The sequence below is a fragment of the Myotis myotis genome, unplaced genomic scaffold (assembly GCF_014108235.1).
Source record: "Myotis myotis isolate mMyoMyo1 unplaced genomic scaffold, mMyoMyo1.p scaffold_m19_p_5, whole genome shotgun sequence".
Lineage (NCBI taxonomy): Eukaryota > Metazoa > Chordata > Mammalia > Chiroptera > Vespertilionidae > Myotis > Myotis myotis.
The window spans coordinates 10,384,008-10,456,096 of record NW_023416357.1 but is presented as its reverse complement, the minus strand read 5'-3'; positions in this window follow the sequence as shown (position 1 = coordinate 10,456,096).

Genomic DNA, 72,089 nt, shown 5'->3' with positions numbered 1-72,089 from the left:
CTATATAGTGAGTTCCATATGCTCCCAAGTATATTTATTCTGAAAACACTGAAGTACTCGTGCTTTGTTACTCAAAGTTCCAGCTCTTTGGGAATAAGAAAGAGCATCCAGCTTGTGTTATACTTAGTCCATGAGTTTAAATTCTTTCTTCCAAAATTCTTTAACTTCATACATGTCATTTCATTTGATGCTTATAACTACTCTTGGAGATAGGTGTTATTATTCTTATATCATCATTGAGTAAATTCAGAGAGATTAACTTGTCCAAGATAAGCCAGACCTCACTGAACTTAAACCAGTGTGTTACCAGTGAAAGCAAAGCTGCTAAGCCAGAGACCCACTCCCCTTTTCTCCCTGCCACTCCCACACAAATCAAGTGCTTAAAGAAAGTCAACTCTAATTCTCTCACGTAATAATCCAGAGATGTATGAAGCAGAGCTAGCAGGATGGCTTGCAGCCTCAAAACCTACCTTCCACCTTTGAGTTCAGGACTCTAGTTGCTCCACTCCCAGCCATCAAGGAAAAGGCAGATGCCAGCGTTGCTTTTTTTCTACAGAACCTCACTCCTGATCATATTCCAAAAACCAGAACCTGGTCACACAACCATATCTCGCTGTGAGGAAAGATTTAAAAAGAAAATCAAGCTGGGAGGCTACCCAGAGGTGGAATGTTATCAGAGTTGATGAGTAGATGAAGAATGTGTTAAGTCATCCAGTTTCAACCTTTTTCATCTCATGGCACACACAAACTAATTACTAAAATTCTTCAGCACACCAAAATATAAATATTTTTTGCCAATCTGACAAAAAAAATAGATATAATTTTGATTCATTCACATGGAACGGCGATTGTTGTGTTAGCTGTTATTTATTTTTATTTTTTTGTAAAATTTTTTCGTTGATTTTTAGAGAGAGGGAGAGGGAGAGAAACATTGACATGAGAGCAAAACATCAATGGGCTGCCTCCTACACAGTACCCCAACCAGGGATCAACCCCACAACCCAGAAAAGTGCCTTGATCAGGAATCAAACCGTCAACCTTATGGTGCACTGGATGATTCTCAAACAACTGATCCACACCAGCCAGAGCAGCTGTTGTATTTTTTTTTTTATTTGACAGGTATTGAATGTTTTAAAAATTCTGGTGGCACACTGGTTGAAAATTGCTGTAGTAAGTCAAAGCATTCAGAGACATCCCCTCCCCGCCCCCGGCCCACAAAGCTCAGCCATACACTATGGAAAAAGTGATATGGTAAAATGAAGACTGAATACTGCCTATCCTTTTACAAAATGAATGGTACATCCAGGAACTCAATTGAGAATCTATCCGATCAAATTAGGGTAAAGACCATCCTACAAATGTACCCTTTTCTAGGTAAGATGACCCATTTCTTGTTCAAATATTATATTCAGAACATTTTTATGCAAATATATTAATGGTAATCAGAAGATGATTAGCCCAAGATTTAGGTAAATCATGTTTTGGGGGAGTTCTGGTGATAGTTTTGAGAGTGACTTTAGCATCTGCCAAAGGATATGATAGACAACAGGGGACTTGAATTGTAGATAAAAGGGTTTATGCTAAGCCTATAACCTGGTGACCTTCCTGAGTCCTGTAGAGCACCTTCTCACTGGGTCAGGGTCAAAGTGGATGCAGATTTGCATTACCTTTAAGAGTGTCATTGCTGTATAGCAGGGAGTTCAGAGAGAACACATTCAAGAGTCACATAAGCATTTTTATTCCAAAATAAAAATAAAAAAATACTCTTCCAGGCCTACCATTAGAGAGCATTTATGTACTTGGGAATTTCAGAAACAAAGAACATGCACACTGAAGTCACATATGCTCGAAAACACTATCTTCACTATAGCAGGAATATATTCTGAAACAACAGGGGTATAGTTGAGAGGAGCTATTTGGTGAAAAAACTTAAATATTAGGTATAGTCTTGAGATTCAATAGGTAATAGAGAACCTTGATTTTGATGGAAGTACTACTTGAAGCTGATGGTTTGGGTAAATGCCATGTGTTATGGATTTAATAAAAATAAATGTAGCATTTATAACTATAATTCAAATAACAACAGTCCCTTCTCTCTTCATATCAATAAACGTGTTTTTCTTTAATTTTCCATTTTCATCTTCGAGGTTCTTCAATGGTATTCATCCAAGTGCTTCCTTGCCTTCCCATAGGACCCTAACATCCACTTTGCTCTTCTCCTACGTGTGTGTGGTGGGGGGGCACCTTTTTCCTGTCAAAGACCATTTGGATATTTATAAGATCAGTCACTTAATATAATTCACTTAATATAAATTTATGTTGCTATGAAAAAATCTCCCATGATTGCCTTGGCACGTCCAGACCAAATCATTTCGTGGTCCATATACGGCCCACAAGCTGAACATTCCCCACCCCTGGGAAGATCAACTCACGTTGTTTTTCTTTCTGATAGACATTGCATTTCTCCAGTTAAGTCACATTTTACATTGAAAAGATTCTCAAACTCCTTCATTTCTGTACATCCAAGAGCTTCTGAATAATCTCCCTCCAGTGAGAGAAAGTAAGCCCTGTCCACCCAGGGGTAGGAATTAGGAAGAGAAAGTTTTGCAAAGAGCTCAGTGGTAGAAGGAGTTAGACAAAGGAGAAGGTATTCAAAATGGTGTTAGCATGGTCCTCGAAATCTGTCAGGGAACAAATATAGAGAGTATTTATCATGTGTTTGGACCTAAACATTCTTCTCCTCTAAGAGTTTAGAAAAGATGTATCAGGTAGTAATGGGCAATATCCTCTGCAATATCTATTATTTATTTACTAGAGGCCCGGTACACAAAAATTTGTGCACTCGGGGGGGGGGGGGTCACTCAGCCCCACCTGTGCCCTCTCGCAGTCTGGGACCCCTCGGGAGATAATGACCTGCTGGCTTAGGCCTGCTCCCGGGTGGCAGAGGGCAGGCCCAATCCCTAGGTGCAGCCCCTGGTCAGGCTCAGAGCAAGGCCAATTGGGGAGTTGGGGCACTGCCCCCTGTCATGCACAGAGCAGGGCAGATTGGGAGGTTGCGATGCCACCCTCAGTCATGCTCAGGGTAGGGCCCGATTGGGGAGTTGGGGCACCGCCCCCTGTCACACTCAAGGCAGGGTCAATGGGGAGGTTGTGGCGCCACCCCCTGTCACGAACAGAGCAGGGCCCATCAGGGGGGTTGGGGCTCCATACCGTGTCACACACAGAGCAGGGCCTATCAGGAGGTTGGGGAGCTCCCTCCGTCACGCACAGAGCAGGGCCCATCAGAGGGTTGAGGAGCTCCCCTTGTCACTCACAGAGTAGGGCCAATAGGGGAGTTGGGGCACCGCCCCCTGTCACACACAGAGCAGGGCGGATCAGGGGGTTGGGGCTCCGCCCTCTATCACCTACAGAGCAGGGCCGATCAGGGGGTTAGGGCACCGCCGCTGTCACACTCAGGGCAGGGCCAATGGGGAGGTTATGGCTCTACCCCTTCACACACAGAGCAGGGCTGATCAGGGGGTTGTGGCCCCGCCCCCTGTCATGCTGATCCCGGTGCTGGGAGGCATATTACCCTTTTACTATATAGGTTAGAGGCCTGGTGCACGGGTGGGGGCCGGCTGGTTTGCCCTGAAGGGTGTCCTGGATCAGGGTGGGGGTCCCCACTGGGGTGCCTGGCCAGTCTAGGTGAGGGGATGATGGCTGTTTGCAGCTGGTCACACACCCTTCAGGGTGGGGGTCCCTACTGGGGTGCCTGGCCAGTCTGAAGTTCCCAACCGCTCCTTTTTTTCTTTTTTTTTTATTCTGGTCCAGCTTTAGCTTTGAGGCTTGGCCCCAGCTCGTAGGCCTCCGCTGCTGAAAGCAGGTTTCTGGCCTTTGTTTACCTTCTATATTTGAAACAATGTTGCGATCCTGCTGGCTGAAGCCCGGTGACTAAAGCAGGTTTCTGGGGGTTTGTTTAGTTTCTATATTTGTAACATAGTTGCAGCTCAGAGGCCGGCAGCGGCAGGCGGGGAACGTTGGAGTCCTCCGTCACTGAAGCAAGCAAGCCTCATACTCGCTTCCAGCTGCCTGGCTGCTGGCCGCCAACTTGGCTGGCAGTTAATTTGCATATTGCCCTGATTAGCCAATGGGAAGGGTAGCGGTCGTAGGCTAATTACCATGTTTCTCTTTTATTAGATAGGATATATATATATATATATATGTATATATATATATATATATATATATATATATAAAATTTCAGAGAGGAAGGGAGAAAGAGAGATAGATAGAAACACCACTGATGAGAGAGAATCATTGATTGGCTGCCTCCTGCACGCCCCACACTGGGGATCAAGCCCACAACCTGGGCATGTGCCCTGATCTAGAATCAAACTGTGACCTCCTGATTCATAGATGGATGGCTCAACCACTGAGCCACGCCAGCCAGCTGCAATATTTATTCTTCACTTTTCACTAGTAACAGCAACAAAGTCTCTACAGGTAATACTCCTAGCCTCACTTGCAGTGAAGGATAGCTTTGTGAGTAAGCTCTGGCCAATGTGATATAAGTAAACGTTTTACCTTCGTCTTCCAGGGAAGCTCCTTTAAAGGATAATAGACAACTGGCTTATGCCCACTTTTGCCCCACCCTCTTTCTTCCTGCTGCTGAAGCTGATGCATGGGTGGACTTCAGCAGCCACCTTAACCAGCCAGGCAACCTCAGGAAGGAAATCTATATTTTAAAGAAGGTGGAATGGAAACATTGGAGGAGACCTTGGAGCTGATGAAACTCATCAGACTTGTCCTGAGAGAGACCTAATTCTGGAGCTTGATCAAGTCACTCTGAGGTTATTCTAAATGCAGTGGAACTTAATCCTAAGTGAAACAATCAAGTTAAGTTCTTTTCATTAAGTGATCATGGGGAGTAAATTTGGGGGGCGTGGCAATAATATTAACAAAGATTTCACCATGCCAATGATCATGATGTATGAGTTTAACAAAGCCCATACTATTATAACATAATATTTTCTAGACCTTATTTGTGTGGTCTACTGGAATTATCTTCTTAAGTTTCCTTAGAAGGTAATTCTCACTTTTCAGAGCATTATTATTATATCTACTTTTCAGCACCATTACAGAAATAAAAGATAAAAATGGGAAAGAAAAACATAGAAAAAAATATTTCTGCATGGAGACAAAAAAATTATTTCATTTTTCTTGTCTTGTTATGGTTGTGGGAGGGGGCTACTTGCTGTTTTGTTGGGGGATATTTGAACAACTGACATCAAAAATAACAAAACTAAAATTTAACGGAATTACTTTACTCAATAAAATGTAATGCTGGAGGCGCTGTAGCATTTTCCTTACAAGGACACATCCAGAATGTAGTGATCACAGTTTCAAGCAATATTTTGTGACTAAAGAATCCAGTTGGATCCTCATTGTCCAAATATGACATTCACTCCTCAAACATCCTTTGGTCCTCAAAGTAAAAATGGAAATAATGTGACAGTGTGATATCCAGAAACTGTTAATACCTGTGACACTCATAGGAGAGAAGGGCGGTGGGAAGGAGGGCCTGAGATCTCCAGTAGCATATGTTTTGAATTGCAGCACACAAATTAAATGTTTGCAAACAATTGTGAATCAGTAAAAGACACCAGAAGATGAGACAACATAATTTACACTGTAAAACCAATTGTATCCTAAGGCTAAAGTGCGTTTAGTCTTCCTTTTCGGGACCATAGAAATAGCTGATGTAGGAGGTGAGTATTTTGCCATTGTACTTTCTTTTCCTGGCTGAGCTCTCACAAGTGGTTTCTTTTCGAGAGTGTACATCCTCTTTCTCGCCACAATCACAATCATGCATTTCAACAGCTTGAAGAAATTACCTTCTCTCCCACATTCAATTCAAAATCTCCCCTCCTCTTTCTTCCTTTTCCTATTTAAAGTCGTGTGTTATAAAGTTGCCAACTGCTAATGGGGGATGAGCATCTTGCCAGCCCTTTTAGGTCTAAAAATTGGTCAAAGCTGAGAGATTCAATGGTTCCCCCTGTCATCAGCCCCAGCCAGAAGCACGTCTAGTTGAGGGTGTCCTGCCTGCTACTGACAGCACGTCCCCTGTGCTCTCCTTATGTCACATGTCCTGTTCTAAAAACACTTTCTCAAGCTCTCCTTCAAGAACATTTTGAAAAGCTATTTTATGCAATTTGTTGAAGCCAGAAAATGCAAAATATAAGGTGTCCACAATCCTCCTGACTCATGCGCATTGCACAGATTATATAGGTTAAACTTGAATTTTTATCACCTGGACCGTGACTGGAAATATTATGTGAACCAGGGCAGGAAAGTTGTTACGGCATTCTATGGCATCCAATGTTTTTGTTAAAATTTAGTCTGTATATTACTTCAACATTCAAATTAAAAACAAAATTCTAGGATTCTCAGTATTAATTAATCTTACATTTACTTCTCCTTTGCCGACACAAAAACTGTAGCCAAACCTTTTTTTTTATTTTAGTGTCACTCTGATGTTGCTTCTCAGTATTTGCTTAATTAAAAGTGGGTATTTTGAGTCATACACCTAACAGGACCTTTATCCTCTACCCCATCTTCAAAGTGAATATTTAACGACTCAGATTTTTATGCTTCTAAAGTGTGTGAACTTCTCATTTCAATCTGTTTTTCTCAAATATACAGTAGTTGACCTACTAATTAAACATTTCCAAAGTTCTGACAGTTGCACCTACTATTATAGGATGAAAGACTGAAAGCAAACTAGGTGGCCTTCCCTATTGTGTAATAAACCCTTTTTTCTAACTTTTTCATTCCAAATTTCTTTTATGAATATGTAAATTTATTTTTTTCTGATGGAAAAAATGTCTTTAAAAATAACTAATGGCTTAAAGAAGAAAATGTCATCTTATTTTTTTAAGTGTTTAATGTTTGAGACAATAAAAATCATAATTTTTTAAATATACCTTTTTACCTACAAATTGACAAAGATTATCAAAATATATATTATGCTGGTCCACAACATGGTTGTAAATTTGATATTCTCAAACAGTGCTGTTGAGACTATAATTGCTTCAGGTTTTTGGCAGGGGACGGGAAGGGGCAGTTTGTCAATCTTTATCAAGAGATTCAAAACTTATACTGTACCAATCAATTGAATAACATGCACCAAAATCATAAAGGTTGTATATTGGGGGGGGGGGGGGGGGGGTTTAGAATAGAGAAATATTAAAAGCTGCCTACTATTTCTTGTAGAAAAGTGTGTAAACAAATTCTAGTACAAACACATCCTATATAACAGGCTAATATGCAAATCAACCGAACAGCAGAACAACTGGTCGCAATGACATGCACTGACCACCAGGGGGCAGATACTCAATGCAGGAGCTACCCCCTGATAGTCAGTGCACTTCCACAGGGGGAGCACCACTCAGCCAGAAGCTGGGCTCACAGCAGGCGAGAAGAGCAGCGGTGGCGGGAGCCTCTCCTGCCTCCACAGCAGTGCTAAGGATGTCCGACTGAAGGCTTAGGCTCGCTCCCCGCAGGGGAGCCATCAATCGGACATCCCCCGAGGGTTCCAAACTGTGAGAAGGCACAGGCCAGGCTGAGGTACCACCTCCCCACAAGTGCACAAATTTCGCGCACCAGGCTTCTAGTATTTTCATATTACAGTCACTAAGAATCGTATTTCTAAAGACTGTTTAGTAGGTATGTTCTCATATGGTTATTTTTCTAAGTAAATAATGCAAGATATAAAGCTGAATATAAATTATGGCCCAAATTGCTTTCTATGTTGCTTGAAATAATGGCTATAATCGTGTCTTTCCTATTGACTCCTTGAGTCCTATCCACCCATAGGACTCAGCTTGGTCAATTGGGCATTAGCTAACCTGAAGCAAGCAAAGACTTATCAAATACTCCATGTGAAAGTTTGCCCTCATGCTGCTTTCTGGGGCCCTCAGACCACCATGCAAAGAAGCTTGGAGGAAAGTGGGAGGCATGTAAACAAGAGATAATCCATCCCAGATGAGGACCCCTAGACCAAACAGCCAGCCAACCACCAGACATGTGATTGAAGCCACCCACGAGCCAGTCACCATATGAACTGCCAGCTGACCATTTCAGCCTGGAACAGAAATACAGCCAATCAGCCTTCAGATTACTGACTGACTAATGTAACTGGGGTTTGGGGCCATTATAAATTTGGGATTTGGTATGTTACAGAGCAAAAGATGACTATAGACTTTGATTTTTCCTTTAAAACCTCCTAAGTTTTCTAAATGCAGTAAAATCAATGTGAACTTCTTTTATAATCAGAGGATAATCTTATTTTATAATGAGAAGAAAAATAGATACAAAAAAAGCTGAAGAAAAAATAGGAAAAATTAGTTGTATTCCTTAAGTTACCAGCTTTCCCTGTAGAAACAGTTAAGCAGTATCCTCTATGGGAATGCTGTTTATGAGACTGCTCTTCATGTCTTTTCTTCTTGGTTGCATTCCAGTGACTCTGGTTTTTATCATAGCTCATCTCTGTGGTGTTAGCGCCCTTGACCAATGCCTATTGCTTTTCAATTACCAGTTCCAAAACATATAGTCAGTAACACACAAGTTAGAAGTCACCATTTAAAAGTCATTATAATACGCATTAGGCAGGAAATGACTATCCTATTATTATCTTCTCCTTTAGCAAACAAATACATTTCTTTCATACTAGCATTTAATTATAGACCATTTTCAAGAAAACACCATCAGGAAATCAACAATCATGTCATTTTTATCATTCAGTATGTGCTTAATGTAGATTTTATTAGAGTTGAATTTAACTCATGATTACAACCAAATATTCACTAATCTGGAATATGTCCTGTGTGATATGTGTTAAAAGAAGACTCACTATCTTTTTATAAGGGTAAGTAGATGTAAAGAAAGTTACTTAAAAAAACCTTTACCTTTGTGAGACCTAAATGATTATTTTGTAGAAACAATGACTCGCCAATAAACTCAATATTTACTTGGTAGATATTACTTAAAAATATCAAAAGATAGTTGGTTAATAACTGTACCTAAGCCTAGAAGATAAATTTCCATTCTGGGTGAGAGAGAAGAAGGAGGGGGAACGATATGAAATAAAGAACCAAGTAAGATGGTGAGTTGCCGGGGTCCAACCCCAGCAGGTCCAGGGGTCCCCAAAGGTGTGGACGGAGTTAGTGAAGAAGGAATGACACGGAGAGGGCGTTCAGATGATCATCATAGCAAGGTTCTCTAGCCACGTTCTGGTCAGGATCTCCAGTGAGGTTCTGGTTAGGATCTCCAGCCAGGTTCTGTGTCCATGTTCTCTTGCTAGGTTCTCCAGGTTCTCCAGCCAGGTTCTGTAGCCATGTTCCCTTGCTAGGTTCTCCAGCCAGGTTCTGTCCAGGTTCTCCAGCCAGGTTCAGTAACCAGGTTCTAGTCAGGTTCTCTTGCCAATTTCTGTAGTCAGGTTCAGTCCAGGATCTTTTGCCATGTTCTCTCGCTAGGTTCTGTCTCTAGATTCTGTGTAGGTTCTGTGTCTAGGTTCTGAGTGTAGGTTCTGTCTTCTAAGTTCTGTGTTCTAAGTTCTGTATTCTAAGTTCTGAGTCTTGCTGTCTTGTTACATCTGTATTTATACCAGTTGATTCAATCCTATCAATCTCTATTACAAAGGTTAGGGCGTTTCTTATCTCCATTCCAGGGAGTAAAGATTATGTAGCTTAAGCATGATTGTTCGTAGTTAAAGTGATTAATTACCCGCCTGGCACTTAGTTGAGGGGTTTTATTCCCTTCCTAACTTCAGGGGAAAATCCCTACCTGGGGAAACAACCTTTCTCAGAGACCTTGGTTAAAACACATAGTGCCAAGAAGGTGAGCAAACATATTAAGAACAGTATGCCATATATGCCAGGTCCCTTGAAACAGCAAGCATGGACCGGCTCCCGGCAGTGAGTGTGATGGTTAACCTTATGTATCAACTTGAATGGGCCACAAGTGCCCAGATTAAACACTGTTTTTGGGAGTTTCTGGGAAATTTGCATTTGAATCAATGGACTTGGTAGACTGACCTCCCCAATGTAGTTGGGCCTCATTCAATCCCTTGAGAGCCTGAGTAGAAACAAAAGGTGGAGGAAAGAATATTTTTTTTCCTTTTCCTGCATCCCTAAATGAATTGGGACATCTCACTCCCCGCCCTTGGACTTGGATTTACATCACTGGCTCCCCTGGTTCTCAGGCCTTTGGACTCAGACTGAAATCTCCCTCCTATTGGTTCCATCCCCTAGAGAACCCTGGCTAATCCATCAGGATCCCATCTACTGCTCTATGATTCCTTCCTGTCAGCAACCCCACAGACACACCCTGCTCAGCTCACCGCTGACCCCATACTCCCTCCCCCACTATAAAACTTCAGTAAAATTCTCCTAACCTAACCAGGGTTCACATGACAGAATGTTTTAAAATAAAACTGGATATAATGGCTGCCTTTTGCACCAAGGTGAGGTAGCGGACTCAGATGTAGAAGACACACAGGTGGCATCTGCTTTGAGCTCCACTGCCTGCCGCTCCCCCTGCAGAGTGCCCAGTGAGCCGACCGCAGCTGCTGGCACAACAAGCTGGGTCACCAGCCTGTCCCCTTCTTTGTTTCAGGGACACAGTGGAATCTGCTAACTAAGGCCATCGCTCCCCTGACGCATATCTCCACACAGGGAAAAGGGGGAAACAGCAGAGCTGAGAAGAGTCTCTAGGGAGGAAGGGAACAGAGGCAAAACTTGGAAGTAAATGAAACTTGCTTCAGGCACTTCCCCTTCCTGTGCCTCACTGGTGACTCACTGGTCCCCACCCCAACTCCCGTGATCTGCATCCCTGTCATTAGGCAGAGTGACTGCTTGTTCTCTTCTTGTCTCACTTCTTCATGCACAACAGTCAGATATCTTGACCTTTTCCTTCAGTGCTCGGTGCCTGTAAAACCATGTGTTCATAGTAGACGTGGTGTTTTTCTGGAAACTTGTTTTCCTCGACAGTGTTGCTGCATGTCCTTGTTCCTAGTCCCTTTTCCTCCAGGCCTGCTCCAGCTGCTTCCTGATGACAGAGCATCCAGGTAGGTGTTGGCTTGCTGCATGCTGAATCCAAAGGAACCGAAACTAGTAAAGCGCCAAACATGAAGTGCTCTCGTCCCTAACAAATGGCCATGGCCCTTGCACAGTTTGAATAGTCTTCCAAGCCCCAGATTCAGATCTTGAGTGTAGGGAACCATGACAATTAGTCACTAGGGCCCCAGTACCAGTCTAAGTTGGCATTGAGAAGGGGCATTGGGATAAGGCTCAGCTAAGATGAGCTTAGGACTCTTACTCTAAGCAGTTCACATGCATTCATATGCATACAACAGCCCAATGGAGTAGGTGCTATTTTGAAGATGGACAAACAGAAAATTAGAGAAACTAAATAATTTTTTAAACCTCCCGCAAAGATTAAGTGGCAGTAGTGGGATCTGAAACCCAGCTACTTCCCCAAGAGCCAGTCCTAATCCAATTTCCTCATTCTACAACTTAAAAATGAATGCGCTAAATATATAACAATGTGTTATAAGAAACATGGCTATTTGAAATGTGTGTTGAATGTGCTTTCAAAGACTGGAAGTCGCAATATATCTGCATTGTGGAAACAAGGATTACAAGAGCATAACAAGACTCAGTTCTTTGATCCAGGCCCGTGCTGCTTTTAAAATCAAAAGGATGCTAATTATTTTCATTTTTTGCCATTTGGATGCATATTTATTTTGTCTCAGCAGAGTACTCAACATAGATTTGCTGAGTGACGGAATGAATTATGTTTCAATAATTTGAGTTCACATCAAAAATATCTGTGGGAACTTGAAGTTGGCACATTGATTCCACTGGAATCTGCTTATTAAGGGCACTCAGCCTGCACATTTTGCTGCTCCTACATCATGGCCATTTGATCGAAAAGTCCTCCGCAACATGGCATCAAGAAGTGCTAATGGGGATATAGCAACCATGTGGCTGTCTGGAATGGTGGTGATGAACTTCTTAGGTCTGATGGGGAAACATGGCCATTATCTATGCTCTTCCCCTCATAGCACGGGAATGCTACCTGACAGCTCCTTCAACGTGTTTAAGACATGGCGCGAGCTCTGTGCTCCCAGACCCCAGGGAAGGGAGCCAGCTTCCTTGTGCAGAGCAAACTTTCACATGTCGTTTACTCCCCGGTCTCACTCCAGGCCACAGGGGATTGTTCTTCCCTCCCCGACAAGGACATGCTGCTCACGTGCAGCCCTTCCCTGCTCCAGTCTGCATGGCCCTGGAAAGCCCAGTTCTCGCTAAGTGCCTCATGCCATGCACTGTAAATCACATTTGCATCCCATTTAAAACATAAACCACAATAGACACTGAAGAACAAAAGGGACCGCACGCCCAGCTTTTTGACAAAACTCCCACACGTTGATAATTGGAAGCACATAAATTTGTACATAGAGAGGTCGAGGCCCAAAACTCCTGCTTGGCCTTCTGCGGCCGGTCTCACAGCCTTGTCCACTTTCAATGCTGCCACCAAATCCCCTGACAAAGGAGGAAGCAGGAAGGAATGACGAACAAAAAAAAACTTTCTGGGAGCAATAGAACTGAAAACAAATAACACAACTGCGTGACAAATTGTGCTTCTGGAGCCTTCGTTTAACCTGTCTGGTTGTTTGATGCCAGAGAAACTCCACTGTCGGAATTCAATATTTAAGTGACTCCTAAAACTGCTAGTTACTAACAGGTTACGGTACATTATTGGGTAAACACGGCTTATTGAAGAAGTCCAAATTATTTTCAGAACTATGAAAAAATGATTTTGCCCCCAGCTTATATAAACAGCTCCCAGGAACAGTATGGGGATTTTCTGTATGTGTTTAATTATCCATCAAAATTCCATAGTTCTAAACTAGACCAAATTCCTTTACAACATGGTTCCCAAATTTAATTACCATTTTAGGTGCAAACCTAATGGAAAGTGAAAAACCTTTCATTATGATGTGAAGCAGCTGATTCTGATTTGCTGCTGGGAATAATCGTGTCTGCTCTGCACACACAGGGACAGTACAGAGCCAGTGACTCTACTTCAGGGTCAGAGACAGCCCCTTAGTAGCTAGAGAAAACTAAAATCCGCCCCCTTCAAGCTCCACAAGAAGGCAGGCCTGGGCATTGCGGATCGCCACCCTCCGGGGGACAACATGAGTGTTATGAACACAGGCCAACTTCTGTGTCCGAATTGTCAGGAACGGATTAAAAGGATAATGGTTTGCTACAAGAGGTTGAATGAGAAATTGGCTTGAAATAGTCTGGCAGCAAAAGTCGGATTTTAATTAGATTATCAGAGAGCTATTTGTTAAATGTTGGAATGCTGATAAATTTTTAAAAGCCCTTCTAATCTGGAGATAATTACCTTCAATCATTAAACTTGTTCTTGATTAAAAATCTGAAAATGAGCCTGTTAAGCCTTCAGCAAAATAGTAAGCCCAATAAAACACTGGAAATAATGCTGCCAAGCTACCAACAAACCCAAACAACTACTCCTCCTCGAAGCCGCACAACTGGTGGAAATTAAACGAATGTTCCAAAGGAGACTGAGGCATCTTAAATGAATTCTGACCTTGGACAAGGTTTTGAGTCCTGCTTCAGAAAAATCAAAAGATTTACATTCGGATAAATATTTGAAAAGGAATTGTAGACAAAACTTTTGAATCTTTCAAAGTGACACAGGTGATGAAAAGAAGAGATAATGTCAATTCTCCTCAGCATAGATTCTAGATATTTGAGAAATTGGTTATCAAAAAATGGCCAAATATAACATACTAGAGGCCTGGTGCACAAAATTTGTGCATGTGTGTGAGGGGGGGGGGGGGGGAGACCCTCAGCCTGGCCTGCACCCTTTCCAGTTCAGGACCCCTCAAGGGATGTCTGACTGCAATCCGGGACCACTCCTAACCACTCGCCTGCCTGCCTGCCTGATCGCCTCTAACCACCTCTGCCTGCCGGCCTGATGCCCCTAACTACTCCCCTGCCAGCCTGATCACCCCTAACTACCCTCTCCTGCTGGCCTGATCACTCCTAACTGCCCTCCCCTGTCAGCCTGATTGCCCCCTAACTGCCCTCCCCTGCCGGCCTGATCACCCCCTAACTGCTCCCCGCTGCTGGCCTGATAGCCCCTAACCACCTCTGCCTCGGCCCCTGCCACCATGGCTTTGTCCAGAAGGACGTTTGGAAGATGTCCAGAAGATGTCCGGTCTAATTAGCATATTACCCTTTAATTAGTATAGATGTGCACAATTGATAACCATCAGTATTATACTTGATTAGTGATTGTAATACATCTGCCTATAACGTTTCCCCTATAAGCCCTGACCTTAACTAGTGGGGGACTTAATTGGGTGAATGTGATCAGAATGCCTCTATTGTTTCAAAAGCAAAAGATGGTAATATTAGACATTGTTAAATGGAAATAACCATTTAAGTTTCTCTTCATTACATACACAATGCTTCTCCTCCTAGTATCTTGATACAAATTATTACTGTTGGCCTAACAGTCACCATCACAGGTAAAAGGCAAGTGGTACTAATTATCATATTACATAGTAAGAGAAACCAAATATAAAAAGAATCTCTAGCTCTTGCAAGGTTTCCTAGTACGTTAAGTGGTAAAATTTAATGAAAGCCACATTCTGCCAATATCTGAACTAATCTCTGTTTGGAACTAGTGGATGCTGTTTTAACTCAGATCATCAGCAGACCATTGGATAAGTTGTTGCTACAATTATTTGTTTGTGCCAAAAATAGTTTACAAAAACCTCATAGATATAGAATGGCCTGTGCTCACATTTATTCTATAAATCATTGAGACTTTCCTCTGTGCCAGGCACTGTCCTCAGCACCGGGAATTCAAGGAATGACAGAAAAAAGCAGTACCCACACTCTTGAAGTTTCACTTTAGTGTGGGTGGTGGACCAATAAAACAGCCAATCGATAATTCCTAATTGTTCTATTAGGGAAGAAACTGAATCTCAACTGAGGCCGTAGGAACTTCCTAGGAGACAAAATGGGTTGTCAGGTGTCTTGAGGGATTATTGGCATGTAGTACTAAGGCCAAGGATGTTACAAATCTTGCAATTTGAGGGTGCAGGGGTAGAAGATACGTCCTATCCAAATCCCATAGAGCTCCACTGAGAAATAATATGCCTGCTTGAATTCTCTAGCATAGTGAACACCAGAGTTAAATATTCCTACTAGGGGGAAAGTATTGTTCCAGGTTATATTTTAAAAAATAAGAAAAGAAAATTGAGAGATACCTTCTGCCCCAACAGCATCTATGTGCTACATCATACAAAATGTGGAGTGACCAGAAAAGAGATGAGAGCTGAGCCACATTAATAAAGCATGCGCTGGATGGGAGGTAATCGCTTACAGATATTTTAAGAGGAAAAATTAAGCCAGATTTTTAAATAGGGCAAGAACTGGCATACATGAGAAGAAAATGCTTTCCTAAGCAAAGAAAGATGTGTGAAAATAAAGAGACATCTGTCCAGCCCTTAGGTCATTAACCTAACAGGAGTGTGGTAACTACCTGTAAATCCAAACTAAATCTAACACAAAACGCAAGCACTGGGTTTTCTTGGGTGTGCATTCCCTAATTTTGGACATAAATATTCCCTTATATCAGTGGTTCTCAACCTTCCTAAAGCCACGACCCTTTAATACAGTTCCTCATGTTGTGGTGACCCCCAACCATAAAATTATTTTCGTTGCTACCACATAACTGTAATTTTGCTACTGTTATGAATCGTAATGTAAATATCTGATATGCAGGATGTATTTTCATTGTTACAAATTGAACATAATCAAAGCATAGTGATTAATCACAAAAACAATATGTAATTATATATGTGTTTTCCGATGGTCTTAGGCGACCCCTGTGAAAAAAAGGGTCGTTTGACCCCCAAAGGAGTCATGACCCACAGGTTGAGAACCGCTGCCTTATATTAAGGTGACCTCAATTTCTAAAGCACCTGATATTTTTGTTCTTTTTACTGTCCCGTTTTTCCTCATTTTTAAATGTTCTCCAGTTACCTCTGATTCTGCTTGCTGCAGGCCACAAGGCCAGTAAATACACTTTATTAACTTTTACATAAATGGTCCCCAGGCAGGTTTATACCCATATCCACTGCAATCGATTTAATTTGCAAAGGACCACGCGAGGCAAGTTCTTTCACAGTCATAAAAATTCTTGGACAGTCTAAGAAACAACAATCAAGGTGTGTGTGTTTTATCTTCTCCAAGAGCTGACAGTAAAGTAAAAATTCATCGATTCTGGAAGGGCACTACTCAGACACAACAACAAAAAAGCATTTGGGGGAAGTGTTACAAATATAGCTCCCTTTCTTTTGTGTGAAGGTTCTCAGGGCTTTCCCACTGCGTCTTTCCTGTGGTTCTCCAGCGAAACCCTCCGCTGGAGAGAGCATGCCATATTTCAGTGCACACACTAGATATGGAGCACTAGCCAAAGGAATGGGGTTTGGAAGTCCCCCATTATGCGGTCAATCAATGGTTTATGGGGGGAGAATTCAAAGGTATTTAAATTACATGTAACACAGATGCTTAAACCACTAAGATTGCTTAGCAAGCCACACCCACACACACACACACACACACACACACACACAAGGTATGTTCGTTACAAACCAGTTTAGAAGTTGATCTGAAAATAATGATACAATACTAAGGTGCTTACGTAAACATTTATTTAAGTTTTATAAGGAACTAAGCCAAAACGTCTGTGCTTATACATTTAAAGATGGTCAGGTTCTCTGAGATTTTCAGGGACCTGTTATATCTGTTACTTATTCTTTGAAGATTTTTCTGAGGGGGAGTTTGTATCTGGAGTCATAGGAAAACGAATGATCTTTAAAGAATGTATTAAGTATTTTCTGGGAGGAGGCACTGGCTGTGAAAAATTAGAAAGTCGAAAAAAGTGGAGGCAAGATGGGCTTTTAAAACACAGCCATTCAGTCATTGGCTTGCTGCCAACCCAAAACCTGGAAAGGCATACTGAAACCTTTAAATACCATAATTTTCAGCTGTAAGGAATTCTCTCCGTGTTATCAACATACTAGGAAAAAAAGTATTTTTTGTAGATTTCCAGATCCAAGGTTAAAATGCATTTTAGGAGATGTTTATTTGAAGGTATTTTGCTGCTTTCCTATATAGTCCATTTCAAGTAAGACGAGGTCAAATGGAGTTCAAATGAGATTGTACTAGTAAATTGTGTGAATGGAGGAAGCCTAAAACTCCCCTCCACCCCCGTATATTACAAAACATTGTTACACAATAGCTACTTTTCATCAATAGTTTATTTTTATTTTACTTGAAACTTTAAATATCTCAATTATCCACTAACCAAATTACAAAACAACTGAATTTCAAAATGCCTTTTATTTAAAGAATTTTAACTCATTATTATTTCCATAACCAAGTAGATGTTTTAGTTCCGTATAAGGGAAAGGATGGCGTTAAGTATTGAAAACCTTCTTGAATTAACTTATTGTCCAGAGATAATTTATTCCACTTTAAGTGGTACCAAGAAAGGGTCTTGTTTAGCCAGGGATTGATAAAATGACATTCCCTTGCTTTTTAAAAATCCTGAATAACTCTTGGCCCATGCTCTTCATTGTGGCTTAATTGATATATTAGTAATAATTGCAGTGATCGCTAGCACTTATACCATAGGCGGCAGCTAGCAACAAATTCCAGGATATGGATCTGAGGACAAAAAGGCTGACCATGGGCATGATGGGGGGCTGGATGGAGTGGGGCATCTGAACCCAGGTGAGCGGTACCAAGGGAAGGGACGTCAATACTAGGCAGACAAACATGAGTCTTTGAAACCAAGGATGACCACAGACAAAGACTGAAACCCAGCAGGATGTCAGGAGGCCTCTGCACCAAGAACAAAGTTAATAGCGTAGAGTCCAAGGAACAATCTTGCGATCTGGAAACCACTCCTCACATATCTCACCCTACACAGTGTCAAATCCCATTGGTTCGCCCTTCAAAGTATGTTTGTAATCTGGCCATTACTTACCTCATTGAACTTGTTTTCTGCCTGGATTTTTAACCTGATGTTGAAACTAGAAATATCCTTTTAAAATGCAAGTGGCATCAACTCACTCCTCGGATTGAATCTGCATTGCCGCCCATCTCACTCTGAGTAAAACCCAAAGTCCTTTTGACAGCTAGTAAGGCCCTGTGCCACACTCCCTTTCCCCACTAGCTCCCTGAATGTACCTGCCTCTTCACTGCACTCTGGCCACTCCCTCAGGCAGGGACTGCCTCACTGTTCCAGCATGCTCCCTCCCAAGTTAGGCTTTCCCCAGCTCTTCTTCTCCTCTCAGGACTCTTTCCTCACATAACCTCCTGACCAACCCCCTCACCTCTTTGAAGTCTTTTTATAATTTTTTTTATTGAAATTTATTTAGGGGAGAAAGAGAGAGAGAAACACCAATGTGAGCAGAAAACATCGATTGGCTGCCTCCTGCACGTCCCCTACTGGAGGAATATACACACAACCCAATCATGTGCCCTGACCATGAATCAAACCAGCAACTTTCCAATGCAGGAGACTAGCCCAACCCACTAAGCAACACTGGCCAGGGTTCTTTGAAGTCTTTACTTAAAAGTTCTCCCACCCACCATCCCCACAAGCCCCTAATTCCCTTTCCCTCCTCCAAACTGTCTTCTGTCCATAGCACTTAACCTTCCAATATGCATTACAACTGGCTTATCAATCATGTTTCTTGTTCATCTTCTCTCTCTCCTCCTCAGGATGCACACGCTGACCAGGGCAGGGATCTTTCTGATTTTATCCATCGCTATGTCCCAAGCACCTACAACACTGTCTAGCACAGCAAGGTTCCATAATTACGTGTTCAATAAATAAGAGTACCCACAGCATGAAATTTTTTGCAGAGAAATCTTTAAAGTCATTTATTATCTCAACCTTTTAACAAGATGTTGTAAATGTTCATCATGAAAACTCCTTTTGCCCCCACTTGAGTCCGGTTCTCAAGATGCAGCCCGGCCGGCGTGGCTCAGTGGTTGAGTGTCAACCTATGAACCAGGAGGTCAGGGTTCGATTCCCAGTGAGGGGTGTGCAGGAGGCAGCCAATCAATGATTCTCTCTCATCATTGATGTTTCTATCTCTCCCTCTCCCTTCCTCTCTGAAATGAATAAAAATATATTTTTTAAAAAAGATGCCAGGTGATAGTGATCCTGTAAGAATCCCTCAGCATCTGTACCCACACCTCCCTGGGCTTGTGTTGTAGAGCCACCCCCATTCTCCCTTTGGAAAGTCCTTATTAAACATTAGTAATGGTGACAACCAGCATTTGTCTAGCAATTTATGGCTTTGTAATAGCCTTTTACACCCATGAACTCGTTTGATTCAATAGAGAGAAATTATTATTGCCAAAAGACTTAAGTTTCTTAGTTTAAATAAAATATATATTATACTTGAATTCCATTTTTAGAGATTATAAAGCATATAAGAATTTTCTTTACTCATCAATTTGTGGTTATTTAGAGAATGTGACATGGTTCCAGTTGCCCACACTGGACATATGCTTCTATTTATGTTATTTCATAAAATATTTGTAGGATTAAATCACCAGGGCAAATAATAGCATGGCCATAAGTAGTTCAATTTTCTTCGCTCAACTGAAAATAAGTAATGTTCAGTCTTAGCCCTAAGACCACTATTTCTAAATTCTGCTTCATTTATACTTTTGATTAAATACCATGAGCATGTGTTTGTACATATTCCTAAGTCACTTAAACATCTTGTCACAAATGCACACCTACTTAAATTTATATTTGAAGAGATACCCCAGGTAAGAGCTATAACTGACCATGTAGACCATAAAGGAAATATGAATTACTAAATGAACCTTTGATGAAAAGTAAATTCCTCCCCTCCAGGGAAATATAAACCCTTAAACAACTTCTAAGAAACTCTGTGGGCAGCAGCCAGAGTTGATGAAGTTACAAATGAAGCTGTCTTGTCTATCTTTGCTTAGAGCTCTCAGGCGGCTGGCTAGCCTCAGCCGTCTGCCCTCAATAGAATTTGTACGCTAGAACTGTTGCGGACAACCATGAAAGACATCCCTATTAAGATACTTTTTTTCTTCCATTTGTGCAACTTAACACAAATAAAAGACTCATGGTGGAAATCCCTAACAATTTAATATGTTTTCTAAAATCTATTATACTCTGAAGATTATAAACTCTTTTATTTTTTCATTTCAAATAAAAGCCTGAAAGAGAAAATAAAGAGGGCTAAAAAGCATTTAAACAAGCTTCCTGTCTAAAAACAGGATAAATTAAGTGATAATACACAAGGGGAGCCAGACAAACTTTAGAGTGCCAGTAGAAATCTAAGTTGGTATAACCTTTCTAGTAAAGTGATTTGCAAAATATTCCAAAAGCTTCATAAATATGTGTATATTTCCAATTTGGGGAATCAATCCTAAAAAATAATCTTGAATGCTATAAAAAATATATTCTCAAAGATGTTTATTACAACATTAATGGGAATGGCAAAATTATTAGTAAATTGTTGCTTAATAACAGATTAAGTATACCAATGTATATTCGAATGTTATACAGCCATTTAGATGAATGTTTACATAACTTGAGAAAGATAGAACTTCCAGGAATGACAGCAACAAACCAAGGCTTATAACATCCCCCAAAAAGGTAGCTGATCATTAAAAACAAGAACGTTTTAAGGGAAAGAAAAAAAAACAACTTCATCACAAGGGACACTAAAAAATTATGCAACCATATAATTTTAACCTTTGAGTGATTTTTTGTCCACATCTAGCACAAGTTTAATCAAAATGACATTCTCCAGAGTATAATGTAGTTGTACAGAAAATATGTAAAGGGAAGTGTGTCAAATCTCATTTACATGCCCCAAATAAGAGAGAGAAAGGATGAAAGCTTGGATGAATAACACAGAAAACACAAAGCATATTTGGGAGAGAAAGCAAGGAGTCAAAACGCCCTGGACTTCTTTGACCCAACTTCTGAATAGCTGTTGTGACTATTCGAAAAATAACTTGATCCCTACCTGAACACGAGTTGTCTGGAAGCCCGGGAAAAGGGGGAGAGGCAGAAAACAATCTACTTAGACCAGGGGTCCTCAAACGATGGCCCACGGGCCACATGCAAATACAAATATTGTATTTGTTCCCGTTTTGTTTTTTTACTCAAAATAAGATATGTGCAGTGTGCATAGGAATTTGTTCATAGTTTTTTTTTAAACTATAGTCCAGCCCTCCAACCGTCTGAGGGACAGTGAACTGGCCCCCTGTTTAAAAAGTTTGAGGGCCCCTGACTTAGACCCACTGACACATTTGATATGAACAATATCAAAAGGAGCTTCAAGAGAAAAACTACCTGTGTCTCACCACCCAAAGCCAGGCTGGTGGAGGGCTTTTCCCTAACTAGAGGTTATGGTACCACGACAAATGCATCCCCAAAGAGGGGAGCAATTACCAATCTCTAAAGAAGGCATTACTGTGTCCTTAAGCCATTGCTTAGTAAGATTCCTTGAATTTAGTGGAGTTTGTCCATACTGTAGTAGCCCCCTTTATCTATTCAGGATACATTTCAAAGGCATCCCCTCCCCCCCCCCTCTAGAGAATGCCTGACACAGCAGGTGGAACCGAAACACAGATATACTATGTTTTTCCCTAGCCTATATAATACCTACGATAAACTTAAATGTGTAAATTAGGCACAATAATTAAATGAACAGCAATAATTAATCAAATAGAAAAGCTAGAACAATATACTATAATAAAAGTTAAGTGATGTGATCTCTCTGTCTCTCACAACCAATCTGATCATTGAGGCAGCTCCTAAGTGGCTAATGTGGAAGTATACAGAGTAGGACAAAGGGCTGTTTCACCTCCTGGGCAGAACAGAGCAGAATGGCACAAGATCTCATCAGCTACTCAGAATGGTGCACAATTAAAAACTTATGAATTGTTTATTTCTGGAATTTTTTTACTTAAAAATTTTTGACTTCTATTGACTATGCGTAACTAAAACCATGGAAAGCAAAACCATGACTAAGGGAACAGGGCACTACTGTATATGGACAACTGTACAAGTTAAAAATATCAATTATACAGAAACAAAAATTTCTGGAATTACTCCTGTGATCCACACAGTTAAGGCTACTAAATGGCCATACTGATCAAAGTGGCTGAAGAGGTTTATTCAAGAAGGATGCCACCAACAGACAAGAATATTGAGAGCTTTGTAGAAGATAGAAAGCAGATGATGGAAAAACTAAAGAGAGTTCAGAAATATTAGTGTTGTGAGCAGAATGAAGATGCCTAGATCAGGGGCAGTAAGAACTAGGAGTGAGATTAAACTACAAAGTTTTGGGCTGGCAGAATTTTTAACTAAAGGTCTATAGGACAATTGTACCCATGGTCCTCAGAGCACCTAGCCCATATTTTTCCCTCAGGACAAAAATCTTCTAAACAGATCTCTGAATAAAAGATAGACACTAGAGACTCAATGTATTTTAAAGTTTCAAAGTAGATAATTTCTGGACATCTCACCAATTTATTCAGTAAAAATATATTGAGCACTTAATATACATTAGACACCATTCTAAGCAGTCAGCATGCATTATACCAATAAGATATGTTATAAGCATACATGCACCAAACAAATATCATTAAGTTATTTAAAGCAAATACTTTAAAAATACATTGTACTAGACTTTAAAATACCTCATAAATTGACATAATAAGCAAATAAAACAGAATTAGAAATTATTTTAATTTTTCTTAGTTTCTTTTGTACATATATTTTAAATATTACTAATTTTTGTTATAGGCAATTCACAAGTACATTGTTTTCCAATTTCAAATAAAACAGAAGAATCCAGAATAAAACTTGAAAGTCCCCCTCCATTCCAATAATTCCAATGTTAATTACTGTTAACACATTACTATGCATCCTTCTACCCTTACATCTAAGCATTAACACATATGTACATACTTATTACATACACATAGATTTTCCCAGAATGCATCATTAAAAGAACAAGAGATAGAAGATATGAGAGAAATTACAATGATGTCTGTAGACATCATCTATTTAATAGGAACTTCCAAGGAAGATAATAGAATAGAGAAGAAATAATCAAGCAAGCAATTGAATAAAACATACAATCACTGAGTCTTCCTGTTGATAAGGCCTTTGAGAAATATGAAAATTAAATGTGATCCATTGCTGGCCAAATAAAAATGGTTGAAGTGAAAAACATCAAGAGATAAAAGAGAAGTTCCCCAATGGCACTATGATAACTGCTCACAAACCAGTAAGCAGAGAGAATAGATAATGCATGATTCCTCAACAGCATTTGCACAGAGAAAAAAAAAAAATTCAATTTATTATAAGGCACTTTTATTTTGTTTCATATATATGTATTTTTTAATGTCACAACTAAACAAAAGCAAGTTGAATATTTTAGCTGCCTGCCTAAATATTTGGCTTTAATATTTTTATTAGGGGACCATAAGAAGAATGGAGCTTATTTCATACAAAATCCAGGGAGCTAGCCCAGCCAGCATGGCTCAGTGGTTGAGTATTGACCTATGAACCAGGAGGTCAGGGTTCAATTCCTGGTCAGAGCACATGTCCAGGTTGTAGGCTCAATCCCCAATAAGGAGCTTTCCTGAGGCAGCCAATCAATGATTTTCTCTCATCATTGACGTTTCTATCTCTCTCTCCCTCTCCCTTCCTCTCTGAAATCAATTTTTTTAAAAAAAAGATGCAGGGAGCTACCAAATAACTAAAAATATATAGATGCCTACAAAAAATGAAAAGAACTTATACTTAATCTATTTGGGAATTAATAAAATATAGTTAGCTTGAAAGGCTACCAAAAAATGAAAATATGAGTTGAAGAAAACCGTATAATTCTAAGAAGTCAACATAGAGACAGAATGGTCAAGAGGGCTGTTACTGTTATTTGGCCCACCAATCTCTCTAAGGAATGAATTAGCAACAGAGATTACAGCTAGAAGCCATAGGACCACTGTGGTTTAGGTACAAAGGAACAGATGATCTGCAGTGTGAAGTTTCTAAAGATGGAAGAGCTTATTTCATGATCGTGTTGACCACAACGCAAGACACATAATTCTGTAGGAATCAGCTAGCATCCTTACACAAAAAGAAAGTTGCTCAGGATCATGAGAGAAAGGTATGACCCAAAAACTTACCTTTTATTTTACAACTATTGCCCAAAAGAATCACCTTTAAATAGACAAGAAAATCACACTACTCAAAGAAGCTTTATAAGATCCTTTTGTCTAATATTTTGTCCCAAGTGGTGAACATCTAAGGCATTCAAAGACACTGTCTTTTTTTAAGCATTCACAGAACAAATATTCAGATTTCCTAATACCTTGTTTCAGTTACTGACATCAGAATCACCAACCCACACAATCTCAGATTTGGAAAGAGCCCTCAAGTGGATGCACACATTTCCGACCATCTGGCTAAGTGGTCAGCCAGCTTCCCAGTTTCCACGTAGCGAAAGTGTCCACCCACTTAAGGTCATTCTCTCAAAACACTTTTTTCATTCTTTGACAATTCAAACCAATAGAAATATTTTCTCTATATGCATTCAAATCAAACTTTTTAATTTTCGCCTTTTGTCCTAGTTCTGTGCACTGAAGTTACCCAAGGGCAAGTCATGTATTTCTTTCATTAAAAAACATACATATAGCCGAAACCGGTTTGGCTCAGTGGATAGAGCGTCGGCCTGCGGACTGAAAGGTCCCAGGTTCGATTCCGGTTAAGGGCATGTACCTGGGTTGCGGGCACATCCCCAGTAGGAGATGTGCAGGAGGCAACTGATCGATGTTTCTCTCTCATCGATGTTTCTAACTCTCTATCTCTCTCCCTTCCTCTCTGTAAAAAATCAATAAAATATATATATATATATATATATATATATATATATATATATATATATCATACATATAAATGAAAGTGAGCAGCAAGTTGCTTCTCCAGACTAATCCTGTTCCCAAAGAGAAGATGCCATGTTCCCTGCCCATCCTTGTCACTACCTTCTGTGCCCACTCCTGTTTGCCCATCCCTCTTGGAGTTATCTGAGGCAACCAGGTCAGGGTGATTATCTCACTTATTCTAGATTACATATGACAAAATAAAACAACAAATCAAAATAAAAGACCACAATGACATTCCAGTCATTAAGATCCCTATCCCATGGAAGAGGTTTTTGTGCTTCGGATTAAGAGTAGGCTAATCAAGCCTTGGCTAGTCTATGAACCATGGTTTCCAAGAGGGAAGCCAGATCTAGCTACATTACAAACAGAAACAACAGCTGTGTAAAGGAGAGAAAACAATTCAACCAAGATAGGACTGACAGACTTCTTGGCCTTTTCCGAGATCCCCTTCTGTTCTGCAGTCCTGGGTAAACTGACAAGCTAAACATAGAAACAAGGATACTCTATGGTTCTCCATGTCTATATGGAAAAGGATATATAGGATCAGTAGTTGCCAGAGGATGAATTGTTTGGGTGTCTGCCCTTATCCAAGAAGTCTCAGTATTCCTGCAATCTCACACTTAAGGTTGAACATATGCATATGATAGCATGTACAATAAATTCCCAGTAAAGTTGTTATGCCTCAAACTCTGTATTTCAAATATTTCTGTAAATGCCAAGAAACAAGAATATGCAACTGGCAACATTCCATGAATATAAATACACAGAAATATTCATGAAAGCTTGAATGAATAGAGGTGTATCCAATGTGGCAGTAAAAAGATTTGCTCAACTGTCCAATAAAATGTACAATATTACACCATCCAAAAAGAAAAAAAACAAGAACACTGACCTCAGCTAATTCCAAAACTGAAGAGGATATGCAAATACCAGGTAAAGAACCAAAAATATCTTCGGTGTGTTAACAGAATTGTAGCTTATTTCTACTGTCCACTGCTGTGAAAATGAATCCTAAATCATCTCCCCAAACAGGTTGAAGTTAAAACATACTGGAAAATATGGTAGACACTCTGATGAGAGATTCATTCTTCATCCCACCTAAAAAGCCACTCCCATCACACTCCGTGCTGTCTGAATGGAGTGAAATATCTGATTTAGCTACAAAAGTAAGGTGCATTATCCAGAGCATCCATTAGAAAATTTTGTTCAATAATATTTCACAGCAACTACAACATTTATACTCTGCTCTCCACTGAACGTGATTTTTTTAGTTACTATGGGACCCATCTTCCTAGAATTTATATTTTACAGAGACAGGCTCTGAGAGTGTCCCTACCCTCCAGCCTTCTCTCCTTAGCACATCAATAAAAGAGGAAAAGGCATCCTAGCTGCCACATGTCCCAGGAGAAGGGCTGGGCCAGGAGTGGAGCAACATGGGGAACAGAACAGCGCAAAGCCAACAGAACTGAAAAATGAAAATACTAAGACCTTGTCCATTAAATATATTGGGCCAAGGAGATAAAAACCAGGTAATAAGCCTAGACGATACGAAGGGATAGTTAATGACAAAATGGTGTGAATTTATCTGAGGAGAGGAAAGGAAAATTAGCTAGAAGAAATCCCCTCCTTCTTTTGCCTAGAGTGAGATCTATCTGAACAACTAAATGCTCACAGGCTTCATTAAGACAGTCATCTATCAAGACATTTGCTATCTCTGGGGAAGATGTCAATGCTTGCTGTAACTACTGTACAGGTAGAGAAAGGAACACTCACAGAGCAGGGAATGCGGGTTAACCCAGGCAGTGCTCAAAAAGTTAAATCACATAAAATGTGAATTTCATAAATTGTGGAGTTTCTGAAACTCCCAAGGAAAAGGAAAAAATATAAAGACAGTTTGGAAATCTTTAAAACACTAACTCTGTAACTAGCTGAAGGAGCAGACAAAGTCTTAAGTAGTTGACACGTGATGACCAATAAAAAGTCCAATTCACTTTTGACTTCTCCAGGTGTTTACAGCAAAGGAACCTTGAAAGTGAATATTAGAAAATGTTTTTTCCAACAAATGTACAACACATGCCAGTGCATAGATGCATAATAAACTTATAAGGGATCATGTTGACAGTTTCATTGCCTTTGGTAACACCCTACAAATCCTTGGATATATTATAGTAAACATTCCAGTTTTCTTTTTTTCCATTTTTCAATCCCAAGATTCTTGATTAGGGTGGGGAAGGAGTGGTGACATCAATTAAGAGGAGGCATTTTCTCCCTTTTATAATTAAATGATTCTTTAGGCAAAATTATGCAGACTCAAAATAATTGTTTGTAGATTATAAATAATTTCCACTGAATCCAGAAATTTTGTTCTCTGGGGTTTTTTTATTTAGTCTTGCAGAGAATTCTTTTCTCAAAAGTGTTAAAAGTGTTTATCAAATGCATCTGCCTGTCTCATATTCTATATCAACAGTAACAGACTTTTTGTAGAAACTATTCTGCATAACACACATTGGAAATCTGGGACACATTGGAAAGATCTAATCTAATCTAATAAAAGACAAAAAGGGTAATTGACCATACCTTCGCTACGCTTCCCATTGGCTAATGAGGGTGATATGCAAATTAACTGCCAGGAAAGATAGCAGTTAACTGCCAACAAAGATGGCGGTTAATTTGCATACGTAGGTGCCAAGCAATGGAGCGAAGCCGGCTGGCCCGGGCAGGAGCAGCGAGTGAAGGCCAGCATAGCAAGTGAAGAGCAAAGAGGGAAGCTCGCTGCGGTGGCCTTTGCCACGCTCCCAGGGACCGCGCGCTGCGAGCGAAGGACGCCCCCAGGGCCCACGCGGGGCAAGTAAGAAGCTAAGCCCCTCACCCAGGGCTCTGGCCCCTCCTGGCGAAGAGTGAAGGCCTGAGTTCCGGGCACCGGAGGAAAACTGGTGCCAGCAGCCAGGGGAAGGGGCCCCAGACTGCTAGAGAGCACAGGCCGGGGTGAGGGACCCACCCAAGTGCACAAATTTTTGTGCACCGGGCCTCTAGTAAGTATATAATCAAAAATCCAGAAGGGTTTTTATAATTTAGCTCTTTATCAATAATGTTTCATAGCCACAAGAGGAAAAAGGATTGATAAACCAGAGAGCCACTAGATGCCTTTGTGGCCTCTTCCACTTCACTGTCTCAACAATCCAATCTCGCTTAGCACAGGTAATAGTTTTAGAAAAGCTTGCATACAATTTCGGGTCTTGTGAACCAGCCTCTTTACATCCTGAGACTGCCAAGCTTGAGAAGGAAAGTTGCAGAAATCTCTTTTTCAAGTACTGTAAGCACCCTTTGTTTTTAAGATCCGTGACTAATACATCCCAGGTCTGTTTAACCTACACTGATTACACTGACTCTCCTTTCGCCTTCCATTACAAGGAATGCTACTTCCAGAAGCTTCGTGGCTGTTGGGTTCGTGGGCTCTTCCCTGCATCCTCCTCTTCTGACCTCCTGGACACTGACCAACCTATGCAATGGTAGAGCCACTGCTGGCGATCCAGGTGGTCCTGGCCTCCAGCCTTCTCTCCGCTTTGTTGCATTTCTATGCCCACAACACCCCTGAAGGCCTTCAAAGGTTGACTTTGGCTGTGAGACAGGAAACATTGCATCCATGTGAAATCGGATGAAAAGAGAACCTTCAACAAAGTACCAAACATAAATCAAGCGGGGGAAACAGAATGCTGTAGATTAGGGCCTCGGCTGAGTGCATTTTATATGTTACACCAAACACTCAAGCCTGAGGTTGAAATGTTTAGTTATCACTTCACTCAGGTTAAAGAAACTCATGCCCATTGGGTTTGATGGTTGGATTAAGTGCCAGGTACAAGAAAACGCAATCTGCTCCTTGGCCACGTGGAGAGGTGTCTCTCTTTCTGGAGTTCACTTCTTCTCTTTGAAGTAAATGAGTGTCCTTTGCACAACAGATGTGCGGCAAATCACCACGAACATATCTGCATGTTTTTAGTGCAACTGGCCATCACGTAGAAGTGACAAGAAAATGGGGATTATTGTGTTACTTAACTCTCTACATTTTCTCATTTAACAAGGGTCTCTAACATTCACTTTGATGTTACTAAACACCTAAACTCTAAGTTATATCAGTACAAATAAAACTTTTTAAAAATTGTATATAGGATTTTATAAACAGAGATGTAACCGGTAGTCATCTTGTAGATTCTCTAGCTCCTTCTTCCCACATTGATGGATCACAAGATCTCATCAATGAGGCCAAGGCAGTAATTGGTGGGACTATATCAAATATCCTTTGTTTGTCCATTCTGCGTAAGGAGAATCAGAAAATGATTTCATGTAGATCAGCAGTTCTCAAAGCACATGCTCAAGTCAGTGGCATCAGTTTCACCTAAGAACTTACTAGAAATGTAAATTCTCAAGCCCTACTTCAAGCTGTTGAATCAGGCATTTCCGGAGTGGGCCCAGAAATCTGTGTTTAATAATCCCTCTACAAGATTGAGAGGCACAGGCAACTGTGAGAAGCACTGGTGTGATGTCAGTACCTGGTTTGAGGTTCCACCTCTCACCTCCATCTCCATTTCAATGGGGTTTCTCTACCTACCCCAAATCCACACTTGTTTGCAGCAAGTTCAGCTCTCCTAACAGTTCTATTTGTAAAATACCACATATTCTGGAAAATCAATATCTCTAAACATAAACTAGATCCTTGCTCTATAGCAGCTCATACCAAATTCTGTTAGAGCATACAAGAAGGGATTGGGATCTGTCACAAAGCATTACCATCAGCTAAGATTACTGTATAGTAAATTTTCTTATATTTAAACAGAGTAGTACTATATGAGAAAAAAATATTTCCTTTCCTCAAATGGTCACAATACTTTATATTAATTTTTAATTGTCATCTTTCTATCGTTTAGAAAATATGTATTGATCATCTCTCTAACCTTAGAACTTAGCAGAGTGTCTGGACGACATTAAGTAGTGAATATGTATTTTTGAATAAATGAATACGTGGCAAGGAAGAGAAATACTATGATTTAGTGGGAAAATTAGGAATTTTGGCACAAATAGAACTAGGTGCATTTTCTGGTGCATCCATTCATTCATAATGTAACTTGGGAATTGAAAAGATACTTAACCTCTGTAAGTTACTATTATTACTAGAAGCCTAGTACATGAATTCATGCACCAGTGGGGTCCTTTGGCCTGGCCTGCAGGATTGGAAACCATCTCTCCAACCTCCCCTGAGAGGTCCCAGGTTGCGAGAGGATGCAAGCCAGGCTGAGGAACCCCACCAGTGCACAATCAGGGCAGGGAGGGAAACAGGAGGTTGGCCAGCCAGGCAGGGGCCGCGGGAGGGTCCAGGGCCTGTCCAGTGTGTCTTGCTCAGTCACCATCGGGCCAGACCCCACCAGCAAGCTAACCTACCAGTTGGAGTATCTGCACCCTGGTGGTCAATGCACATGATAGCGAACAGTGCAGCCTTAGTTTATCATTAGCATATTACACTTTGATTGGTTGAACAGCCAACTGGTCGACCCGACACTTAGCATTTTAGGCTTTTATTATATAGGATTGCTGTTGTTATCATTAAGTGGAGGTACTAAAATGTGTTCATAATTTTTTAATGAAGATTAAAAGAGAAAAATTTGTGTAGCACTTCCCACAGTACTGAGCTCACTAATAAGTATTCAGTGGATCCCTAGTTTTACCCTCCCTTTTCTAGGATAAACAAGGTACTCCTTTTTTCACATACAGGCCCTTCCCTCCAAGTTATGCTAAAATGCAGATTATACAAAAAAGCCATATGTTATAAACAAAGTACACATGTCACACTCTCAGGAATTCCGGCTGAGTTTTATGTGGTGATTTCTCACCTCCTCATTATATAGGGTAGGGATACCTTGAGCAAAGAGAAACCAATAATAAAGTTAGAATCCTTGCCTTGTGTATAATTCTGTGAAGCTATGTACACTGTTGAACCCATATTGGGTCTTCCTCAGTACCGAAATTACCTTTGTTTCGAAGGAGTTTTGCCCAACCCACCATGGCAATTCTTTCCCTGTGGCAAAAGAATGGAGGCATTTCTCTTCACAGAGTCCTTTCTGCAGACTGTCCCAGAAATAGGCAGTGATGTGAACACTCAGAAACAACACTATTTACCAGACAACAGCAGCCAGAAATTGTTCTTGGTTTTCCTCAGAATTCAAATAATTTGAACTTCCCCAAGAGAAGCCAACAAACAGTAAGCTGGAAGGATGGGTCGGGAAGCCAGAGCCAGACACCACACACACATGCTTGGAGAAAAGCAGCTGTGCCCAAAAAGAAGCACATAACATATTTCCAAGCTATTCTGATCCCATGATTCCCCTCGGAGCAGGGCACACTGATCCACACACACTACCTGAAATATGACTTTGACCTCCCCATTCTGGCATGCAAATTCTTAGCCCAAGCTTCTAGGCCAGCCCAAGAATAGGGCTTCAGGGATAATGGCCAGGAACACTGGACGGCAGCACTGCCTCAAGAGAATTAAAACACTTTCTAGTTCTTCAGAGAGCCCCCAGGTCAAACCAACTGAGAGTGGGTAGTTCTCACGGGGACTCTAATTGAAATTCTAAGGTAGTGGTTGGATTTTCTTACCTCCAAGCACTCTACTTACTTCCATGGAGAAGTGGAAAACGTTATGCTGGAGAATTGACCTTACCATGCCTCATCTTCACTGGGTTATTGGGACAATGAGATAAGCAATTTGCCCAGTTCCTAGCACATAGCAGATGCCCAATATGGGCAGCTGAATCTATAGTCATTTCCATGTCTTCCCCTGACTATTTGTTTTCCTTTCAACCATAAAAGTTAAATCTAGAAATTTATCAAAAATAGAAAGATTTATATTAATATTAAACTAACATCTTATCCTCATGCTATGTGTTTGAAAAATCAAACCATGACTATGTCTTTATTTCATACATCCTATCTTCAATTTAGACTATAGTTTCCTATACAACTTAATATGAGTTCATCTTTATTTTAAAACAGCTAAAGCAAGTGGGTGCACAAAACAATTATTCTGATTCATCCCCACCCAATTCTATCCCTGCCTGGTTCCTTAAATATAAGCTTACATTTGTATAACCCACAAAATGTAGCCCTGCATGAATTTCTATCAAATATTTTCTTATAAAAATGAATGAGACTGGGAATCAGAGTAACATATAAAATTATTGAATTATTTAGATTTGAGTTTGTAAATATTACAGGAATTATGGAGAACATTTCTAATTTTCTAAAAACTGGTAAATCACACTATTTAAAATGTCTATCCACGTTTATAAAAATTCAGTTGCTGATGATATGAAATACTTAACAGCAGGGGTAAGTTAAATTACTTAAGAAAGGTAAGTCTTAATTCTTTATTAGACTATAAATTCAAACAAACACCACTAACAACTCTAAATATAACATTTAAGAAGAAATATAGATTAGATGAGATAGACTTAAAAATCAAATTTCCCCAGACTGTGTATTTGCAAACATTTTTATAAATATAGCATTCTCAGACTTTTCTTTAAAATTAATATAAAATATATAGCATCAATATCAATACATTAAGCAATTCAAAGTAAATTGTAGGAAAAGAATCAAGATTTGTTTTCTGAGAACATTTGAATTGGTATTAATCACATATTCTTCAACCAGAGATTTCTTCATTTCTTCTTTTTTCAAAAAAAAAAAAAAATGCAACCAAATTTACAAATGGATAGGCACAAAATGGTTGCAAATGTAAAATAATGATTATAAAATTATATTTTGGAAAATCGGTTTTTTAACTTCACCCAAAGAAATCAAAGTCACCCAGCTGATATGGCTCAGTGGTTGAGCATCAACCTAAAACCAGGAGGTCACGGTTCCATTCCTGGTGGGGCACAAGCCCAGGTTGCAGGCTCAATCCCCAGTGAGGGCTGTGTAGGAGGCAGCCGATCAATGATTCTCTCTCAGCATTGATGTTTCTATCTCTCTCCCTCTCTTTCCCTCTCTGAAATCAATAAAAATATGTTTTTTAAAAAAAGAAATCAAGGTCACTTTCAGATCTTATCAAAATATGCAAATTCTGGAGTAGAAAACAAAAACCTTGAAAAATAATCAAGCCTTAGTTTGTCCAAGTTCAAAACTCTTTCCCAATACTTCTTCCCATCACTCAGTTTTAAAATCTAGAACAACTTGCTGTGCTCAGTTACATTAGAATGTGCAACACCACTGAGTCCGCTCAACCATCCAAGAGAAGGGGCTGAGGATGCAGATTGTTCTTATTTATTAAGTGTGATGTAACTAGAGACAGAAGTTATAGTCAAGAATTTGCGCTTACCCCTTCTCACCACACAACATATGCAAAGCAGGTGCCTTTCTATTCATTAAAATCAGATCGGAAGGAATCATGTTTTATCTCATGGTTTTATGTATCTAAGAAACCAGACATAATAAGGGAAATATATGCCAAACAGGAGAACACACAACAGGGTGCCACAGTTTAAATATTTTGAAACCAGAGAGAAGTATGTATCACTAAGTTTCCAAATGGATTTATTTTGGTACATGGATTTCTCTACGTAAAGGCAAATTTTCTTGATTTTTCTACAAACTCCAAGGAGAAATTGAGCTCCATGCAGAAACCCAATCCCAGAAAGCCCACGTTTTGTGAGTTTCTCAGAGTCCAAAGGGACATTTCATATGAAAGACAAATGATCCTCAGCCCATGACTTTGCTCTCCCACATGCCTCTATAACCCTTTCATCAGTTTCACAATCAACAGCTACTTGCCAAAAATCTCACCAACGTAGAGCCCATAGCACAACACAAGGGTAAATATTCACACGTACTCTGTTGTAAGTCCTACAAGACCAACCTGAGGTTCACTGGGTCACAAAAGGGGAACTAAAAAGGCATAGGTAAAGGGAACTGTTACTAACCAAAGAGTAACAATATTCAAAACACATAAGTGGAAGCCATCTACTGCTTTCAACCAATGGGAATGAACTTGGATATTATGTAGGGTCTCTCTTTTCTGCGTCCAGCACAGCTAGAGAGTGGTCCAGTTCTTTGAGTAGGGGCGGCTGGGGACTGAGAATATGAAAGAAAGAGAGAGAGGGAGATGGAAGAAAAAAGCTGGGACTGGGTGGGACCCCTGCCCTCTTCTGATGGAGAGACAGGGACCCAGCACTGAAATCTCATGTTTATTTTATACCCCCAATACCAGGAAGTTTCACCAAAAGTCAAGACAAAGGAGATTATTTGCATTCTTGTAATGTCAGTTCTGGGTGGGCCTGAGTCCTATTCATTCTTGGAGCTTAGCTGGATTTACATAATAAAACCCACTCCCAGGCACCTGGGTAGAAATGAAGGTCAAGCTGAGAACACTCTGACTTTTTGGCAAAATGTGTATCCAGGACTTTGCTCTGCCTACCGCCCTGGATTCAGCTGACAATTTATTAAAGAAATGCCCATGTGCCTTCCCCGGGGCCCTCTACAGGATATGTTCCTTCAGTCTTATCTCTAACATCATTCATGTGTTAACTCTGGCATCTGTCATGGGTTTAATATTTAGGAAAGCAATTGGGAAAACAGATCTCTACAAGAATTCGGGAAGCATTCATTAAAGACTGAATCTTATCAAGCTAATACAAAAGTTTTACCATTATTTAAGGTAAGTATGGCCTGATGTATGCCTTCCTTCATTTGAGGCAAAAGAGAAATGGGAGTGCAATTGGGACACATTCCCTTTCCTTTCATTTTGCCTGCCTCAGCTTTCCTTACTACTGTGAGGCAAACAAGATCAAAAGACATCCATCTTGCCTGGCCGGCGGCATGGCTCAGTGGTTGAGCCTAGACCTATGAACCAAGAGGTCACGGTTCAATTTCTGGTCAGGGCACATGCCTGGGTTGTGGTCTCGATGCTCAGTGTGGGGTGTGCAAGAGGCAGCCAATCAATGATTCTCCCTCATCATTGATGTTTCTATCTTTTTCCCTTCCTCTCTGAAACCAATAAAAAATATTAAAAAAAAAAAAAAAGAAGAAGAAGACATTGGTCTTAGGGTTGATGGAGGTGTTGGAGGAATGAGAGAAAAGAATTCTAATTTCTTTTCACTCACCTCAATTTTTGGTTTATACTACATGCACATATATGTGCTTATATTAATTAACACAGACAATATTCAAATAGTGTTTGAAAAATATAAAATAAGATCATTGTATTCTATCAGGTAAAAATCTTAAATTACTTTTTAAACCTATTGTCTCTGCCCTGGCCTGTGTGGCTCAGTTGGTTGGGCATTGTCCTGTGCCTCAAAAGGTTGCTGGTTTGATTCCTGGCAGGAGGCAGCCAATCAATTTTGCTCTCACATCAATGGTTTTTTCCTCTCTCCCTCTCCTTTCCTCCCTCTCTAAAAATCAATCCTATATAATAAAAGGCTAATATGCAAATCGACCCAAGTGTGGAAAGACTGGTCGCTATGATGCACACAGACCATCAAGGGGAAGACACTCAACGCAGGAGCAGCCCCCTAGTGGTCAGTGCACTCCCACAGGGGGAGCTCTGCTCAGCCAGAAGCCAGTCTCACAGCTGGTGAGCTCAGTATAGGTGGTGGGAGCCTCTCCCGTTTCTGCGGCAATGAGGAGGGCGCAGGCTGGGCAGAGGGACCCCCCTGGAGTGAACGAATCTCATGCACGGGGCCTCTAGTTAAAAAATAAAAATAAAATCAATTGCCTTTCACTATGGATGTTTCTAATGTGAAAAAAGCACATCAATTGGATAACCTGATTCTCATTGTTATTTGTATCTTTAGTAATTAGCACAGTGGATCAGCTATGGCAAGCATTGTTTAATAAATAAAAGAGTGAATGAATAAGTCAAGGAATGTACATCTTAGACACAGAACTATCAAAGCAAATAAGGCTTGCCGGAGTCCCTGACTCCTCTGGTTCAAAACGAATGCCAAACACATGCATCCCACATATGGTTCTTGTATGCTCTTCCCACTCCCATTCTCTGCTTAATGACTTGCTTTTCCTGAAGGAACAGTTTTAGATAAATACCAGGTGAAAGATGGTGCCTAAATAAAGTTCTGGAAGTGATTTTTGAGGTGCTAGAAGCTCCCACACATTGAGAGACCTCCCACAAGCAATTTTCTTGGGGCAGATTCCAAATAACAAGGATTGGTAACGTCTGCTTCCTATAATGACCCCTAGTCATCCATCTTAATCTAGTGTTAGCTCAAGGAGTTACTAGAGCAGCATTTTTTGTTTTGTTTTGTGTGTTTTTTTCCCAAAGAAAGTGGAAGAGGTGAATGGAGAGCATAACTTTTTCGTGACCCTGAGGGGGAAATAATGGAGCAGTGAGAAGGTGCCAGCCTTCCCTGGCAAGAGTAGAGTAGGTGCACATACTCACTGTGTGTAGATACTGTCTTACGTCAAATAAAATTTAAGAGAGCAATATAAGTGGTGGAAGATAAAGACAAATAACTAGATGAATGCTGGAGAAACATTAGGTTTATTCTGACATAGTAAAATAAATCAATCTGAGAAAATAAAATTTTGGCTTCGGAGCATTTTTAAATTTATTTTCAATTATAGTTTACATTCAATATGGTCCTGTATTAGTTTCAGATGTACGGCAAAGTGGTTAGAAAATCATGTACTTTACAGAGTGGTCCCCCTGCTGCTTCAGGTGCCCACCTGGCCCCATACCTATTTATCTGAATATTATTGACTATATTCCCCATGCGGTAATCTACATCTCTGTGGCTATTATGCAACTGCCAATTTGTACTGCCTAGTCCTTTCACCTTTCCACCCAGTCCCCCACACCCCTTCCCCAGCTTCAGAGCATTTTTATCTGTACAAACACTGCATTCCCTCGGGCTTTGTTGGCACATAAAATTCTAATCAACTTTCTCAAAAACTTGCCATATTTGTCCAAGCTACAAAACATACTGTTTGACAACAGTGGATATGAAAATATTAGTAGTCCAATACTTAACTCTGGAAACTAACTCAAAGGAATGATTTGCTTCTACTTAGTTAAGGCAAATGGACTGAAATTACAAACTTATAAGGCACTGTTTGGCCAAAGGGCTAGTACTAGATGATGTGGTTAGTTATCTAATTTGGGAGCGGGCTGGTTTCTCCATACTTCAACCTTCCCTTTCTTCTACTTTAAGGCAAAAGGTAAACCAGTTAGAAGTCTATTTCAGCATATTCCAGAAAAATCATATTAATAAGGTTTAAATTAGGTAATGGTTCTGATCCCTTAGCATCCGTGCTCCTTCCAAATTTTAAAAACTTCTCCATGTTATGAGTCATGGAAAGAGACAAAGACCCACCTTAAGCTATGGAAGCCAAAGGTATCAAATATTCCCACATGCCCTCCCACCTCCTAAATCTGATCTGGCTTCAGCCAGTTAAATCTTTTCACCTGGGATTTGAATTTTGAGTGAGTGGTGCTGTCTTAGGTTGGGATCCCCCTAGAGCAAACTCTGAGATAAGGATTCACGAGCCAATAGTTTGTTTGGAAAATGCCACAACACCAGTAGGAGAGGGGAGGTGAAGCAGAAGGAGAGGCTGTCAATGATGGAGGAGTTATCAAGCCAGCTACCACTGAGAGGTGACCAGAGCTCATTTCCTTGGGCAAATGGCATAAAATAAACACATTAGAGTAATTCCACCTAAGGGGAGAGGAAGCTTGTGTATTTATACACCAGCTCCCATCAATCACTGGTTGAGAGTTGAGAGATATTAATTCACTAGTACAGCCTGCCACAGCCAACTTCAGCAGCCTTTGTAGATTCAGAGAAAGCTCTCTCACAAAGAGAGGCAGATAATGGTAGTTAGAGGTCAGCCTGAGCAGACTGAGGCAGGGCATCCAACATGCTGGGAAAGTTTTAAAAACTAGTCACAGTGGTGGCCTTCAGTGCTGATGGCAGTATCACATGTCCAGAAGAGTCCAGCAACAGGACTGAGGACAGTGACATTGGAATCAATGTGGTCCTACAAGCATGATATAAGCTTTGATATCTGCTACCTCACCTACCCACTCTCAAGTCTACTTTCCAGGCATGATTCTCCTAACTTCCCCTTGATTCTGCATGAGTCATCCAATATCTTTCAAACATATTCATTTTCTGCTTACTTAGCCAGTGATATATTCTCTAACCTGCAACAAAGAACACAATCGTGCTCAAAGTGTAATAAAGGTCAGATGGTGACTGCTTCCTGTGACAAATCCCAAGCCAAAGCAAAACCTCTAAATGGAATTCGGAGCAAATGCATTTCATCTCCAGATTGTAATTATTTCAGCAACTATGTAGTCTCCTTTTGAGAATACTTCTGACTGAAGATTGGGCCCTGATGAATATGAATACCTCACTATGAGACACTAAGTGATCAGGGGGATTAGAGCTGCCAAGAATAAGGATATTCCAGTCCAGTACAAGCTGCTATAACAAAGAAACCCAAAAGTTAGTGGCTCATTTTTCTCTCACATGTGTCCAAAGGCAAATCCAAGAGGTAACTCTGTTGTAGAAGGTTCTCTCTCTGTGTTGTTTCCCTATTATCTCATAAAATATAATACTCATTTTTGTGGCAAAAATTGGCTCAACAACATGCCCACATGCCAGCCTATGGAAAGTAGCAAAGAAAGTCCAGGAAAAACAATTTCTTTTTAAGTAAATTAAATCAAACATTACGTCCACTCACATTTCATTAGCAAGAACTTTGACACACAACCATATTAGCTGCAAAGGAAACTGAGAAACATACTTTCTAGTTAAAGCAACCAGGTGCCCAGATAAACACTGTTAATATGGGGAAAGGGAAGGAAGGATTTGGGAAGAAAATTAGCAGCCTTTTCTGAACAACCTAACCATGAAAGCAGGTATGTGTGACAACATTCTGTACGGTCTGTCCGATAGATATAGGTTTTAGGGGCAGCTCATTCATACTTTCCAGGTGCCCATACCTACAACACTGCCAGCCATTGTTCAACTCACACGTAAGGCCTCCTGAGGTAATCCTTATTTGGAGTTGACTGAAGAGGTCACTCTCAAGTCTACTTTCCAAGCATCTGCGATAACCTCGAAAAGTGGCCTCCTGTGGAGATACAGCATCTCTGAAAATTGGCTCTACAGAAGGCAGAACTTAGAGCAACGCAATTTAAAAAACAGATGTGCATGGATTTCTGGCTGGTAGCTAAAGTTTTCATTGAAGAGCCAAATATATGAAAGAAACAATATTGGCAGACCATTGACAAGGTTTGGGGGCAAGCTGTTATGTGGATAGATTTCTTGGACTAAGCATAAAAATGTTGTGTGGCATGAGTATGCACCACAAACAATCCTTGAAATGCAAGTTCTTAATGATGAGTCAAACAGTCATCTGGTTGTGGTTCCAGCTTAGCAACAAGGTCTTGCAAGACTGTAAGATGGTCCCAGAGGATAGGATATATTATCTGGACCAAGAACCAATATTATGCTCTCCATAACAAACATGTTTGAGTCTAGGAACCAAGGGATAGAAGTGAGTGATGCTTCTCAGCACCAAGTGACACATTTGCAATTTTTCATGTTTTCCATCTTTGAGACTAGAGCAGGGGTGGGCAAACTTTTTGACTCGAGGGCCACAATGGGTTCTTAAACTGGACCGGAGGACCGGAACAAAAGCATGGATGGAGTGTTTGTGTGAACTAATATAAATTCAAAGTAAACATCATTACATAAAAGGGTACGGTCTTTTTTTTCAATAGTTTTATTCATTTCAAACGAGCCGGATCCGGCCCGCGGGCCGTAGTTTGCCCACGGCTGGACTAAAGTATACTAATTGAAATTTTTTAATACTTAAAAGACTACTTCCAACAGAAAACAGGGAGTATGACAAAAGTTCCACTGAATTAGAAACTGAGAATAGCACCTAAACATGCCTGGCCCTTTATAGCACTGGGTGAACTGGTGGAAATGGAGTTAAGAGTGTGGTGTGAATAGCGAGCCCCTGACTAACAGGGAAATAATAGAGCTGCCTGCCTTCTTTCGGAACCTCCTTTGCTAAGGTCACACTAAGTGTCCTCCATCAACTCTCATCTTTCAAAAGCCAGGTCAAAAATTACCCTCTGTGCAGTCTTTTCTAATATGCTTAGACAGAGCTATTTACCAGATCCTTCACGCATAAGCTCACAGAGCAGCCATAGCTCTTCCACACGATATTACAACTATTTGTTTACATATCTACGGCCCTCAGTACACTGCAAACTTCTGACCAAGAACATTAATAAGTTCAAGAACTGCAAACTTCAGCAAACTTAAAGAACTGGACATTTCAGACCTAGGAAGTTGACTGATTTTAACAAAATATATTCAATGCATGCTTTGGCTAAGATTATTAATACCTACTATGATACTTGGCATAGGGAAAATTCTGAATATATCTTGTTTAAATTAATTTAATTAATAAGCTTCTGCAATACCTATACAGAAATTAAAAGTGTGAGGAAGTTTTAGTTTGGAAGAAATGCCAAAGTTAAGATATGTATTGGGAATCCAGCATAAAGAGGATTGAACAAGGTTTTTGGTTTATGTAGTTTCAATAGGCTCGGTGTTGTGTACTGAACTACTTCTCTCTGATAGATAGGTATCTGGAATCTTCTGAACCCAGCCCTATGTTGGAAACAAAGCAGACACTCATTAAATGTTTGCATAATAGATGAATAAATGAATGAGCATATGTATAAACTATGGAGATATATATATACTTGGACAGTATATATGTAAATGTATATTTTATATACACTAACATAGTGGAATTCTGCTGAAAATCATAGCAACACTAAAACTTCTTTATCAGAACACAATTAACATTCACTCTTTTTAACTTTTTATAACCAAAAGTGAATATTTCTACAACAAGAACATGCACATCATTTAGAGATCAAATCAAACACTTACTGCATTTAATTAACATTATATAAAGCACTATAGAAAAATTACATCTATATTCCATCCTAATTCCATATACTTTTGGTTCATTATACACAAAGTAAAAATGTGAGCAACTATTTCACTGGGTGAGATTTCTCAAGGTGTGTCTCTTTCTTGTGTTCCCATCTTTATTATCTTAGATTTTTCTATAATGGTTAAAGCTATTTTCTTCCATCCAAGAAATTACTTCCAATATGGAAATCATTAGTGCCCTTGAATATGGAATTCAGAAATGGGAAAACGAAGCCATAAATTAAACCAACTATTTGACAATGAGATTAATAACCTGAAGCCCAGAAACAACTTGTGATGTTCCTTATAAAGTATTTTACACTAATACTAACAGTTTTTACCAATTCTCATGGCTGCAATATTTGGGGTTCATATAGCCAGTCACCCTCCAGCTCTTTAGTAGAGGGGTTTTCAAAAGTTCTGGTAACAAAGGAGTTAATGAAGTGGCATTGCTATTAAAAGATTTATACTAACCAGGTGTTTGAGTTGCTCGAAAAGTCAACCATTTAACATACAACCTTTCTGTTGTAAATACTGTACCACCAGGAGACAGATTAAACAGTTTCATATAAAATTATGGTGTGTTTTTTTTAAAAAAAGGGGTGGGGGGGGGAATCACCGTGTCCAACTTTTCTTAAGTCACCAACCATGTGACCCTCAGAATGCCAGTGTCCTTCTATCAGCAACTCGCTGATGGTCTCACGCAGAGACAGAGACAAAGGTGGATTTGGGGGCTTTAAGAAGAAGTATAACTATATCCTATGCATACAGATGAATGGCTAATCACATATACGATTATATATGTCACATGTGAAAACTCATTCCAAGGACTCCAAGGTTATCGTGGCCTCTGACATCATCCTTAGAGGAGACTTTCGGTTTCTCTGAATTATGAGGTTAACCTGTTAACCCTGTCGCCTTCACACTATTTCACTGGAAATCCTGCCTGTTGGGAAATTGTGGTTTTTCAGGCTTACAGTCTTGAGCTTTGCCTTATACAAACTAACCACTAAAAATGAGGGGGTGGGGGGGAGGCTGCTGGTGAAATGAGCATTACAGAAAATAACCTCAGGGTTAACGACTCCAATTGCTCACAGGTGGGGTTGCCTGGGGTTTGTAACTTTCTGTGAAGGGACTCACATGTGCCCAGAAGAAGCCACTGCTGAGACGGGTTTTTCCCTCTCCGGGTGGGGGTGCCGGTCATCTCAGCAGAGGAGTAACCGTATCTGTTCATAGTTACCAGGCTGTTGTGCTTTGTTTAGTAGGTCAACATACTGTCGTCGTCTTAATTTGTGTCTGGGCCTATCACGCAAGGGCCATTCCTCACAGAAGGTTTTGATCAAAGCAGCCAAACCAACAAAATAGGACATCCTGGTCAGAATTACCCTCTCAACCTCATTTTGAACTGTTGCATTTTCAGAGGTTTGGCAAATTTCACAGCAAGTCACTTACCAAAATGTTCGTATTTAATGAGAGGCAATCTATAATAATAAAAGTATAATATGCTAATTAGACCAGACGGCCGAACAGTGGAGCGACCATCCAGATGACCTTCCGGATGAAGCCTGGGCTGCGAGGGCTGAGCCCCTTGCACAAATTTCCTGCATCGGCCTCTAGTTTTTACATAAGAAAAAAATAATCATCGGCCACCCAGTCCTCTGAAGGTCCAATATCCCAGTTCAGTGAAGTGAGCTCTGTTTCCAGCCAGTCTTCCGTGAAAGCACGGTGTCTACAGGTCTGAGAAGATTTCTCTGCTCACCGCCCCAGAACCTGCACACCAATCCCAGCTCTCTCTGAACTCCCCGTAAACATAAGCAGTGCTTAATATTGTGCTTTGGGGGATCTTTATCCATCTTTCTGCTCTCTCCATGCTGCTTGGATCTTGCAGACAAAACATCTTGAAGTTTATTAAGAGGGCCCACTACTGTTAGACAAAATAGAGCAGAGAAGAAGACAGGTGCCATCCCTGTCCTCACGTACTCAGCTTTTGGACGTGGCAATAGGTTGTTCAAGAACAGATGTGAGGGTGATCTGGCTACAACATCTGTCATCCCGTTGGTCATTAGGGTTGATTCGGCTGAGCTGGCTGGGTAGACAGGTGTCCCCCTTTTCCCTCACCATCCCCTGTGCGTCCCTCCCCAAGCTGTGCTCTTGATGGAAGAGGACGGGCCTTCCCCCCAAGGAGAGGACAGGTCTTCGGTCAAGGGTATATGAGTAACTGAGCTCTCCTGCTAGAACCTCCAAAGAAGCTCTCAAAATTTTAGGTGTTGCAAACCTCCTAAAATAATTAAAACCTGCAAGTTTACAAGGTGTTGTTGTTGTTGTTGTTTTTTAAAAAAAGTAGGGCAATTTAGCCTAACAATTTTTCCAAAAAGGCAGAAGTGGTGTTTTTATGGGTATACATGCTACATTTCTTTAAGGAAAAAGATGAACAAAACATGCTTATTAGTAAAACAATGTTTCACTTCTAAATCCAAAAGTCTTATTTCTTCAGCCAGGACACACTTAAAAATCATCTTATTCCCAGACTCACAGATTATATTTTTCTGTTAAAAATTGTTCATGTTGAAGCAGCTTTAGTTTCCTCGTCATTTTCTTTGGATGACTAAAACTAAACTGGAATAACACTCTAATTGGATGTTCTAATGGTTATTCAACAAAACAGACACGGAGACAGTGAGTTTCAATGTGCCTATGATTCTGAAAGCATAGATAAACACTAACACTACTGAGTCCTGTGGAAGTTTTTCTAATGTACAAATATAGAGCCAAGAATTCACCAACTAAAGATGAAAAAAAATGAAAGTAAGCTAACATGGTCACTGAGGAAACTGCACTTCATAGTATGTGCATTCCAGGCCTTGCCTGCCAATCTTATATAATAAAAGCCTAATATGCTAAGTGTCCGACCGTTCGACGGTTCAACCAGTTGCTATGACACACACTGACCACCAGGGGGCAGACACTCCGACCAGTAGGTTAGCTTGCTGCTGGGGTCTGACCAATCAGGACTGGGTGAGGCAGGCCAGACACGCCCTGGAGCCGTCCCGTGGTCCCCCCCAGCCCCAATTGTGCACCAGTGGGGTCCTTCAGCCTGGCCTGTACCCTCTCGCAATTCGGGAATCCTCAGGGGATGTTGGAAAGTGGGTTTTGGCCTCATCCCCACAGGCCAGGCCAAGGGACCCCACTGGTGCACGAATTCATGTACTGGGCCTCTAGTAACTAGATAATAAAGTATTGTCATTTTTTAATTAAATTTATTGGGGTGACATTGATTAACATGAACATATAGATTTCAGATGTGAGTTTCTATGTTATAAGATCTGTACATTTCACCATGTGTTCATTACCCAAAGTCAAATCTTCTCCTGTCACCATATATTAAGACCCCCTTCTCCCCTCAATCCCTAGCATTGTCATTTTTTTAAACCATATTGTATAGTAGGACCTCCTACCAGACTAATTGCTTTACATTATGACCTTCCCTTGTCCTTTAGCACCTTTCAGAAAGTGATCCAAGAGTGTTTATCTAAATTATTCTCTACTGAGGAAATAATATTCAAGCTTATAACCAAATAAAGTTGCATCTGCTTGGTCAATTTCAGTCATGTAGAAACCCTTTTATCCTGAAATTACATTCCCTGGAACCAAACCCTGAGGAGGAGAATTTCATCATTTTAGCACAAGCACTGTTTCCTACCTTTGCCTTCCCTGGTACTCATTCAGATTTCCCCACCAGCCCATCTGCAAGCTTGTTTCAGGGCCATTCTGAAAAGGACAGGAATAACATTACCACCCAGACTCCGTGATACCAGTGGAAATTAGGTCACATTCAAAGACTTGAACTGCCAGGCCATTCTGAGCCCTCTTTATACCTCTCCATCAGTGGAGACAGCATCATGAGCCAGGCTCACCTTGGCATATATTAGTATATAGGTCCAGAACCAGTACTCTTCACTCACTCGGCACACTGGACTCTGGCTTTGATTTTCCTTCTATGGTGACCTCAGCTAGCATGCCTGTTACCCCAGGTTCACCTTTAAAACTGAACTCTTTGTAGTCTTTAAATGTCCTTCTGTAGGGCTAGACTACCCTGATAGACGGTGACACCCTTCCTAGCACATAATGGCATCTCAAATTGACCATAATCCCATTTTCCTTTTGGATGAAGACCCATCTTTAATTCTTTTTGCTCAGCCTCCTAGTCCTGGACTTGGAAGGACTTGCTCCGTGAGCCCCATGGATGTGCCTTGGGCTCTTCCTGGTGCCTCTAGATCAGTGGTCTCAACCTGTGGGTCGCGACTCCTTTGGGGGTCGAATGACCCTTTCACAGGGGTCGCCTAAGACCATCGGAAAACACATATATAATTACATATTGTTTTTGTGATCAATCACTATGCTTTAATTATATTCAACTTGTAACAATGAAAATACATCCTGCATATCAGATATTTACATTACGATTCATAACAGTAGCAAAAATTACAGTTAAGAAGTAGCAATTAAAATAATTTTATGTTTGGGGGTCACCACAAGATGAGGAACTGTATTAAAGGGTCACGGCATTAGGAAGGTTGAGAACCACTGCTCTAGATAGAATCTTCCTCTACAGTTATTTGTGAATTCTAGTATTAAGTCATCCAGTTTTTGTTTTCTTGCCTCCAGCCACAGGAAACTTAATAAAGAGTGGGAGAAATGCGTCCTCCATGCAAAAAGCCTCCTGTATTTTGAGTAGTTAATACAACTTGTCTCTAATAGGATAAGATTTACATAGACTTGAACATTCAGCACTCAATCATCTCTGAAGCTTTTAGTCAGGGGTAGAAAAGGGCATTAAAATGAATAAAGACACCTGCATCCTTCATGCCCTACCTTATCTGCAACAACTACTAACACACTATTTAGTAATATTTCCAAAATCTTGAGTCTTTGCAAACCTACACTTGAGTATGCAGACTAATTTGGCTTAGAAGAGCTAATAAAGAATCTGTGGCCGAAACCGGTTTGGCTCAGTGGATAGAGCGTCGGCCTGCGGACTGAGAGGTCCCAGGTTCGATTCCGGTCAAGGGCATGTACCTGGGTTGCGGGCATATCCCCAATAGGAGATGTGCAGGAGGCAGCTGATCGATGATTCTCTCTCATCGATGTTTCTAACTCTCTCTCTCCCTTCCTCTCTGTAAAAAAATCAATAAAATATATTAAAAAAAAAAAAAAAGAATCTGTGGCCATTTTTACAGATTTTACAGATTTTACAGATTTGGAACTGATTTTGTCTACCTTGTAGAGAATTGGGGGGAAAAAAACAGAATTCAAGAGGGCAGGGAAGGGGCAAAAACCGGGAATACTCTGGGCAGCAGTGCTCAACCAGAAATAAAAACAATCACTTCAGAGACAAAACTGAGAGAAAAAGGGAGTAAGGGAGTATATTGGAATGAATACTTAACTGCCTTCCCTGTACTTTCCTACGGTGATTAATTTCTCATGTGAAGCCATTCTCTCTTCTCTAGGGCCTACCTTATCTTAGAGTACGCAAAGGGCGAAGTGGTGATTGATATCTATTCCAAGTCATCACGCAGATACAGCACGCTTTCTGCAGAAAAGATACTTCTTCCCCCAACACTGATAGTGGACAGATGGCTGGCCTGTGTCCATATTCCAGCCTTGGGGCCCCAGACGGTAAATCAGTAAAGTCTTGAAGCTCAACAGGCCACTTTGAAGGTGGGGAAAGAGGTGTGTGAATTGGAACCATTAGCTGGGGCTTGGGGGGAAGACACAACTGAGGATCACTGGTCTACAAAGCCCCTGGAGACCGAGCTCCTTGTTCGTGGAGCTGGAGGTACCAATAGCCATTCACATCGAGTCACAGACAGCCTGACAGAAAAGCCAAAAAGCAATCACCATCCAACAAAAAAGCAAAGATTTTACCAAGCAATCTCTTGTAAGGAGAAAACTGTGCCTTTCTGCCCAGCCCACAGGCAACAGAGGGATAAGCCAGGAGAGAGGTGGGCGGGCAGGGGGCACACTGTGGCCATCAGTACCTGCCCTGAGGCCGATGATCCAGTCTGTGCTGGTGACTGAGGTCCTCAAAGTAAGTGAAACTGGATGGGCTCTGTGGGGGTAAAAAAAATATTGACTTTTTTTTTTCCTTCTAAGTTCTCCTGGCTGGGATAAAAACCAAATTAACAGGGACAGATGAACAGGAAAAAAAACTGAAGTGTAATACATGTGTATGGGGAATTCACATGGACATGACAATTCCCCATAGACAGTGAAACAACATTGAGTATGTAAGTCATTTTGGACAAAGGAGAAAAGCACGGTGGATACGGAATTAGATTTCAGAAGTCAGAGTGGACAACTTACAGGGAGTTGAGGAAGAGGATACACACGAGGCAGGAAAATCCCCCTAACATGACGCAGAAACTCTGAGACACGGGGAACCCAGCCCACAGGCGCCTGAGTGAAGCCCTCCTGGACTACCTAACCTAATTCCCATCGGCTAAGGCAGCATCTGAAGGTCTCCTTTCTGTCATGTGTTTCTCTGTCTGAATCTCTTGGGCAGGAGAGATGGGAGGATCAAAGGTTCTTTCTGAGCCTAAATAGCTGAAAAATCAATATCCCAAGAAGCAGCTGCAGGGTGGCAGAATTTTGGTCTCTTCAACTCAAACTGGGGTGTCATTAAAGGAGCCCACCACATAGAAAATGTAGGGAGAGTTGAGGGACCACAGAGATGGAAAAATAAAATCCCACATTTATATCCCAGTGAGTTGGGACTACTCATAATAGTTACAGTAACATTCATTTTCTACCTATTATCAATAGGCAAAAATATGGCAAACGCCTGAAGGAACTTTCCTAGCCTCTATTTTGCGTACTCTCAAGAGGTTCCAAAGGTGAAAACCCCACCTATTTTAAAACACCACTTACAGGAGAGTGCCCTTCCTCACGTTGTCCTAATGCTTGACAGCGCTCCTGGCAGGGCACTTTTCTTCACGAAGCTGGGAGTCTTTTATAAATGGGAAAGGCCTATATTCTACTCCTAAGACATCATAATGACTTCAGGTTCCCCACTTCAAAAGAGTATGTAGGCCTCAGTCAACAACATGACTATGGTTTCTGGTCTTCCATGCTCATCTGCACAGGGACAATGTGAAAACCAAAAATGTTTTATGTGGTCTTTCCTCTTTAGTAAATACCTTTACCCCAGAGCATGCATTTTGTGCACCTTCAAAAAGCCAACAACTAAACAGGCAAATAAAAACTCCACCCGCACCCCCCCCCCCGCACCCTTTTCTCTGCCTCCCAGAAGAAAAAGAAAAAGAAAAAAGACAACTCCAAATAATTTCTTTTTTAAAAAATATATTTTTATTGATTTCAGAAAGAAAAGGAGAGGGAGAGAGAGATAGAAACATCAATGATGAGAATCAATGATTGGTTGCCTCCTGCACACCCCACATTGGGGATCAAGCCCCCAACCTTGGCGTGTGCCCTGACAGGGAATTGAACCGTGATCTCCTGGTGCATAGGTCAATGCTCAATCACTGAGCCATGCTGGCCGGGCTCCAAATAATTTCTAAACTTGATATGATACAAAGCTAACAGACGGGTTCAGCACAGACAGTAATTAAATAGATTTTCCCAAAAGGGGACAGCATGTTGAAATGCCATGTGCAAAAAGTCATTGGGAATGAATATCAGTGAGAATTAGGAGCTTGAAGACTTGATGGGGTAAGTAGATAATAGCTGAGACCTCCTCTGTCTTCTAGTATTTGATGGAATAAACACGTCTTGCAAGAGGGGAACAGTCAAAACTCCCAGGAACTACAGTAATTTACACTCTGGGAGGGGAACAGAGTGCAGGGCATGTGGAAAACTTGGAAGACAGTACCCAAGAAAGACTGCTGTAGTAGATTAAATTTACAGAATGGAAATGAATTTGTTAGCACAACTGTCACTGTTTACCTAAAAATGTTCTCTGTCAATAATTGGTCAACATAAGGATGTGCTGTCATCATTGCATAATAAACAGAGAGACAAGGAGCACCCAGAATTACTTAGAAGGAAGGAAGAGGGAAGCCCTGGCCCCAGAAGAATAAAGTGTCGCAACTTTCAATGGTGGCCAAAGCCAAATATTCACAAAAGACCTCTTGCCAAGAAAAAAATACTTTCCTAATTTGTTTCTTTTGTTGTGTTTTGCTTTGAATTTTAAAAGTTCTTTTTTGTTTTGTTTTAAAGGGCAAACTCATAAATATTTACAGAGAGGACTTACTAAGCAGAAAAAGAGATTATAAAATGTTTTTGAATACATACAACATGTTTCATGTAAGTCAGATTATACAATCAAATTTATATTGAGAAGAAAGAAATTATAAATCCCAAAATATAATCTACTTTATGAGACATTTTACATATGAGAAGTTCAGATAAATCCAAAGTGTTTTGTATTTGTTACAGTTCAAGTTAAATTTAATAAACATATTGGCACCTAAGACATAAGCAATATTGTATAGCAGTATTAAATGTCACTAAGTGAAAATATTAATAGTTAATAAATCTTTATTTCAAAATTTTAATTTAAATGTATATCAAACATACTGCTAACCATATAAAATTCTGTTTATTGCAGGATTTTACAAAACCTTTGATTTTCTATTTTTTTGTATGTCTGAGATTATAGTAAAATTTTATCAATTACCACTTCACACACACATAAAGTTGAATCATATTTGTGACTCATTAGATACATGTACAAAAACACATTTGTGTTTTATTGAAAAACAAAACAGTCTCTAAAAACACACTTTCACTATACCTATTGAAAACCTCCTCACAGCAACACCCTCCCAGAGACTTTGGAATTTGCTTTTTCTGATACAGTCTGATATTTATAAAGTATTAAATAGGCAAAACAGACTTTTTAGAAAGTTATTATTTAGTCTATATTTCAATTGGCTTTATCCCCAAATTATAGAACTACTTAAGTAGACACAGATTAAACACTCTTTGTCCATTCTCTTACACATTGCATTTGTTTCTCCTAGAAACTCAACAGCCCCAGATAGAACAATTATACATAAACTTCACAAGGCCCTTAGCCACTAAGGGTGAAAAGTTATGTGTTGTGTGACTCATCAAAAAGGCATCAGAAACCCTCTTACCACCCACGTAAAATTTTAGGCATAACATTTTCAAAGAAGATACGCATCTAGCTGACATTTGGTTTAATGATAAAATAATTCATGAAGTACCTCATAGATCCTGGCAAGAAAAATAAAATAGAAAAAGTCGTAATGAAAAGAAGCCTCCACAACCTTGCCCCAAATACTACATTTTCTTTTTTTTTTTTTTTATCCTCACCCGAGGATATTTTTCCATTGATTTTTAGAGAGAGCGCAAGAGAGAGGGACAGAGAGAAATATCAATGTGAGAGAAACACATCGATTGGTTTCCTACTGCACGAGTAGTGACCAGGGCCCAGGCCAGGAAGGAATCTGCAATGGAGGTATGAGCCCTTAACCAGAATCAAACCTGGGACCCTTTGGTTCACAGGCTGACGCTCTATCCACTGAGCCAAATTGTCTATGGCCTACTACATTTCCTTTTAATAAAAAGATAAAGAGATTAACACAGCAGCTTATGCCCATGGGCCAGAGATGTTTGGGGGAAAGTTATCTTTTATCCTTAAACTAGAGGCCTGGTGCACAAAAATTTGTGCACTTTTGGGGGGAGGTCCCTCAGCCTGGCCTGTGCCCTCTCGCAGTCTGGGACCCCTTGGGGGATGACCACCTGCTGGTTTAGGCCCGCTCCCTGGGGAATTGGGCCTAAGCTGGCAGTGAGACATCACTCTGGCAGCCCGGAAGCCCTCAGGGATGTCCACTTGCCAGCGGGGAGCAGGCCTAAGCTGCAGTCGGACATCCTTAGCACTGCTGAGGAGGCAAGAGAGGCTCCTACCACCACTGCTGTACTGGAAGCCGTCAGCCTAGCTTGTGGCTGAGCAGAGCTCCCCCTGTGGGAGCGCACTGACCACCAGGGGGCAGCTCCTGCATTGAGTGTCTGCCCTGAAGGGTGTCCCGGATCAGGGTGCGGGTCCCGCTGGGGTGCCTGGCCAGCCTGGGTGAGGGGCTGATGGGTGTTTGCAGGCTGGTCACACCCCTTCAAGGTGGGGGTCCCCACTGGGTGCCTGGCCAGCCTGGGTGAGGGGCTGATGGCTGTTTGCAAGCTGGTCAATCCCCCCCCCAGTGGGAACCCTCACCCCATGGAGGTTTGGCCAGCCTGGGTGAGGGGCTGATGGCTGTTTTCAGGCTGGCCACACCCCCTTTAGGGTGTGTGTGTGTGGGGGGGGTCCTCACTGGCGTGCCTGGCCAGTCTGGGTGAGGGGCTGAGGGCCGTTTTCAAGCTGGCCAAGCCCCCCGGCGGCGGAAGCTTCCAGCCTCTCCTTTTTTTATTTTTTTATTTATTCTGCCATTTATTTACCTTCTATAATTGAAACTTTGTTGCCTTGAAAGGAGCTCAGAGCCAGCCAGGGCGGGTGGGAGGGAAGCCTCCTGCTCGCTCCAGCTCTGTGGCCACGGCTAGCTGAAGGCAGGTATCTGGGGTTTATTTACCTTCTATAATTGAAACTTTGTTGCTTTGAGTGGAGCTCAGAGCTGGCCGGGAAGCTTGGCTTCCTCTATCACTGGAGAAACCACTTCAGCTCCATGGCTGCTGGCCACCATATTGGTTGGGTTAATTTGCATATAGTCGCTCTGATTGGCTGGTGAGGATGGCTTAAGGCATAGCGAAGGTATGGTCAATTTGCATGTTTGTCTTTTATTAGTGTAGATTCTAGAAAAATTGACCACAAATAGTCCATTCATTCATCAAATATTAATCAAGGTCTTTCTAGGACATAAAAGTTACCATGGGTTATTATCTCTATGGAAAAGGGGGTGTTACTATTTTAATGAAATGCTTACACAATTTTCTTTATATCATAGGGGGAAAATCTTCAGAAAAAAAACAGTCTCCATAGTGGCTTCGAAAAATCCAGCATTAAGGTAATTTTTAGGATACTAAGACCATGATAGTTTTTCTTTTTTTTTTAATTTATCTTTATTGTTGAAAGTATTACAGATGTCCCTGTTTTTTCCCCATTGATTCCCCCACCCCCATATTCACCCCACTTCACTCCTCCCCTACCTACCCCCACCAACTCACCTCTCCACCCCAGGCCTGCACCACCTTATTGTCTGTATCCACAGGTTATGCATATATGCATACAAGTTCTTTGGTTGATCTCTTCCTACCCAACCACACCCCACCACCACCACCTTCCTTCTGAGATTCCACTGTCTGTTCCATGCTTCTATGTCTCTGGATCTAATTTGTTCATCAGTTTATTTTGTACATTAGATTCCACATATGAGTGAGATCATGTGATACTTGTCTTTCTCTAACTGGCTTATTTCATATACCAAGGAAAGCTATGAATTCTCTCAATAGTTTTTCCCCTTTCTCTAAGATCTAATAAAGAGAATGGTCTAAATTACAGAATTGTCTGTAAATGTGGAAAAGTAAACCATGCTTTTTGCATCTAAAGGTCAATACTTATGGAATAGAATAGGAGATTAAGGTACCTTTTCAATAACATCACATTAAGAATTATGTGAAGGTCAGAGTTAGGGTTAGAGTTTACATTAACTTTTTTGTGATTTTTACACAAATTCTATTGGGTTAAAGTCTTTTTAAAAACAAAAGTTAGATATATATTTTTCTACCAGGCTATCATCAATTAGATAACTTCCATCATATACTTAAAATTATATTGAATAAGTAAAAAACACATCTGCAATAGAAGTTGTTGAACAATAATTAGAAAAAAAGTATTGAATATATCAAGACAGTATGATTATTTGAAAAAATAGAATCTTGAGAATTATGATTATTAATTCTAATTCTCCTATAAATTCTTCAATACAGTACCTTAATCTGTTTTTTATTTTCCTTAGCTGTGAAACAAAAATGTACATATCAGCTTTTGTAGTAGGGTTGTATGAAAAATAATGAAGTTTGCTCCCAATCATTTTCAAAGCAATTTAAAGGTGAGACAATAATTGATTTGACATGAAGTTGATTGGAAACAAAAGGATATACTAGTAGTTGCAATGACCTAATCCTATGCTGTAATAAATACCTCCTGATAAGAAGTTCTAAAATGCAAGTTCAAAGGTGGAATTTTTCATTACACACACACACACACACACAGCATTTATCTATCTAGTTTGTTTACTATTCTCAATTCCCATTTCAAAATTCTTGTTCCCTATTTATGATTCTCAACTTGGTATCAAACTCTGCCCTTGGCTATAAAGTCATTTTTATTGTCTTGGAAAACATCCATGTGCAAGAAGAAAAACAAAATGTTATAATTTGTAGTTATTTCCATTCTTCTTTCTAATTCAGAATTGTTCCCTATTTCCTTGTGGAGCCCTTTTCTGGTCACAAGGATGTCATTAATTCAAAAGTTCAGAAGTCATAATTTTTAATAAAAGAAATTTAAATCCTAATGCTAACTAAATTTCTTTTAAGTGCTTTTTATTCTAGAAAGAAATCATAACTGCTTTAAAAGCAATTCTCTATGTAAAAAGAATGAAAGTTGTAAAACAACATTCTATTAAAGAAATTGTATGTTAAATATAAATTTGCATTAAATAACTTCTTCATTAAGAGATGGAGGAGCTAGGGAGGCAAATGGTCAGGAATGTCTACTGAAAGAATGAATAGTCAGGAGGAAGTCCCCTTGCAGGCTCCGAGTTGGATGGAAAGGGATTTCCCATCTTCCTACGCTCTCCTCCAGGGGGTCCCTGGTGAGATACCATGGAATATAACCAAAACCCTCAATCATTACTGAGCAATTGTAATTTCTCTCTGCAAAGCCAGAGATAAGAGGCAGAAAATATAAAGAATTACCCCAGTATTAAAAGAGGAAGAGACAAAGCTGAATAAAAAACACTCTTGTTCACCCTGACCGGTTTGGCTCAGTGGATAGAGTGTCGAACTGCGTACTCAGGGGTCCCAGGTTCAATTCCTGTCAAGGGCATGTACCTGGGTTGCAGGCACATCCCCCGTGGGGGGTGTGCAGGAGGCAGCTGGTCAATGCTTCTATCTCATCGATGTTTCTAACTCTCGATCCCTCTCCCTTCCTCTCTGTAAAAAATCAATAAAATATATATATTTTTTAAAAAAACACTCTTGTTTAAAAAATTCACTTGGGGGATCTTCAAAAGTCATGAATAAACCTAGGGTTCTTGACTCATTAAATTCCAAAGTTGGGGGAGAAAGTCAGACAATTTTATTCCAGATATAATATTTAAATAGCAAATAGATGTTTGGTGTAGGTATAAAGAATCAAGTTGTACCTAATTACTAGAGACTCAGTGCACAAAAATGTGTGCATGGGGGGGGGTGTCTCTCAGCCCAGACTGCGCCCTCTCACAGTTGGGGACCCCTCGGGAGATGTCTACCTGCCAGCTTAGGCCTGCTCCCTGGGGGATCAGCCTAATCTGGCAATCAGACATCCCTCTGGCAGCCCGGGAGCCCTTGGGAGATGTCCGACTGCGGCTTAGGCCTGCACCCTATGGGGGGTGGGCCTAAACCACAGTCAGACATCCTTAGTGGTGTCAAGGAGGCAGGAAAGGCTCCTCCCACCACTGCTGAACTTGCAGCCATCAGCCTGGCTTGTGGGTGAACAGAGATCCCCCTGTGGGAGCACACTGACAACCAGCTCCTGCGTTGAGCATTTGCCCCTCGTGGTCAGTGCACGTCATAGCGACCAGTCATTCCCAGTAGTTCTGCATTAGGGTCAATTTGCATATTACCCTTTTATTATATAGGATTACTAAGTTATACTAATATTCATCAATAATTATGCTTTTCCATAACCATCATTATAGTTAACAGAATTAATGGAATTAGGATCTCTCGAATCCAGGATGAATGTGTCTCCTATAGAACATTAGACCATCAAGGCAGCCTACTGGAGACATGGAGGTGTGCTATTCAGACTCCCTTTCAAGAAAGAAGTCTATCCAGTGCCAAAGTGTAGTTATCTGCCAGCCTGGGAGTGTCCACTCCTTATCTGCCTCAGCTTTTGCATATAGGTCATCATCTTCTCAATCAGCCAATGCCTAAGCAAGACCATAGTAAAGGTCCAACCATTCAATCCATAATAAGAGACTCCTCTAACACCAGCACTTTTTGCTTCAGGTTTCCCATTAGGTCTCAGAGACTTGTCAGGTCTGCATGGCAATCCTATTTCCCACTGCCCAATCCTTTTCTTTTATTTTTTAATAACAAGTTCCTATGGTTTAAAAAGTGCTGCAAATGTTCACGTAAATGTTTGCACATAAATAGCTTGGAAGTTATCACTCCATCTTAACAAGAGGCAAAAAAGCTGAACAGGATGAATAAAAACAATTCTTCTTGGATCTATAGGAAAAGAGAAGACAGAGCACACCAGAATGTCTACTGAAAGAATGAATAGTCAGGAAGAAGTCCCCCTGCAGGCTCTGAGTTGGATGGAAAGGGAATTCTCAGCTTCCTACACTCTCCTCCAAAGGGTCCCGGATGAGATCCATGGAATATAACCAAAACCCCACAATCATTAGTGAGCAATTGTAATTTCTCTCTGAAAAGCCAGAGATAAGAGGGAAAAAAGAAAGAGACAGACAGGAAAGACAGGAAATCACCACTTACCAGAGCGGAGATTCACAAGCAGAAACCTCCATGGGAACCTGTGTCCGGAAAGAAAGAAAAATCTGAATGTAATTGATAGATTCCTGTAATCTCAATGTGGACAACGTTGATATTTTAACTCCATGCAGGCCCAGTCATAGGGATCACCCAGAATATTGTGAAATTTACCTCCAGGAGCCTGACCAGGTCCCTTCAGAAAATCTCAGAGAAAAATTCCCTGTGCTTCCGGCAGGAGAAGGAGAAGGAACCATTCTGAAATACATCGGAGTATCTGCTCTCCTTAATAAGGCATGCTCACAGCAAAGCCACTTTAACCAGTATTATCAGAACCTACCTGAGGAGAACCAAGATGGCGGCATAGGTTAACGCCGGAGTTTGCTGCTTTGAACAACTACTTCAAAAGTGAAACCAAAAAACGGAAGGGACATCACCCAGAACCACAGGAACGCTGGCTGAGTGGAAGTCCTACAACTAGGAGGAAAGAGAAACGCATATGGACACTCAGAGGAGGCGCAGTGCTGAAGTCAAATTCTGAGGTGCGGAGTGCGCGAGCGGGCTGGCGGCGGAGGGCGCGGTTGGCGTTTACAATCGGGAGGGAGTCGAAGAATCTGAGCTCCAGATCCGGGTGAGTCTTTAGGGACCCAGACTCAAACAGGAGAAGCGGGACTGTCTGGCTTCGGTCAGAGCGAGTGCAGCTTTCTCTCCGAGCTTTGCAGCGGGTGCTGGGACTCAGAGAGGCAGAGCCCCTGGGGACAGGACTGAGAGCCGCCATAACTGCTCTCTCCGGCCCACCCTGTTGATCCTGTGCGACCCGCCCCGCCCAAGCCCTGCACTGAGGCATTTGCCGGATAGCCTCAGGCAAACGCCAGATTAGCACCTCCCTAGAGGACAGAAGTTCTCTCACTGCTGACACAGCTGATTCTCATAGCCACTTGGCCTGGAGGTCAAACCCTCCCTGGAATTAGCTACAACAATCAAGATTTAACTATAAGACTGCGAACAAAGACCACTAGGGGGTGCACCAAGGAAGCATAACAAAATGCGGAGACAAAGAAACAGGACAAAATTGTCAATGGAAGATATAGAGTTCAGAACCACACTTTTAAGGTCTCTCAAGAACTGTTTAGAAGCCGCCGATAAACTTAATGAGATCTACAAGAAAACTAATAAGACCCTCGATCTTATATTGGGGAACCAACTAGAAATTAAGCATACACGGACTGAAATAACGAATATTATACAGACTCCCGACAGCAGACCAGAGGAGCGCAAGAATCAAGTCAATGATTTGAAATGCGAGGAAGCAAAAAACACCCAACCGGAAAAGCAAAATGAAAAAAGAATCCAAAAATGCGAGGATAGTGTAAGGAGCCTCTGGGACAGCTTCAAGCGTACCAACATCAGAATTATAGGGGTGCCAGAAGATGAGAGAGAGCAAGATATTGAAAACCTATTTGAAGAAATAATGACAGAAAACTTCCCCCACCTGGTGAAAGAAATGGACTTACAGGTCCAAGAAGCGCGGAGAACCCCAAACAAAAGGAATCCAAAGAGGACCACACCAAGACACATCATAATTAAAATGACAAGAGCAAAAGATAAAGAGAGAATCTTAAAAACAGCAAGAGAAAGAAACTCAGTTACCTACAAGGGAATACCCATACGACTGTCAGCTGATTTCTCAACAGAAACTTTGCAGGCCAGAAGGGAGTGGCAAGAAATATTCAAAGTGATGAATACCAAGAACCTACAACCAAGATTACTTTATCCAGCAAAGCTATCATTCAGAATTGAAGGTCAGATAAAGAGCTTCACAGATAAGGAAAAGCTAAAGGAGTTCATCACCACCAAACCAGTATTATATGAAATGCTGAAAGGTATCCTTTAAGAAGAGGAAGAGGAAGAAAAAGGTAAAGATACAAATTATAAACAACAAATATGCATCTATCAACAAGTGAATCTAAGAATCAAGTGAATAAATAATCTGATGAACAGAATGAACTGTTGATTATAATAGAATCAGGGACATAGAAAGGGAATGGACTGACTATTCCTGGGGGGGAAAGGGGTGTGGGAGATGCAGGAAGAGACTGGACAAAAATCGTGCACCTATGGATGAGGACAGTGGGTGGGGAGTGAGGGCGGAGGGTGGGGCGGGAACTGGGAGGAGGGGAGTTATGGGGGGAATAAAAAGAGGAACAAATGTAATAATCTGAACAATAAAGATTTAATTAAAAAAATAAAAAAAAATAAAAAAAGAACCTACCTGACCCAGAAAAGAGAAATACACACACCCAACTTCTGTTTCCTCAAGCCTTCCACATGGGAGAAGGAAAATGCCCAAGTCCAGCTTACTCTGCCATTTTGTCTCACCTAAGGGAAGAGGGAAAAGAAACTAGGAACCACTTGTGAAGTTCACTGTCCAGGAACACTACAAGACTGAGACATAATCAGAGAATTAGAGAGCACTTGCCCTGCACCCCACTTCACCAGCACATTACTAACGGCCAATTTACAGCAGTTCCTTTCACCTGATACATCAGGTCTGGCTATCAGTGAAAAACAAATTTGAAGAAAGAGAGAGAGCAAGAATCAGAACCAGGCATGACAGGGATGTTAGAGGACTGGGAATCCTATATAATAAAAGCCTAATATGCAAATCAACTGAACGGTGGAATGACCGGTTGCTATGACGCCCACTGACCACCAGGGGGCAGACACTCAAAGCAGGAGCTGCCCCCAGCCCACAGGCCCCAGGCCAGCCAAGGTGGGTGCCAGCAGGGGCCCCTGATCGCCCCGCAGATTGTTCCTGATCGCTGGCCAGGCCTAGGGACTCTACCCTTGCACAAATTTTGTGCATTGGGCCCCTAGTTTAAAATAACTGTGATTAATATGCTAAGGACTCTAATGGATAAAGTAGGTAGCAATAAAGAACAGAGAGGCAATGTTTTCTCTACGCATGGTACATGTAGTCTATTTAACCCTTTTAAATTTTAAATTGAACCCTTTTCCTGAAGCAGATTATCAGCCCTTCAAGGATTAGAAAACAGTCCTATCCATGTTTGTAACCTCAGCAACTCGGATGGTGCACGGCATGATGACTTTCCTTGCCCTGCCTGAGTCTTCAATCTCAGTGTATTTTTGTTTGCTGTTTCTAGTTACTACCTGCAGCTATATCCTGCACAGACCACTGACCTGAGCTAGACTCCACTGCTTTTCCTTGCCATAAACTATGTAGGCATCACCTATAATCTTTCTCTATCTTCCTTATTCTTTGTTTTTATTTTCTTTCTTCTCTTTCTACAACTCCAGTATTCACATTCAAATGCCAGCTAGTAGCACCTATGACATGAACCATGTGTGAGGACATCTCTGACCTTATCTAAACAAGACCACTTGTTCCTCTTCCTGCTCATGTAAAAGTCATAGAGTTGAAAACACAAGCATGGAATGCTTGCTTGAGTCATTTATTTTTCAAAATCACTGATCCCCTAACTTTTTTTTTAACCAAAGAGCATTTGCTGCTTTTTTATGTGAAAAAAAAGCTTAGTTAACTTTGGACCCACACAAGTCTAATGGACAGAACACTAGATGAACTAGATGAACAGAAAAGCTCATTATAGTTTATTCTACTTTCCCAAATAGATTTCCCTCTCTAGTAGTCTCACCCACTGTTGTAGCAGCTAATTTCTGTTGCCTGGGGGGGGTGTATATATATATATATATTAAAAAGGTAATATGCTAATTAGACTGGACATCTGAACGACCTTCTGGACGTCATTCCGGACGTCCTTCCGAATGAAGCTGCAGCAGTGGGGTTGAGGCAGAGGTGGTTAGAGGTGATCAGGCCGGCAGGCGAGCAGTTAGGGGCAATCAGGCAGGCAGACAGACCAGCAGTTAGGAACCAGCGGTCCTGGATTGTGAGAGGGTGCAGGCTGGGCTGAGGGACACCACCCCCCCTACCCCACCTCCATGCACAAATTTCATGCACTGGGCCTCTAATATTATATATATATATATATATATATATATATATATATATATATATATATATATATATATATAGTACTAAACTGCCTGTAGCAGAAGCTCTATGTTTAGAGGAACCATCTGGTTTCAATGCTCTAATTCTAGCCAACCTCCCCTTCTCCCAGGAATCCCCTTTGGGCGGCACTAGGACACTAAGCTTCCTTAACACTCTCTACTGAGTGAGAAAGGATATATTTTCCACCTGGGAGAAATCAAATCACAACTACTAGATATGAATCTGAACCCAGTTATCCTACAAATTTCCAGAGACCACATGTACAAAAAGAGTTTGGCTGCAGGTGCATTTCTGCTTTTTTTTCTAATCTCAGTTTGCCTATTCTTGTAGTCACCCGAAAGGTTAGCTTGAGATCACTGTTATATATCTGCTCAGCAGCCAGATAATACACAACTTCATTGTCCTTTTTTGAGTCTTTCTCTCATCATGGCTGCATATGATGAACCAAGATTCTTTTTCCACTCTGCACAGTATAGTGCCTTCCAGATGACAGATGGTCACAGGTATATCTCCTCAGGTATATCCAACCAAAGCACCAGACCCATATGCAATTGCAGGGAACGCTATCTTTACTTAAAAGAAATAAAAGCCAGCATACTAGGTGACTGGAGTGACCACATAATTAATAAGCCAAACCAGACCGCTGCTGAAAATAAAGGAGACCACTATTAATGATTAAGCCAGAACAGCAGACATGAACGAGCAATGTCCAAGCAAAACCACTCCACCCATCTATCTCCTACTGATCCTATTTCCACAGTAAGCTGGCTATTAAGATAACATGACACAACCCTAAAGGAGCAGGAGCAGGCCATCTAGTGCCTCATCCTTTTCTTCACTCATTCAACAAAGATTCATTCGATACCTTCTGTGTGCCAGGCACTTTGCTAGGTACTGATGAAATATTATCAATAAAGCAAATGTAGTCCTTGCCTCTAAGAAATAGAAAACAGGGGAACAAACACATTAACTCAAATAATTACAAGATGTGATTTTTACTGCTTAAAGGGAAACATAAAGCTTTGGAAGAGAGAGGAAACTACTCAAGATAGACTGTTCAAGAAAGACATCTTTGGAGTGGTGACATTTGAACTGTGACTTAAAGCTGAGTTGGATTAGCCATGAGAGTGGCTGGGAGACGGCAAGTAGAGGAGCATTCCAAACTCAGAGAAGCATCACGTGCAAAGGCCCTGCAGGGGAAAGTTTGGTCTAAGTGAGAATAGGAAGATGTGTTTACTTACAACTTAATGAAGAAAAGAATGAGTATCCAGAGCATATGGGAGAGGTCAAAAGTTTCACTTTCCTTATCTAGAATTCTGAGGGGATAGAACAAGAGAATCTTAACTGCCAATACACAGAGCAGAGCTAATTCTGTAAGCATTTATTCTCCTTCCCCTCTTAGCATAGCTCAACCAACGAGGTAAATTAAGTCAAAGATGGAAAAGGATCCTGAAACTTGGTAAACGCCAACTGTGCTCCTTTCCTCCTCTGTCATGATGAGGAATGTGGAAAAGGAGTGGCGAGTGGGTCTAGAAATACCCTCCCCACGTGACACGCTCCTCACTGGGTGTCACTATGTGTACCTCTGCAAAATTTAGACCTGCTGTCTCTTCTGCATCGTCAAAAGTCCTTGTGGTTCATGCCTTGTCCAAGCGACCACAGGATAGGGAAAATTCTAGGCAACTTATATAGTACTTTTAAGTTTGGATAAAATTAAGATTGCACAATTATTCACAGAGTAGCAGGGTGCCCTTCTGTCCATGACACATGAACATAAAGTTGGATGCATACTTCTAGGTGTCAGGGGGTTTTTATCAAGGACAAAAAAAGCACAAATCCAGGGAAGTAATTAGAGGTCAGAGTAAAGCTATTTTCAAATTTAAAAAAAAAATAACAACACAGTATTAAGCCTAAACATGAATTAATTTTAAAAGATGCAAGACTCCAGCATAATTTGGGGGGTCCAGAAAAACTTTGAGGTTTATTCTTGTGTTTTGGGTTCAGCAAAATACATTGTGCCAAACGTTTTCCCCCTTAATTCGGAAAAGGCATGCATATTTCAAAGGAAATTTAATCCATATGTTTCTGATTCATTTACACTTAATTCATCAAAATGTTGTTTTGTAAGAGTTATTTGGTGTCCAAGAAGCTTTATAAGACTCTTCTCTTTGAACCAGAAAGCCCTGAGCTGCCAGGACTAAATGGAACTTTACATGCAAAAGGAGTAGGACCTGGCGTTCCTCTAGGAAGTTTGGCCCATTAAGGAGACTGCGCTCCCGGAGTGATGAGGTCAAGAGCAACCAGCAATGCTCGAAATTAGCGGGGAGCCTTCGCAGAGATAAAGAGAAAACTGCCAAACAACACTCCGCAGTGAAGCAAACTCATCATTCTGTTATTGAGAAGCAGTTCTCGTTTTCATTTTTTTATTATGAAAAACCATTCCAACGTTTCAACACGAAAATGAAGGACTTTGGTCCTGCGCATGGAATGTTATACTTAGTGACTAAGCATGAATAAATATGTTATTTTATTAAACAATAGCAAAAACTGTATTTCCTCTGGTATGTCAAGTATTTTGTTATACAAATCGTTAGCTTCCTCAATTTCTTCATGTCCTGCACTACTTGCTTTGGACCTTAAGAATGCTTTTTTTTTTTTTAATCTAACTGATGTTCACATTTTTCCACTAACCAGTAGGCTTTTCTCTTTGGGATTGTACTCTCACTTCACTTCCAAGACTCCAGATAGTGAGTGGTTCCTCTGTCCCCTTTAAAAAGAAATAAATAAGCGTGCAAACTCTACGTTTAAAGCCATATTATCCTGTGATGCATTTACTGTGCTTATTAACTTGATTGTGCATATATTATGGAAATAGTTCAAAACATCTTTTCCAACGATCCAAACATCATGATACAGTTACAGTTCTATCCCCTGATAGATGTGGGCAAGCCCACAGTCCTTGAATGACAATGAGACACAGGGATCTAAAAATACAGACCTCATCAGATTGGAAATGACTATAAAGATTTCCTATGATTGAAACCATGAAACAGTTCAGTGACAATTACTTGAGTAAAATATTAAGTAGTAAACAAAAGTGGTTGCTGTTAATATGTTTTAAATAATCAATTTAAATTTTAAAAAATGTGATTTGTAAAAAGCACATTCTATAGTCTTGTATTATTTGGTAATACTATGAATCTTCATAAAATGACAACCTAATGATTACAATTTCTGTTGTCTTTTTAAATCTAAAATATTAGTGTTACATAACTTAAATGAATCTTAATTTTCTTTGAAAAAACTTTCTCACCTATCTGCATAAAAATTTTGCTAAAGTGCAATCTATACACTAAAGACAAATTTTGGTGAATATAGGCACTTTTTGAGAGTCTAATATACAAAGACCTTCTTTTTCAATCCTAAAAGGTTTAGCTGTGTAGTGCAAACCATAAGATTTGGAGCTAACAGAATTGTCTTTTCTCCTACTAAAAATGACAAGAGAAAAAGGCATCTATAAGCAGAATTTGAACCAAGTCCCAGTCCCACCATATAGGAACTAGGTTCCCCTTAGGCATCATTTTTTTTTTAATTTCTATGAGCCAGTTTCCTCATCCATAAATTGGTAAAATATTGTTATCTCAAAGAGCAAGGATTAAATAACATATGTGTATTAAAGTACTGCTAGATGTTAAAACAAAGAAGTGCCCAAGTATATGACTCCCCCCTGACAAAAACGTATTTCCCACACACGTACAATCCTAAATGGGTATTCCTGATTGTCAGGAGGCTCTACTCCAAGAAGGGATATTGGAACCAAGGATCTCTGCATCATGTAACCCCACCCCTTTCAACACATCACTTCTAAGATTGCCGTGTTGTCTGCATCGAGCCAGCAGAAGCGGCAAGAGCGCAAGCATCACACGTGGGAGGATTTATGGACCAGGCCTAGAAGTGGTACACATCACTGTTGTTCACATTCCATTGGCAAGAGCTAACTCACATGTCCACGCCTAATTACAAATGAAAATGGAAATGTACTGGCTGCGTTGCCAAGAAGAGGAAACAGGATGGAAGGAAATTAGCCAGTCTTTGCCACATGTAAAGTACCTAGCAGTCTTCCTGTCATGTAATATGAACTTAACAAATGTTAGCTATCACCATTGTTCAAAAAGTTCTCTCAAGTGAAGACAGTTAGCTTGGGAAACACACACACACACACACACACACACACACACACACACACAAACTCAATACACTTAATAGCTAGATGGATCAATTAGGGTTCTAAACAAAAGACTGTCTATAGATATTCTTTAATGACACTATGAGAAAAACAGTCAAAAAGACTTTTCTCAGAACTCAAATGTTCAAAGATCCAAGCTTAGTAGATTAGAACAAAATCCTTAGCTAGTTGCCTTTCAAAGGCTATTACAACAAACCTCAAGCTGCTGTCCAAATTCCTTTGTTAGATTATCCTCCTGCTGCAAAGCATACAGCTTCCATGGTGCACACGTTAAAAATTGTTTCTGTTGTATACACAGGGTTCCCATTGTGTTATTGTGTTATTGTTTTCTACCATGGAATAGGGTGCAGGTAACCCACCAAGAGCTTCAAATATTTCTCAAGCACAGAGCTAAAACTATACATATCTCTCAAGGGCAATATGGAAAACCTTGTAAAAAGATCACTCCCTCCTTGCCAAAGAACTTGCTTTTTACAAAATCTAAATTCAAAGAAAAGTTCAAGATTTTTCAGGGTCTGTCTGGTTCTAATGGGAAAGCACTGCCAATGCAAAGGGCAGATTTCAGCAGCTTTAAAAAGAGTTAATTAAAATCACCCTTCTCTTAACTTGCCTCTTTTTTTGTCTCTTTTGTTGGCCCAACTTGTCCATTAGTATAATATTAAACAAATGAAAACAAAAGAAAAAAATGAAACAAGGTTCTTTCTATGCATATTTCTAAGACCAGGCAGGGCCTGCTCCAAAACCACGTCTAAGAAGCCAAAATTGTCGTAAAAATAAGGCAGCTTTTTAGCTGATTGAAAACCGTTTGATTTTGACGCTTGTTTTAGGTACCAAAAGCAACTCTTATCCTTGCAATTGAAAAAGTAATAGCAAAGGCCCTGCTGGATAGCTCATTTGGTGATAGCGTCGTCCCCATACGCCAAGGCTGACAGTTCGATCAGGGCACGTACAGTCAGGGCACATACAAGAAGCAACCAACAGATGCATAAATAAGTGGAACGACAAATCATTGTTTCTCTCTCTATCCTTCTCTCTCTCCCTCTTTCTCTTTCTCCCTTCCTCTCTCTCTAAAAATCAATCAATAAATTTTTTTTGAAAAGACAGCACTCTTTTCCACGCCCCAAGTCTTTGAGTGGCTGGAGTATGCCCACAAAAAGCAAGATACCTCTGACTCCTCGCAGACAGTGTCTAGCAAGGCCTTGCATTATTTTCCCCCAAGAACTTGTTAACCTTGAAAAAGAAAGCTTTCCTGCCTGTCCCCAACAACCTTGGCTTTCTGATCACGTGACCAGGGAACAAAACATACTCTGGCTTTCATTAGTTTGAGGACATCTGCAAGCTTACACCAAAAAACAATCTTCGTTGCAGGTCTTGTTCTCTCGTCTGGACGGAACAGTGTTAGTGTCAACAATCGAGGTAAACAGCGTGGCTGGGGCTAACGTAAACATTTCACAAATCATAAGCTTAATATCGTTGTTCAGAAGTTGGACCAAGCTATGACTAAACTCTTCTGCACTCTGGACCGCAGGCTAGAGATTGACTTTGATATATTTCCAGAAAGAAAGTGTATCCAAACCTGCACACTGGGAGGAGAGTAAACGTTTCTGGCGTTGGAAGTAGATGTGGCAATCGGTACCTTCGGTGGGTGGGTAACTGTTAAAAGGGAACCAAGGGCGGGTCCTGCCCCAGCCTGTAGCAGTGGGAGGTATTCTGTGGGTCCCATTGTTATTAAAGTCGAGTCATAAAAGTAGATGCTGTTTATTTCTGCGGTGGCAGTTCTTGGGCTCTAGCTCCTCCTCTGGCCATGTTTTGTTTTGTGTTTTTTTAATAGCTCCATGCCATTCCGATTATGTGCAGCTTTCTTTAGACCCGGGGCAAGACAACGGAAAAACAAACCTAAACAAACGGCAACTAAATGCTGGGTTTACTTTATAAACATGTCAGCCACAAGTTAGGTAATTACCTTCAAATAAAGGAGTAATTTGCTGGGTCACTGTGCGAAGTGAGAATTTTGATGCCATTTATAAGATTACCCCTTTTAGGCTTTTTTGTTATCTCTAGTCCTGTGCAGCCAAAGCCACTGTTGAACTTTTATGTTTATTTCCAGGGCTAATCCCATGATAAGGGCGAGTAAGTTGAATGGCACCTATTCCCTCTCATCTCCAATGGTGTGCTTACCATCCCTGGACTAAATCGAAATAATTCGGCCCTAACCCCTTCCATTTACAAAGTTTCTAAGTAAGAAGACTAGAAGTTTTTCATAATTACATTTGGGAAGCACTTTATAATTGCAGAATTACTTTGTCATTTTTGCCCCTAACAATCTTGAGAGGTGGATCAACAGATAATTATGACCCATATTTCACAGATGGGGAAATGGGACAGTAATTCTCAGAGCTGGGATTTGAAGCTAGGGCATCAGATGTTAGTAGCCACACTCTTTCCACCCCACCATGCTATCTGCATGCAAATGGAAGGAGCTGGATTACAATCCCTGCTTTGCATCTGATCCAAGTAGCCTTTTCCTGACTTACTGTGGCTCAGGGGGGACAGTGGCCAGAACATGCCAAAAATAGGCATAAAAGGGCTGCTCATTAGGTCCTTCACAGAATGGCCTTTCCAGAAATCAAGAATAGTGACCAATTAACAATATTAGGAACCTATTATGTGTCCTGTAGATTATTTCTCAAAACCCCTTGAAAGTCCTAAAGATCAGTGTGATTGTGTTCTTCATTCATAGATAAAATGGAATTTGAAAAACACTGAGTAATTTGTTCAAGACCTTCCTGGTAGTGAATGGTGGAGATGGATTTGAACCTGAGTGTGTCTGAGTCCAGAGCCCACACTTTTGGTACCAGACCACACTGCCACAGCTCAGAGTCAGCCAGACTGCCAAGTCTGCATTCAGCACAAGCTAAGTAAATGAGAACTATCAGAACTTCTTACGCTCCTTCGGCATCTTGTTCAGCTCATTACCTCGTTCTAGATCTGCCCACCTCTCAGCAATTAGACCTTCCATGAGGTTTCAAGGCAGCTCTTTTTTTAATTGTCTTCAGTCTTGCAAAGGCTACATTTAACTAATATCTGCTGAGCTCATTCTCCATCTTGTATCAAGTAGCAATTTCATTCTCCTCTTCTTCTGAGAAGTCCACTGAGAAGAATTTATTAAGTGCTTACCACTGTGCTGCAAATTACAAAATATTTTTAAAACTAAAAAGCTATTAAATCATTTTCAAGGAGCTTAGAGTCCAGCTAGAACCACGCCATTCCAAATGCAAGCGGAAAACATTTGTGCGCTCAACCCAAAAACACATAAAAAGTGCAAAATGCTCTAACAAGGGGAAGATGAAGTGTCAGGAACCTCTCAAGTCCTGACGAAGTAATAATAACGTAGTAACAGTTTCCATAACTTTAGTACCTACCACAGTGCTAAGATAAAGCAACTTTGGTTTTTGCTAATTAAAAATTTTCCCACCATCCATATAATCCAGATAAATTGCTAATTTCCACTCAGAATTATCTCCTATCTCTTCAGTCAATTCAAATTCTCAAAGCACAGGTTCTACTTTTATTAAAAAGCCTTCATTTGTCTCCAATCACCAATCTCATTTCCTCCATGTCTAAAAAATACATTTTGTCTAATTCATACTTAAACATAGATATTTTGATTGCAAGTGACAGAAGCAATTCAAACTAGTGTAGGCCAAAATAAGGACATTTATTGGTTCATAGTTATAAAACTTTTCTGTAAATGTATCATGACTTGCAATTCTGGCCCAAGAAGCAAACTCTCTTCCAATGGAAATATTTATGTGGCACTACACATTTTTTGTTTATGAAGAATAAAACAAAGCTAAATTTTAGTCTCATCAAAAATTGTTCATCCTATAAGCAAGGCAGTCGAATACATAGAGAAAAAATAAATGATTCTTTTCTGATTTTTTGAAAGGAGAATATACCTCTGCCAATGAAATGACCTAACATAAATAGTAGCCTCTACATCCTCTAGCTGCCATGGTTCTCAGCCTTGGTCTCTTAGGATAATCTGGAAATCTTTCAAGAGCAAATCAGTGTTACCCTTCAACACCAGACCAATGCAATCAGAAGCTCAAGAATTGGGCCTAGACTATAGTACTTCTCGAATGCTGCTCACCCCATGATTCTGATGATCAATGGGAGTTGAAAACCCATCTTCTACCTAGATGACCTTACCTACAGTATCCCATCTATTTAATCAAGGAGTCTGCAGTGCTCTCCAGTTAATGGCAAAGGGATTGGAAGTTCATTTGGGCTCCTAGAAGAGGGCAAAACAAGAAGAAATGATGAAAAGAATTCAGACATACCATTTTCTCCCCAAATGTGGCAGTGACTGTGGCCATGGTACCCAACAACTTGCAATTTCCTTGCAAGACTCTCTTCCCAACCATAAAACTCTAGAATCTTTATCTGTGTTCTTCCCTCTATTTTTTCTTCCTCTTTTTATTTTGTGCCCATAAAATTAGCCATAGGCTTTAAAGGATATGGGAGTCAGAGGTTTTAGACTACTGCCTCCATGGAGCTCCAGTGGCACAATCGGTTAGCGCGCGGTACTTATAGACTACTGCCTCCAGGCAGAAAAAGGCAGAATTGAATGTATGATGTTCTGCCTTCAAATGTTACAGCCAGTAGCTGGGTTGTCCCATGTTCTGTTCTAAAGCAGAAGGCCAACCCCTTAAGGTTGGCATAGGACCGTTGTTTTACAAGGCTTGTTAGTGAGCCATGTGAAATAACAGGAGCTATAAAGTTGATCATAAATGTTGCTTATAATTAAAAATAATGTGTGCATAGTGGTTCATTTAAGAAAACATAGGACTGCATTAGAAGGAGACCAGCAGTTTAGCTACTGTTTTATTCATAGGTTACTGGTCACACACAAAATCAGAGTATTTTGTGGAAGAAGGGAATCATTTCCATTGACTGCATTGGAGGAAAAGTCCTTAAAAGTTCGACGCTGATTGCTCCAATGTTTTATTTTCTGCCAACCAAAAGGGATCAGCTGCCTCGCCCTGTCCTTCCCTCACTTACCTTGACTCCACAGACATTGCTGACACATGAAAGAAAGCTATGTTTTCAGAATCAACAACTTACTCTCAGTGGCCCAATTGGCAGAAAATAAAAATAAACAAACTCAAAAACCCCTCATTTTGCAATATTAGCAAAGAAAACACTGACCTTCCACCTCCTACCTAATCTACCCCCAATTGCTCCTTTGACACCATGCCTAGTAAAATGAAAAGGGGTTTTCAAAAGAGGGAAAGAAACATCTGCTTGGACTTTAGAATCTCCTCCAAAGCAGAAACCAAGCTATAAAGGTTACGTGTTCCAATGAGCCACGCAAGACGAAGGAGAAAGTTCAAGTGCTTATCCCACTTGACCTTGGCTTTAACACAGGATCACGTTGATCCTGATGGAGAGATTAAAACGCCAAGTCCAGAACTGCTCACCAAGCAAATTCACAAGGGGAGTTCTAAGAGTTCTTTGGCACTCTCATTTCATATGGAATTAGCAGGGACGATCCCAGGCCACAAATGTAGCAATATTTTAACTCAGTGTGCAAAATTTCAAAGATAAAGCCTGAGATTGGAAGCAGTGCTGAACTTTTCAAACAGCACTTTCCTGGTAGGCTTTGTCAAGAACATACAAGGCATGTAGGAGAGCTGTTGAAAGATTTCTTGCTCTTTTTCACCAAGCGCTTGTTGAGTTACCCACCTGCTCCTGGGAGATACTGCAGGTGCTGGTGTTGCGGGGATGGAGAAAGGGTTCCTCTCTGTCTCCATGAAGCACAACAACCCAGATCATGAGACAGCAGCTCCGCACACATCAGCCTCTGGAAGCAACCTCACCGACACACACCTGTGCACAGACCCGCTGGGCATTTTTGTGCATGCGAGACCTGCCTTCACAATGATCTTAAGATGTCACTGTAGCATTTACATTTTTTAATTTCAAGATTTAAATAATTAGGAAGTAGCTAATGCAATTCACTGCTGAGAAGAAGGGTGAGTTCCTTGATTCCTTCCCAAAGCCATCTCCTCCGAATGAGCTTCTTTGGACTCTGAGTAATGAGGCTCAAATAATGTTTAAGGAAGTCTCTGTCAGTGTAATATCTTAAGGAAAAAAAAGGACCAATGTTCAATATATTTAAAACATCTCTATTCATAGGATATTGGCTCAAGCAAGCCCACAACAACACTTACCAAGTAGACTTTTGTGTTGCTCTTTCTGCTGAACTTGGCCCAAGCCCTGCCCTCTGATACCCCAAGTTCAAGGACACACCCTCCTTTTATCTGGTGATTTCTGTAGATGATGTGTTGAAGATGCTCTGGGTTGAAATAAATCCTCACCATCAAGAAGGCTCAGCTTTCTGCTCTTATCTCCCCGTCAGCGTCTCTCCCTGGTCTGATCCACCTTGGGGATTGGGTCAGTATGGTTTTCTTACTGGTTAGTGAGCATTTTCTGGTTTGAGGCAGCAGAAAAGCAGGGTCTGATATATTATCGGCCCTTCACACTTTCCTAGAGGGTGGGGGCGGCTGGATAATGCATGCACTCCATCCACACGTTATCAGGTAGCCCTTGTTATGATGAGGCAAATGCGTTCTCCATTTAGATGGAGTAGAGCTATAAACACTCGTGTGTAAACATACGCAGAAGTGTCTTCCTACTTTCTCTGGACTTAATCCTGTTACAACTCCATGATGAAGATAAAAATAGTCCCCATGTGGCCGAAACCGGTTTGGCTCGGTGGATAGAGCGTCGGCCTGCGGACTGAGGGGTCCCAGGTTCGATTCCGGTCAGGGGCATGTGCCTGGGTTGCGGGCACATCCCCAGTGGGAGATGTGCGGGAGGCGGCTGATCGATGTTTCTCTCCCATCGATGTTTCTAGCTCTCTATCTCTCTCTCCCTTCCTCTCTATAAAAAATCAATAAAATATATATTAAAAAAATAGTCCCCATGTGTTGAGTCATCTTCACTTCTTCCATTTCAGTGGACACCCCTGACAACACTAGATGGAGGAGGTACATTCCCATTGTACCGATGAGAAAACTGAGGCTCCAGGAAGGAGACCGTGCGACTGGCTCAACAGTACCCTGAGAGCTGTGCTGGAGGCAGCAGGCTCCAAGCCTTTCCACCCTGGCCCCGGCACGTTCTACATGCTCCTCCTAGATGGATGAAGGGTGAACCTACAGTTGATGGGAGGAACACATGGGAACCTGTCAGAAGGCAATTTCCCTTCGCAGTTGAGAAGTCTTCCATGTGGTTGAGGGGGAGCATGCCAAGGAAAATCAAGCAGCCATTTCCCCACTAAAAGTGACAGAGCATACATTCTTCTTGCTTTTCTAATTGATTTCGTTGTGACTGCTTTTTCGTAAAATTATCCCCAAACAGGTTCTCGGAGCTGCCACGAAGCCATCTGAAATTTTGCATGAAGGACACTGATGCATGCATTTCTATATCCATCTAGATAGCATCTTTCCCCCTATTTGGCTTGGTGAGAAGATGTCTTTTGTTCAGATTGCAACAGAAAATTACCCTCCATCCACTCTGCCCGATTGGACTCCTGGGGGTGCTACTTTGACATTTCTATTTTAACGGTCAAATTATACAGATTTAAAAAAAACACGGACTGGACCTTCCTAAGACTGTGCTCTTTGGTGACAGTCTGATCTTCTGCTTTGAAATGCTGTTTTCTGCCGAGATGCTTCTTCTGTGGGTGTCCACGGTCATCCCAGAAGCGGAGGTGTTGGGCCCCTCAGAGATCCCACTGCCACTGGCCTTCCCAGGCAGCTCCCTGGGTCCTTTGTACAAAGTGAGTTTTGTGCTTTCACCAGATGATGCCAAAACCCCGCTCTGAATGAAGAGGGGGTTTTCTTTGT